The 72089-nt window shown below is 31.5% G+C and overlaps 7 protein-coding genes across 13 annotated transcripts in view; 5 read left to right on the top strand and 2 right to left on the bottom strand.

Annotated features, from left to right (window-relative positions):
• The window catches only part of LOC100527687 (vesicle-associated protein), a 4530-nt gene extending 3910 nt beyond the window's left edge, over positions 1–620 (top strand). The window contains exon 8 of one of the 2 annotated variants that reach the window (NM_001249058.2): positions 61–620. In NM_001249058.2, coding sequence (NP_001235987.2) covers positions 61–171 — 111 coding nt within the window. In that variant the 3' untranslated portion in view covers positions 172–620. The remainder of the gene's footprint in view (positions 1–60) is intronic. The other variant, XM_041015186.1, reaches the window with a different exon arrangement.
• A 12160-nt stretch (positions 621–12780) lies between these two features.
• On the bottom strand, positions 12781–19019 carry LOC100814892 (uncharacterized). Of its 5 annotated transcripts, none has more exons than XM_003525518.4 (15): positions 18885–19019; positions 18603–18810; positions 18446–18503; positions 18304–18346; positions 17170–17223; positions 16935–17050; positions 16778–16843; positions 16549–16691; positions 16175–16217; positions 16010–16071; positions 15448–15552; positions 14772–14847; positions 14148–14260; positions 13726–13785; positions 12781–13021 (listed from the first exon to the last, which is right to left on the bottom strand). In XM_003525518.4, the coding sequence occupies exons 1-15, from the start codon at positions 18970–18972 to the stop codon at positions 12916–12918; spliced, it is 1341 nt and encodes a 446-aa protein (XP_003525566.1). In that variant the 5' UTR covers positions 18973–19019; the 3' UTR covers positions 12781–12915. The 5 variants fall into 5 exon arrangements, with proteins under 5 accessions (XP_003525566.1, XP_006579628.1, XP_006579629.1 ...); XM_006579565.3 differs by having other exon boundaries at positions 18446–18527; positions 18885–19015; XM_006579566.3 differs by having other exon boundaries at positions 18446–18498; positions 18885–19015.
• Positions 19020–25630: 6611 nt separating this feature from the next.
• LOC100814359 (uncharacterized) lies at positions 25631–28437 on the top strand. Its single transcript, XM_003525517.5, has one exon. The coding sequence runs from the start codon at positions 25921–25923 to the stop codon at positions 28198–28200; it is 2280 nt and encodes a 759-aa protein (XP_003525565.2). The 5' UTR covers positions 25631–25920; the 3' UTR covers positions 28201–28437.
• A 3776-nt stretch (positions 28438–32213) lies between these two features.
• On the top strand, positions 32214–35537 carry LOC100818620 (autophagy-related protein 8f-like). Of its 2 annotated transcripts, none has more exons than NM_001367273.1 (6): positions 32214–32297; positions 32851–32892; positions 32988–33043; positions 33918–33970; positions 35003–35121; positions 35257–35537. In NM_001367273.1, exons 2-6 carry the CDS (start codon positions 32856–32858, stop codon positions 35358–35360), a joined length of 369 nt encoding a protein of 122 aa, NP_001354202.1. In that variant the 5' UTR covers positions 32214–32297; positions 32851–32855; the 3' UTR covers positions 35361–35537. The 2 variants fall into 2 exon arrangements, with proteins under 2 accessions (NP_001354202.1, NP_001241265.1); NM_001254336.2 differs by having other exon boundaries at positions 32214–32464.
• Positions 35538–45126: 9589 nt separating this feature from the next.
• LOC100815424 (uncharacterized) lies at positions 45127–49363 on the bottom strand. Its single transcript, XM_003525774.5, has 4 exons — positions 48891–49363; positions 48716–48800; positions 46816–46904; positions 45127–45517 (listed from the first exon to the last, which is right to left on the bottom strand). Exons 1-4 carry the CDS (start codon positions 49257–49259, stop codon positions 45374–45376), a joined length of 687 nt encoding a protein of 228 aa, XP_003525822.1. The 5' UTR covers positions 49260–49363; the 3' UTR covers positions 45127–45373.
• Positions 49364–58068: 8705 nt separating this feature from the next.
• Positions 58069–60488, top strand: LOC100814897 (L-lactate dehydrogenase B). Its single transcript, XM_003525773.5, has 2 exons — positions 58069–58889; positions 59700–60488. Exons 1-2 carry the CDS (start codon positions 58089–58091, stop codon positions 60138–60140), a joined length of 1242 nt encoding a protein of 413 aa, XP_003525821.2. The 5' UTR covers positions 58069–58088; the 3' UTR covers positions 60141–60488.
• A 1645-nt stretch (positions 60489–62133) lies between these two features.
• LOC100499749 (uncharacterized) lies at positions 62134–64692 on the top strand. The gene is made up of 4 exons (NM_001248564.2): positions 62134–62295; positions 62376–62462; positions 62548–62643; positions 64477–64692. The coding sequence occupies exons 1-4, from the start codon at positions 62158–62160 to the stop codon at positions 64531–64533; spliced, it is 378 nt and encodes a 125-aa protein (NP_001235493.1). The 5' UTR covers positions 62134–62157; the 3' UTR covers positions 64534–64692.
• The last annotated feature ends 7397 nt before the right edge of the window (positions 64693–72089 follow it).

The raw sequence follows: 72089 nt of genomic DNA, 5'->3' as shown, positions 1-72089 counted from the left end.
TATACTATTGTCAGCTTTGGACTTAAGGAAACACTTAATTAATAATTTTACTACTTGTAGGAGCTACTGAAGAGGGAAGGCAACAAAAGTCGTGGTGGAGTCTCATTTGTCATTGTCGTATTAATTGGCTTGCTTGGCATAATTATGGGGTATCTCATGAAGAAGACCTAAGCATTTCTGCGATTCAATCTTTCACCATAGTTTTCGATCTTAGTTTCTTTGTTCCTACCATTCAAGCAATCATGAGGAAAGTTAAAATAGATCAATTCAGCAGATGTTGGTTTTTCTTTTTTATTTTTGCCGTTTCTTTTCTTTTCTTTGGGTGGATAACATTTTGGAGGTAGAAAACATTAGGGGAAGTTGTGGGTCTGTGGTTAAGCATATTGTGAACTGACTCATGCTTTCGTTAACTGCATTCTTTTTGTAACTTAAAGAGGGGAAGCTTCTTGTTTTCTTCTTTTTGTGGTTCGTCTAGTGACTACATGGTAATGTCAAGTTGTCAAGGACGACCACGAATAACATCATTCTTCATGGACTCTCTCTCTATCGTCTTTTCATGTCAAGAATGACCTTTAGATGACAGAATATAACTCTGTTAATTTTTTGGTCTTTTTTCGCTAGGGTTTTCTTTCAAGTGTTGGCGTGAAACGTTTCCTTTTATAACTGTTATAACGTAGGTTCTTTCTTTACTGTAGATGACCAGCAAAATTATTATAATGAAATGCTCACACAGCCTTTCATTTGTGTTGTCAGATTTAGATGTATATTATCACTTTTCAGCGATTTAGAATGTCAGTCATTTTATCTACATATTAAACCATATTAATTATCTCAACTAAACACTCTTTGAAAGCTTCTTCATCCTTTAGAGCAGAAAATAAGCAGTGCCAACATGTAACTTGGTTTGTTAACAGCAGAATGAGCAGAAAAATTTAATTCAATTTTACGTAACGGGCTTGAAGTCACCATAATATTTGATTGTATCAAATTTTAGTTATATATGCAATAAATTTTTTTTAGTAAATTTGAATCTGTTTTACCGAGTCTAATTTGACATTGATTTCTTTGAATTTGAACAACTCCTTGAAGCTTGAGAAACAAAAAAAAGTTCACGTATGATTATGATCTCAATTAGTCAATTTTATCATGGTTACTATCGGTTCTCTATGGTAGTCTATACCGTGAGCAGTTCTTATTTTTCTACTTTCTAATATGTAATAACTAAGATAAGAATATATTGCCTTAAGTCTAATTAACTAGTTTCAATCTCCGAACAAAGCAAATCTACAATTTGATTGCCTGCATTCTCTCTAATTCCCCTCTTATCTATTTGTTATCACTTCTAAGAAACCTATAGGAAAAGAGAGCAATTTTAGTGCCTATTAGACACAACCAATTAAAAATTCAAGATACATAAAATAAATTGCCAAAGCCTACAAAATCCTTGTAGAAGTTGTTTTAATGTTATTTTAAGTTTCTAATTGGTTGTGTTTAGGAGCATGTGATGATATAAGGGAAAATAAGTTAAGGCATTTTGTTTCCCTACACAAAAAATGGCTAAACTGGTCTATAAAACAAATGAATTAATCTCGTATCAAGTAGCATAAATTTGAGTGCTTAGGCTGCCTCTTGTGTTTCTTTGCGGCACGAGTGAGCTTTATAATTTAAACTTCGTAACTAGGATATACCTTTTGTTTGATTAATGTTGGTCAGAGTGAGTTAAAAATGTAGACAGGGACTTGGGTGGATCGTTCGCACTCTGCAGGGTGTTGCTGCTAATGGTTTCATTCTGGAAATTGCAATTTGCTATGAAATCTCCCTTAATAGTTACTTCTTTCTTGCGCACATCCACTGTGTACTCTGTCAACCTGCATGTAAGAGTTTTGCAACACAATGACAATTCAATTACTAAAATTAAATGAGCTTCAGCAAGAAATGCTTGAATACTCGAGTTTTTATTACACCAGATATAGAGCATGTCTGATAAATCATTCTATTAGCTTATAAATTAGTTTAACTACCTTATAAACTCACCCATAGTAGATAATGAAATAAATATTATTTAGGTTTTTGTGCTAATTTTTATACAACAAACATTATGTCTTCGAAGAAAATGAGTGATAACATAATTAATTAATTATCATAACTAACTTTTTACGGCCAAAATAATGCATTTTTTTCCCGCAATTTTCTAACAGTGTCTCATTTTTGTTCCCAGACTTTTAGTTAATATATCTATTTTTATTTTCTAACAGTGACAATTTATTAGTTAGAGAAAAAGTAAAGTCCCGATTTTTATTTTTTTTTAATGGAAAAAGAATTATTATTAAACCAATCTATCACAAAAGCACAAGTTGTGCCATGTAATAGGAGAGTGAAGTCCCGAATTAATATATGAATTTTTCTATTGGCTAATTTTTCCTTTAAGGGGCAATTGTTATTAACAAAACATCAAATACATGAAATAAATATTTAAAAACTTGTTCATAATATTAAATTTCATCACAAATCACAACTTTATTTAAATTACAGATCATAATTAAAAATATTCTCAAATATTCTAAAATTACAAATGCATATTCAATAAAAACTGAACAATATAACAACTTTTAGGGTAGAATTTATTTGATGATAGAATAAGAAACTAATATAAGTTAGTATTTACGCGAGCTCAGTTTAGTTTAATTTTGAATATAAACAAAAATTGAACCAGAATAGAAAAATATAATTGTTTAGGTTAATAGTTTGTTTAGGGTTTTTTTTTATCAGTATAATGGTTTGAAACAATTTGAATGGATTCTTGAACATTCCTTCTTACACTTTAAGTTTAACATAGAGTTTCTTTATGTAGAATTTCTTTTTGTGTAATTAAGGCAAAAAAAAAAAATGCATGAAGGATAACTAAATCGAAGTGAGAAAAATAAATTAAATGCACGTGTAGGTACTTTACATCACTTGCTTAACTCCGATCAATAATCAATGTTGCTTAACTTTTTTTTTCTTTCCATTTGGAGCAAATTATGTGTAGAGTTGTTTATACAAACATAATTGTTTAATTAAATTTATACTATAAATAATATATTTTTAAATATTATAGAACTCAAAATTAAGTTAAACACACACTTTAATAATTTTAGTATTTGAATAAATTTTTGTATAAAATATTTAAATTTATGTGAAATCATAAAACCGGAAAATTAAGATAAATTGATAATTTAAACAACTATAAATGCTCTAAGAAAATAAAAAAAAAATAAAATAAATCAAGAGTAGAAAAATGTTATAAATAATGTGACTATTCGTAAGAGGTATTTGTTTAATGTACAACATAAAGAATTAAAATTTGGGGGTTGAGAAGATGATTACAAAGTTAAGATGACACAAGCAAGTTAGTCGACGTGGCATACATATGTTAATAAAATAACAAACTTTTTTTTTGGTATATTAATAAAATAACACTCTAAATTCAATATATAAATAGATATAAGTTATCCTAATCATTTGGTTTTTGACTTTTGAGATTCATTTAGGAATTATTTCTTATGTGAAGTTTTTTAAAAAATAATTCTAAATCTTATAATTTTTAACTAATGCTCTTATTAGATATAAAGATATTGAATATTTTTTTTTAAAAAAAATTTCATGACATTAAATATATTGACTTTTTTATTTGATATAAGAATGAAAAATATGTATAGTTAAATTTATAAAGACTTTTTAATATACAGACTGATTCCTAAGTACAGTAACCCCTAATCAAATGATTGGTCTAACCCCACACACACACATAAAACCATTAAAAATATGGTTTGACTTCCCTTGAGCTGTTTAGGTTGAAGATAGCTTTGAAGCCGATTGGGATGACAATTTTACATTTCTCCACAAAAGGTAAAGCAGAGTTCAAAACCTACCAGTCATTTTAGATACAACTCTGGAAACTCTCCCTCTGCACCCATTGCACCCCATATTTGCCGCTATCACTACAACCTGAAACTGTTCATCAACCATTACAAAACAAAGCAGTGAACTTGGCATGTCTACAATCATCTAATTTTTGATTTGTGATATTACAATATAATATCTTTTTTCTTTTGATTAGTAAGAATTGAACTCCGGTACTAGAGAGTTTATTACAACAACTCGTACATACCGTTCAATTGCGTTAAACCCTTGATTATGACAATAATAACTTATTCTGAAGAATTGAAACAATTGTTTGGAATGGACTTGGATTAACAAACATTTAAGGAATAGGAATGAACAATCTAATGAAAGGAGACAGATTTTAAGATTTAGACTGAAACTATGATGAGTGAATTGCATAGAATAACCTACCGAAGGGAGCGTCAAGTTCTCCAAGTGTAAAAGGGAATTGTTATCATTTGTGGTAGCCTTGGCCATATAATTATTATGTGCTTCTCTTCTTCTTATGGAAGCAACATTTTTCAATGCACTTACCGACTCATAACCGTTTTCTTCATAAGCTTCTCGCTATTTAAACTTGCCGTACTAGGATTTGGAAACTAAAAACATCACATTCAATTATGTCACGTTTGGATATAAACAATTATACGCAAACCCTTTACCAAGCATTTGATTTGACATAAGAGATTGGTTGGCACGTTCCAACAACCAAACTTAACTAGCAGACTTTTCGGCTTGATGCCACTCAGTCTATATTAACAGATAAACGTGTTTTATGATTTTATGTGCAGATAGATACCAAAGGGTTGATACATTGGTCTGCATTTACATGTGCAGAATCGATTTATTTAATCCGAGAATTCATATTTGATTCTTATCATGTGTAAAATTTCTTTGAATCAAGAACATCCACATATTACAAGTGGGATTAATATGTGACCTAGTGAGTTGGAAACACCCATGTGGTGTCTTGCGTAAAGTATAGATTACTAATGAAAACTGATTACCTGAGAGCAACCAATGAAGACTAGCATGCATAAAGTTATATTTTATTTACCAATGGGATTCGAAGTCAATTATAGAAACGTTTATCCTTAGATGTCAAATACAACGGGAAAGGACGGTTTAACAGCTTGCCAACGATATATATGTTCCATTTTTATTATGAAGGTGACCATCAAAGGCGAATCTAGTTACTCAAGTAATCTACTGAACAAATCAATGTTTAAGCATGTAGGTTAGACGTTCATGAAATGTTTAACTTGTAAAGGGGAGGTAAAAAAAGTAAAATATTTATGTTAGCAATTTAAAAAATATTGTTTCAACGGCGAGTGCGGAAATTAATTGATACGACTTCATATTATTATTTTCTTTTAATTAAAAATCTCAAGTTGGAACCTTAAATAATTGTATTTAACATTCGAAAAGAAAACTTAGTTATTTATAGCCGTCCTTGCTAAAATGGGATTAAGGCCAATTACAAGAAAATTACACAAGTTTTGTCTTAAAAGGATAAAAAAAAAACTTGATCGATAGTTTATGGAGCAGCTTGCTCACCGGATATCCCTGAGTCCTTAAATCTGTACCGTGGGAAATTTATTTTATTCATTCTTAATATTAATTTCTCTTCATTAGAGTAATGAGAAGATTCTACGATTGTTAACCACAAAATGAATGCAGAGTATACATAAAAGGCATCTGAACATTGACCACTAGCATTAACGTCACGGTTGCTGACAATCACAGGTTTGGAGATTCCTCTCAAACGCAACAATTGCATTATTCTAATAAGGATAATTTCTTCATACGCAAGACAAAGATCAAAACTTGGCTAAGCATTTGATTCAGCTGATACATGCTTAAAAACCTCCAAATAAAAAACAAACAAATAAATAATTTTCCTTTTATTTTTCATAATTCGTTAAACCGTTAGGACTTTAAACTATTAGAGATACAAGCTAGAGCAGATTTGTCCAGCACTCAAACTCCAAATTTCACAAGATCATGGTATTCTTGAAAAGGGGAGTGAAATAATATATGGAGAGGTTGTTAAATAAATCCATTACACTTATCTCCATCATTGCCTGCACAACAATACAATATGCCATTTCATTGAACAAAGTAATGAAAACTATTAATCCAAAAAATTAGCTACAGCACACGCTTTTTAAGTATCATCAATCATTCAATCTGGTGCAGCATCTCACACTTCCATCAACTTTCATAATTCTTATATGTGCAAGTGGGAAATCAGCTTTGCGTTGATCCAAATCAGTGTACGCATAATTCAGGGTAGGAGGTCTTACATTGTTCTACATTGTCACTATGCCAGTAAAACTAGAATATCGCAGCTGAGAACTTTTTTAACATGTAAAAACTACAGGCAATAATTAAAAACAAGAATCCCATTTCTGCACTATGATACTGCGACACTCACCAGAATGTTCCTTTCTACAACATTCCACTAGCTGGCAATATCTGATTATACACTTCAGCAAGGAAGACTACAAAATATCAAGTTCAAAATGTATTACATATGAATATGAATTTTAAAGCTCATGTTTCAAATTCAGCTACGGAGCTGTGCCAATAAATCAATTTTAGAAAATGACAGCGTTGAAATAGTGACCAGTATTGCAGGATGTCACCAAAACAAAGTCCATAGCAGCTATTTATGGAGGCATATCAGGCATATTCTGAATTATTATCCGAAAGAAGAAAATCAATTATACGAGATGAGGCAAACAAATTTTTTGAAACCTTCTATACATTGATAATCCACAAAAATCCTTTGGAATGGAACTAGATGATCTATTCAATGTGATTAGATGATTTAAAAAAATGAATGAGTAAATAAATAAATCATTATAAAAAAGAACAAGGCAAACTTTTTATGCATGAAGAGTGTTGAATGTAGAGGGGGAGATTTAGAGGAAGATAGAACAGAAAATTTTAGAGAATGAAAATGCCTTATTATTTAAGAGAATGTAGTACATAGGTTCTGCATATCATCCATATTTATAGATTCTTAAGGGTGTGTTTGGTTTGCATTTTCGTTTCCTGTTTTCATTTTCTGAAAACTGTTTTCATTTTCAAAAAATTAAAATTCTGAAAACATGTTTGGTTTGACTTTTTATTTTCTATTTTTAAAAAATAAAAACACTGAAAATGCATTTTCAAAAGGAAATGTATTTTTAGATTTGTTTAAAATTATATTTCTTGTCACCGCGTTTTCATTTTACCCAAAATGAGATTTCTGATTTCAACTGAAAATGAGATTTTATTATATCTAATTTTTTGTTCGTTTTGAGAAAATATTTTCTCTAAAAATGTTTTTAAAAATCCAACCAAACGCATTTTCATCATCATTTTTTATTTTCAGTGAAAATGAAAACAAAGAACAGTCAAATCAAACACTCCTAATAGATTTAGTAGACTATTTCCTAGGCTAATATTAATTGTGTGCAACATACTAGACACTAATACCCATGAGTACTAAATGCGCGCATTTTATCATGTGGAACATGAACATACTATTTCCCAAGTTCATTAACTAAGACAATCTTCAGCTAGGTGGCCAGGTGTGTGTGTGCACGTATGCGTGCAAGTGTATGACTATTGAATGATCATGCATTTTCCATCATTAGGGAAAATGATATTTGCGTTTGATGTTCTTCAAATCAAGCATATAACAATTGTTTGTATCTGATTATATGCATCCAGTGTTTTAATTTTAAATCTTGGATAGCAGTGCATTGCAGACACCCCAAAAACACTATAGAGAGAGATAATACTTTTTTAAGGATGTGGATTTAGGTCTAACTCAAATCTTAAAAGTTAGCTTGTGGGTGAGAGTTATCCCTCTCACTTATATATTTTATCTTTATCTTATCTTTAACTAATGTGAGATTTGAGTTTTTTTCAATACACTCCCTCACATCCAACACTTTTGGACTTAATGCATGGATAATATGATGGGTGACCCACTTTATCACATTATCTTTTTTGTATCTATAAATATGCATAGCCTTTGAGTCTATGAAGAAGAAGAGAAATACAAAGATTTTCCGTTATATCCTTTAATCTCAAGAGTGCTATTCTATTTTTTATTTATAGTTTATAATTTATACAATATGCATATATAAATTCTCAAGAATATTAAAAAATACTCAAAATTCATTAAATTCATAATTAACAATAAAAAGTCACATGTGTCATAAACAAAACATACAAGTTAATACAAACACGAATTCTCAGAATTTTGATCAATAAGATAAATACTAATTATTGTCACTAAAGGATTGATTTAAGGAATTAAAAGACAATATTTTTATTAGGATGCATAAAATCATTTTATCCCAAAACTTTTTTTTCGCTCTCCTATCTCTCTATAATAAATATTTTTTTTAGTTTCTTAACTAATACTATAAGAATACTAGTTAGCAAAACTCTTATTTTAATATAAAGAAATTTCATCCTCCAGTCTTAGTTCTTTATTTTTAAATAGACATTTATTCTCCAATTTTGTAAAATTCATAATTTTGATCATTCTACCAAATTCAAAAGGCATGGATAAGTAAGAAATTAAGTTGATGTTGCCCAAATTTAGTAATGTGACACAAGATCATAATTTGTTTAATCTACATTGTAATCCATGTTAATATCTTAAGAGTTAACACTTTTAATTTGAGGGAATGATCAAAATTACATGTTTTACAAAAATAACAAAGTAAATGTTTCTATTTTAAAACAAGAGGATCAAAATTCAAATTTTGAAAAGTAGAAAAAGAAAATTTGCATTAAGCCTTTTTCTTTTCAACAATTAACTTAAAATTTATATTTATCACAACAAAATACCCCAAGTCATTACATTGAAAATAGAGGAGTCAGCACATTTTTTTTATATATATAATGATAGAATGAGATGATAATTGTTTAACCTAGGAATGTTCACGGATCAGATCTGATTAAACCTGTTATCCAACCTGGTCAAAATTTTATAGGTTAGGTCGAGTTTGGTTAATTGGGCTGAACGTTTACAAAATATTTTTTTAGAATAATAATTTATTTTTGTCTAAAGTTTTTAAAGTATATAATGACTAAATGCACTCAAAAGAGACTATATTGTAAAAATATTTGACTAATAGAATTAATGATTTTAATGCTAATACGATATTTTTATTTTAATTACAAATAAAATATGATATTAGCATGTGAAAATATAAACAAAATTAAGATTGAGAAAAAAAATAACTTAAAAAAGAAAAAAATCATGGGTGATTTCATTTAATAATTTAATAAGTTATGTGAATTAAAAATTATTAATGTGTTTTTTATTTAATAATTAATTTATATATATAATAAGTTAAATTATATGATATGAGTTGGGTCAGATTAAAAAAAAAAAAGAACCGATTATCCAACCCGTTCATGATTTGGTTAGATTGGGTTAAACCCAAATATTTTTTAGAAAGCAACCCAATATAATTGGATTGGGTTGCGTCACCGGTCGACCTGAACCTGTGTACATCCCTAGTTTAGTCTATGTAATAGTCAATATTAATCTCTTCACAATTAACATTTTCAGATTGAAGAAAGGATCAAAATTATTGATTTTACAAAAGTAAGAAACTAAATGTCTCTATTTTGAAACATGGGACTAAAATTGTGAATTTTAAAAAATAAGGAAACTAAATATTCATATTTTAAAATAGGAGGATCAAAATTGTGGATTTTGAAAAATAGAATGACCAAAAATGTATTAAGCCTTTTTCTTTTCAATAATTATCTTAAAAATTATATTTATAAAAAATCGTAAAATATGTTTTGAGTCTCTGTAAGATTTGAAAGGTATTATTTTGGTCATCATAAAACTTTTTGTATTAATTTGATCCTTGTAAAAACAAAAAAAAAAAAATTATGGTCCCAATGGTAACTTCGTTATAAGGTTATCTGATGTAAATAATAGAATTACACGTGTAATTTAATTACAAATAAATAAAATAATTTGTGGTGATTAAAATTCTCTAAAATGAATTAAACAATTTTTTGCGGTTAAAACTCCAAAAATTCTAATTTTTTGTCATTGTTTTGATTATTTTCTTGTATTTTCTAATAATATTAGAGGGAAAGATAATAATTCAGGAGGTTTTGGTGTCTTTTAATTGTGATTGGGAAGATAAAGAGAGAAAAATAATTAAGTCTATCAACCATGTAAAAGAAATCGTCTAACAAAGTTACCATTGAGGATCATAAAAAATATGTTTTATTTTTATAGGGACCAATTAATAAAAAAAATTTATGAAAACAAAGTTAATACTATTTGAAAGGACTCCAAACATATTTTATCCAAAAAAAACCCGATCATTACATTGGAAATAAAGAAGTTTACACATTTTTTAGATAAATAATAGAGCGGAAAGGCACTCCTAATACTACTTCAAGGGGATTCAAACCCACAATCGTGAGAAAAGTGAAAGTTTATTCAGAATGCTTAATGGCTTGTGTCCACTTATGTCTACCTCGCATGGAGTTAATAGTATGTCATGCTCTTTTTAACGTATTTTTAGCTAAATATTCATTAAATAAGAAGTTATTTTGAAATATTTATAATTTTCAACAAAATTTAGTCGATAATAAAAATGTATCTAAAAATTATTTAGTTATTATACATTACAAACTTTTTTTTGAAAGAAAATGTTATTAGAGATTAAATTATTTAGTTATTATATAATTAATCACACACACACATAATTAGCTAATATATACCCACATTTTTTTAAAGACATATTTAAGAAGTTATAACTTAGATTATCTTAAAATACATTTAAGTATAATCTATTGATGTATTTCTTCAAAAAAAGAAAGAGTTGGTATATGTTAGGAAATATTTGTTTGTTAACATATACCTACTTGTATTTTAAAAAAAAAAATTGTTAACAAGTTATAAACTACAATTTTCTTAAAATACACTAAAATGTAACTTATAAACCTACTCTTTCTAAAGAAATCAAATAGATATACATTAGCAAATTTTCATGTGTGCGATGCAAAGCGAGTTTTGGGATAAAGTTCACATCTCTAACTCACTTTGCTTTTACAAAGTGGGGAAAACTTGAATATGAACACAACTTGGTCAAAATAAATATTTTTATTAAAGTTAGGTTGAGATCAAAAGAATACCCATGAGTTTAAATTTATTTTTCAAACCTTATTGGCAATGCATGGATACTAAAATCATCTTTAACGAGTAAATATTATATTTACTAACAATGTAATTTTTTTTTACAATGTCATTTAAAAATAAATTATTATATATAATTTATTAATTTTTATAATAATTACCTTTAAAATTATACTTATCATAATTTCTAATTAATTGATTATTATTGGTTGACCTAAAAGAAGAATGAAGAATTGAGTAAGATATTCATCCCATTATCCATTGATAACATATAAAGTGCAATTTCAAAATTTTAATTCAAAACTCCGAGTTGAAGTTGCCAACTTTGATGAATTTGAAACTGGTTAAATTGTATAAATATTGAATTGCAATCTAGTAGTAATGTGACCAATGGAATATATATATATATATATATATATATATATATATATATATATATATATATATATATATATATATATATTAGAGAGAGAACATATTATATATTGAGAATGATTAATCTCAGCTGTTAAATTAAAATCACATTTAATTATAAAATTTTTATAAGATTTATTAAACAAAAAATCAAATATCTTAAAAATTTAATCTATGATGTCTTAAAATATTTTAAATCTATGATCTCCATGATCACCACCACTTTGATGACCGTTTTCACCATAACTGTCACAACTACCATTGTTATCACCGCGATTGTCAATTGCCGCCAACACCACCAACATGATTGTTCTCATCGTCATTATCGCTGCCACCATTACCACTGTGCCGCCGCCGACAGTTATGTTGATGACAACGATGGTAGTCATGATGGCGATGATGGTGGTTGCGATGATCTTAATATAAATTAAATCTTTATGATATTTAATTTTCTGTTTGGTAAATTTTATAAAATTTATGATTAAATGTGATTTTAATTTGAATTCAAAATACTTTAATCTTGATCTTTCGTCTTAATTTTACCCGTCAGACCGGGACTAGATGTCTTGGACGATTCGATTAAGGTAAAAGATCGAAAATGCATTCAATCCTGTTTGGCCTGAATTCACCCGATCAAGTTTGGTCAAACTCATTAACTAGAATCGAGTTGGTCCGATTTGACTCGATTGAAATTATTTATTTATTTTCTTTTTTCAGTTCCTATACTATATCAAATTATTAATAACTAATTATTAAATTATATATAATATGCTCCCATAATTTTTTTTATCTTGATAACAATATATAATAACTAATTATCATTGTATTAATCATGATATGATTCACTATTTATTGTTTTTTACATCTTCAACATAATTGCTTATGATCATTCAATAATTTTTATATTTAATCCTAACAAATAAAAGTCCTTAATTTAATGATAATACCCAACAAAATAATAATAATTTATAATAATAAACAATTATATAATATTTTAATTTGATCATTACAATAAATTTAATTTTAAAATATAAAAATATGAGTTGACTATTGTTAGGTATATTATATATATTTTAATTTTTTTTAATATAAAGTGACCCATCGGTTGGACCTCTGATCCATTGACTCAATGTCTTGTTGGGTTAATGACCAGACCAGTTTTCACAAGACTGGATCATTCTCATATGATACCATATATATATATAATTGGATGTGATTTTTCACATCTTGACCGAAGCAAATAATTCTTTTCTTGCACATTTTTGGGCTGTTGGACGGGATAAATCACGTTACCAGATCATTTCCAAACACACAAACTAACTGATTAATAAACTTCTAAGCAGTTACTAGCTACAAATATAATTGTTAGTTGCAATGCGAAGTGTTGTCAACCGTCAAAAAATGAAGTCACTAAGTTGCGTACGCTTGCCTTTATGGCCATCGGGTTTTAAAATGTATGCACTTTCTTCCACATTCGCATTCAAACAATTCATTCTGTGCCTGATGAAGGGCACAAAAGAAGTTAGTGAGGGGAACAACATAGAAAAATCAAACTGTGACACATATACCTTCACCTAGGCATCGGGTATGTGCAGGATATGTATATTGGATGTCTGACAAAGATGCTCGTGCTTAGTAAATGGGCATGAAATAATAGTATGCAAGTCAGATGCCCATGTTATGATTGTCTTTTTCAAAAATATGGTGCAAGGGCACGACATTTGACCATTTTTTTTTCATGAATTTTACTATGTTGTTAACTTTATATTACAAAAAAATTAAGTGACAAACTTTTATCAATGTTTTCCAAAATTTATGAATTTTAAATAAAATTAAAGCAAGAAATGTTCTTACAATTTTTAAATGATACATTAATAAATTAAAGATGCAATGATTATTCTAGGGGGGGGGGGGGATCTCTAAAATTGTATAACATAAAAGTTTAAAGTATAAAAGGCAAGCTTAATTTCATAAAGAAATTTCAAATTAAAAGTTTTATAAGAAATTTATTGTTATTAAAACTCTCATATTTCAAGTGTAACAAATTTTGATACTATTTATTTATTATATACAAAATTAAGAAACAGTACAATAAGGGTAACCAAATACTAATATCTAAGCATCTTGTGCCCAGACATCCAAAATTCCAAGACATATCTAATGAACCAAACACCTCCTATTTAGGAGTAGTGACAGATACTTACCAGGTGAAATGGTCTTCACAGCATATAGAACCCCACATAATTGCAAGCCCGGCTCCTTTCCTTCACATGACAAGCAATAAAAAAATTTGTATTAAGCTAAAGAAAGGCAGATAAAAGTTGATAATACATAAAGGATGAACACAGTCATTATACAACATAGTTCAAAATATTGAGCAACTGATATTTCGATTCTATGAAACTCAAAGTCAGTCTCAGGAGTTTGTATTTATAGTACAAGTAAATTATTGACCATAAATGCTCTCCACCTCCAAAATTCTTCCAGAAAAAGAAATAAAAAGGGACAAAGAGACTATTCAAAACTTGGATATTACAATCCAATCCAGATATATGTTTATATGATCACATTGTTTGAAAGTAGATTAAGAAACAGGGCAATGATATGACAAATCGAAGATACCTACCATGTTGCAGTATACATATCATAGAACTTTTCAAAGGCTTTATCAAAGCAATAATGACAAACCAAGAGATCCTTGATGTCAGTGACCTTGCATGTTGACTTGCAGCATTTAACCTGTATTAACATAGATTGAAATAAGCTGATAAGCATATAGTACGACACTAAATTGTTATTCAAAAACGTCATATGAAACACGTATATGCACACATGATACATTCTTGATGACATCCTTGGGCCACACAATTCAACTTTGGTCTACTTACTAATCCATCTATCCCCCACTATTTGTTTCTTTTTTTTTTTTGGGCAACGAGTATTGAATATCTTTGGAGCTAAACCTTGTATTAGTCTTGACCATGAAACATTTCATCTACCAATATAACTCCGAAATTTAATGGAAGATATGATAATTTGATTCATACAGTCCTCTGTCACCTTTTTTTTCTCTCCAGTTTCTTGTTTTCTGCATTTTCCATGTGTTTTTTTTGCAAGTCATGTCTTTAGAAGAAAAGGATTAATGAAGTGTTTAAATTGCACAAACTTGTGAAGAACCAAACAAATAGAAAAAGTGAGACTTTAACCTTTATTCATTCAAAGCATGGTAAAGTAAACAAAGAAAACTCACCAGACGTTTAAGCTTGTGTGAATAATATTTTTGATGGGAAGGGTGTGTTCTTATATGCTCAATCAAGTGGCCTGCCCTGCAAAATAGGTATCTTAGAATCAGTCGGAATGCAAGAATACACAGCAGAAAAATCACAGGTGGGGAGGTCAGAAAGATAATGGAGAAAAATGTATAGGAATTACAGTAATGTAATCTCTCTATCTCAATTAAAAGCCATTTTCTCAAGTGTGATTATTTTCCATATTTTATCCCTGCATCCATTCATTTTTTTATTTTTTTTTGCTCTACTATATAAGAGTAGCATCAACTACAAACATTTCAGCACAGGTTTATTTGATTGGAAAAGAGCATGAATCATAGTAAAACTCAACACTAAGACACCAACTTTAAGTGCATAAACCATATGAGCAAAAGCTACTTACTATATCACTCAACTCAACAGAGCAACACTGTTCCAAAATGGTAACATTAAAAACATCTTCCATAATTTGTTGTTGCACAGCATCAATACTGGCATTCTTATGAATATGGTAACATATGCTTCATTATCTTCTTATTTGCAAGTCAATGTACTGGATGGGGGGAGGGAGATACAGAAATTCTTAGAAACTGCTACGTATTGTCATTTGCAATAACTCAACAATATACATAGCCAGAGTAAAATTTTTCAGCTTACCCATCACAAAGGACAATACTACAATCAAGGCATGTTGCCAAATTTGATGATCTGCGACACACGTTACAGTTTGCAGCTAACAAGTCTTTACCAATCTGGTGGCATCTGCAAACAAAAGTCAACTAAAATCCACTGAGTTTGTTTAATTTACAAGGCAATCTCCACAGCAGATAAAACAAATGTACAATCATTCAACACATTCAGCAAACATCTCTCTAGGCCCTTTGCTCAAGGATTGAAGCATTCAGCAAAATTTATTTTCCTTAGGATCATAACACAAATTCAACATTAAACACAAATCATATGGACTTTTTCGAACTTATATTTATCATTCACATTTGCAACAACCCAACAAGACAACATATGCACTTCAGAATATCAACTGAAATTAAAGAAAGACTGGATGAAAAACGAATAGGTAAATCATATTGTAGAAAGAAACTTGATAGTAAACTAAGATTACTTAAGTATTTTTCCTAGTATCACGCTAATCCATTGAATAAAAATATAACAGCAGGAACATATAATTACCAAGACAAGAAGTAAACAGAATTTTCCAAACCTTCTATACAGTTGAAGAAGATCCTTTGGAATGGAACTAGATCTATTACTTCCATCAGTGACCTACATTATAAAAAACAAAGTAAAATAAATATCTATAATAAAGAAAAAGGTGAACTTTTATGCATGAAGAGCATTGATGACAAATCAGACTGCAATTCTTTACCATACAATCTTCAGCTAGGTGGCCAGGTCTTTGACATTTCCAACTACAATAAAAAAAAATCTCATAAACATAAACCAAAGCAGAAAAGGACAAGGTACTATGTATATTCATGCAAGTGAATATCTGTGAAATATGTACATGCATTTGCCATCAATAGGGATGAGGATATATATTCATGTTTGAAGTTGCTCAAGCATGTAGCCACAATTGTCAGTATCAGATTATAGGTATCCATATTGTATTTTATACCCATGTTAGCTTATATGCAAGTAACATATTACACCATTTTCTTTATTTCTCTGCCGTGCCAATAGAAAACCTAGAGAAGCCCATTTAAATTGTAGAAGCATGGGTATTTTGACAAAGAAATTTACCATTCATAAGTAGAAAGACTACATGTCTTTTTGGACCAGTGATGTTGATTATAATCCCAGGTATCATCACCAAAAACTGGAACTGGTACAGCAGCACTAATTCCAGATGAGGAGATATCTCTAACTTGGTTGTGGGAGGATCCCTAAAAATATTATAATGAAGAGAATATTTCGGGGTTAGAAAGGCTAGAACTTTGAAACAAAAAAGATTACAAAAAACATAAATTACCTCATTGAGTTTAAGAATTTCCAGAAGTTCACTTTTGCATTCCATGCTACAGACATCATCATCTGTCTATGAAAGCAAACAAATATTAAAGAGTCATTCCGAAAAGTGAAACTTGAAAAGTAGAAGTTGAAGAGAATACTTATATCACATAACTTACCTCGTTGCATATATATTCGCCATATCTTCCACATATAAGACAAACAGGTTCCCCAGAGACAGGGAATCGCTGCTCATTTCTGCTTTTTTTTACTCCATCAAATTCTTCTTGTTGACCTTAAGCAAGCAGCAAAACTCAATAAGACAAATAAAATTTCGTAATGAATGATTAAATAGAAATGAGAAAAAAAATAATGCAAAAGCAGAAGTTTAAAATTGCAGATTGAGAAACAAACCAGAATTTAGAAGAGTATGTGTTTCTTCACATTCTGAAGGAGTATCTTCATCACCTAAGTGTCCATAAATATAATTGAAATTATTAGAAGAATAGATGGACTGCCTGCTAATAATATTTTCATTAAATTTCCCAGGAAAGGAAACCCTGGTGTGTCAGCTCATGTAAATACTCAATAAACCAAGAAAAAATAAAGGCACATTTATTTTCCATAAACTATAAATAACTGAAAAGTATCAGAGGTGCAAAGAGAAGGTGAAACAAAAATCAGTAGACAACATTTAATTACTAAAAGAATCAAGAATATCAGTTCCAACTTCCAAGCTTCATATACGTATATACATGACATGACACACTTTTCATTTAGTTACTTCTACACATTGATTTTTTTTCAAACAAACAGTTGGATTAAAAGTTCTTATAAGTTAGATCATGCCATCATGCCCATAATTTTTTATAGAATAATGTCAACCATTAGAATATACAGTTATGAATATCATTTTATGAAAGCCTAAATACTAATGTGCATGATCACGACTACAGTATCACAAAACCTATGACTTAACTCTTGGATAGGTGAAATTTGATTCTCAAATTAAAAAATAAAACCACAAAAACTATGAGACCCAGATACTAAAAAAATGGCAAAGTATTCGTAACTTGTACTCATCCAATATTTATATGCATACAATCACCTAAATATAAATCCAACAAGCATCCTCCAATTTCTCTATTTTTTAATTTTACTGACTGATACCCACGGAATACACCTTGATACTTTGAATTGGACTAAAATTACATACAACTTGCACATGGCCCTGTCATATGTATCCCTAATGGCATGCTATAGTAAATATTGCCTATCGTATAGAGCAAGACTTCTTTTGAACAGTACTAATGATGCCTCTAATGACATTCTAACACGGGTTGAGGAAAAATATGTAATTTTTGTAATATTTTCATAAGTGAAAGAATATATTCTGATATGAGTAAGGGTAAGAAATGTAACTGTGATTTTGTGTTATGATTACAACTTACAAAGTTTTTCCTAATTGTAAAAATCATTTATCACCCACTGATATGTATTAAAGATAGTGACAGTAAAGCAATAAAAAAAATGTCTGATAGAACTCACTTGCATCATAATCCACCAAGGGAAGAGTAGAATTAGAGTTTCCCTGCCACAGAGAAAGCAAAATGTGTAGAAGAATGACAAAGGAGCAACCTTCAAAGATTAGCAAACACAAATCCAATTTGCAGTAACCTAAGAAAATTACCAAAACTTCTTCAGTCAATTCAACGCGATCGTGATTCCGAGACGAAACGACTTCTTTCCTTGTGAGGAACAAGATATCACGACTTACGAATTCAGAAAGCAAAGAGAGTAAGAAGCAGAAAATTTATCCATAGAAAAATTAGTAAAAGTGATTGTACCTTCTGTTTTGGATGTAATCGTGGTGTGACATAGAGGAAGGGGCATCGTCACGGTATTCGCGTAGAAATTCCGGTGGCTCGGGATTCCGGCTGCGTTTGAGTCTGGCGGAGGGAGTGAGATGCGGTGGATTGCCGGGAGGAACATTGGCGGTGGAAGTCGCTTGCGGTGGATCGGCGGGAGGAACATTGCCGGCGGCGATGTTGTAAGCTGGAATTTGAAAATTGATTAAGTTAGAGCATCGAATGAGATAGAGAGAGTTTGAAAGAGGAAAGGGAATGGACCATGGAGGTTCTGAAGAACGGAGGAGATGCTTAAACGTTTTTTGTAGGAGATTGATGGGTTCTTGTAGAAATTTGTTCGAGTTCCCATTTTGCAAACCCCACAGACAATTCAGCAACAATTTCCCGGTTTATCTCTAGTTTTCCTATTTATACACTAATATTAGGGTAAAGGCAAATGGAATATTGGTTAAGAAATTTAAAAGTGAAAATATTTTCATTGGAAGATGAAAATTTGAGTTGTTTGTGATTTTTTTTTATGATTTACTCAATAAACATTTTTTTAATTTCTTAATTAATGTCTTAAGGATACTGTTTAGGAAAACCTTCAATGAGGGTTCTTGAGTAGGATCATCGATCTCAAGAAACACTCTTCACCAGATCTACCAATAGGCTACCACCCATGATTTTCAGCGTAGAGGTTGGATTTTAGGAAAAGAACTCTAATGCATAGTTATAAAAATTGGATCGACTCAATGATGACCCGATGTCCTAGGCGGTCTAGTTAAGGTAAAAGATAAAAAATGCATTCAATCACGTTTGACTCAGATTGACCTAGTTCGGTATGATCAAACTTGGTGACCTAGATCGAGTTGACCTGATTGAATTTATGTATTTACTTTTTTGGTTCCTATATTATGTTAAATTGTTAATAGTTAGTTGTTTAATAACATATAATATATTCATATAATATTTTTGTTATCTTGATAACGATATATAATAACTAATTATCATCATATTGATCATGATATGATTCAATATTTGTGTGTTTTATTTTTGTTAACGGTTTGACAAGTGCACCAAATGTCCAAGTAGTAAAAACTCGAAAGTCTGAGTGTCAATTTCAACAGGGACTTTGTTTTATACTTATGTTGGATAATTTTCAATTTATAAGAGAACAGACAAAGAGAGGTAAAGGATAGATAAAGGGATCAGGAATTAACAACAGATAATTATAGAAAATAAAATTAATAGAGAGCAAAGTATTTAATTAGAGATTTTAATAGAATGCAAATGTTAGGACCTAACATGCTTTTTTTGCCTAGGATGTATGATTTGTGGATTTTTCTTTATCAATTAGGTGAATTTATCATACCCACATGTATTCAATTACTTGTCCCTGATACCTCACAATGACAAGCTTATTTTACCTACCTATCTCTCAAATTCCTTTGCAAAGATTCAATAGATAAAATGCGTGAAGCCTTGATTCTAGATGTGTGCTCTAATGCATGGGCATAATGTTATCATCCTATGTCTAGCAATGATTTCATTATGATATCTTTTTCTTTTAGTTCTATTAGAAGTTATCCTCTGTCGAGCGCATATCCCCTAAACTTGATGCATGCATGTCTTCTTTATATTTTTATCAAGAGTTATCCTCAATCGAGCATCTAACCCCTAACATAATGTAAAGACGAATAATGCATGAAATATAAATAAAAAAAAGACAATAGGATAAAAAAACACGTGTTGCATTGATAAATATGGAGTACATCATACATCTCTTTGGCTTTTTAGGCCTGCCAGACTCTAACTAGGGGTTTTAGCCTCTCATAGCCACGAGGACCTTACACTGAAATGGGGGTATAAGAATTGGTGGAGGAGAAAAGATGGAAAAAAGGAATAGAGAAGATGATGAGAGAGAAGAGAAGGTTCTCTAAGGAAGAGTTCCTAGGCTTTGGGTATGTATGAGAGTGCTCTGAGACTCGGTGTGTCCTTTCTCCTTGGCTTGACTGTCTTTTATAGTGGCTGAAGTGGAGTTGGACCTTCGTACTCACGCTTAGCGCGCTCTACTCACTCAGCGCATGACATGTTTTCGCGCTTAGCGCATGTGCTTGCTTTCACGCTTAGCGCAAGTGCTTGCTTGCACGCTTAGCGCTGGCAGCGTGCTGAGTGCGCCTTGGGCTGGGCCTAATGCTAAATCCTCAACTTTTCTTCGTAATTTTTGTAGCTTTTTGCTTTTAATCCCTCCAATTTTTATATATGCAAATCATAATTGGAAAAACATCAATTCCTAACAATTGAGCATGAATAACTACTAAATAATTATTTCTAAAGACATTTTCACTTTATTTTTCATTATCAAAAGCATATTTATTTAGTAGTTATCAATTTTCAACATACTTGCTTATGATCATTTGATAATTTTTGTATTTAGTCCTAAAAAATAAGAGTTTCCTTAATAATTTAATGATATTACCTAAAAAAAAATAATTTATAACAATAAACGACTACATAATATTTTATAGTTTGATCATAATAATAATTTAATTGTGGAGTATAAAAATATGAATTTATTATTATGTTAGATATTATAGAGGAGGGGGAAGGACAATGGCCAAGGAAGGGGAGAGGGAAGGAGGACCGAGAAGGGGACGGGGAAGAGGAAGAGAAAGAAAGAGAAGGAGCATGGGGCTAAGAAGGGGCGTGAGAAAGAGAAGAATGAGTTGGAGTTATCTTATGAACCATTTCCTATCGTAGCACACCAATCATAAGACTTAATTTGAACGTTTGGTACTAAAATTATAACGTTTGCTATTGTAAAATTAGACCAAGTAGTTACATTTTGTTAGTTTAAAATATGTTTGGAATCCCTATAAAATTTGAAAAAGTATTAATTTGGTCCTCATAAAATTTTTCGTATTAGTTTGGTTCCTGTAAAAATAAAACATATTTTTATGGTCTTCGGTGGTAACTTTGTTAGACGATAGCTGATGTGACTAACAAACTTAACGTATAATTTGATTACAAATGAGTTAAACAATTTGTGGTGGTTAAAACCCCCCTAAAATGAATTAAACAATTTTTTTGCAACTAAACCCTCCAAAAAATTGTAAGTTTTGGTCACTTCTTGAGTGATTTTCTTGCACTTTCTGATGAGATTAGGGGGAAATATGAAACAACAATGGGTTCTGATGTCTATTGAGTGTGCTTGGGAAGACAGAGAAAAAAAGTAATTATATTTGTTAGTCATGTAAGAAAATCGTTTAACAAAGTTACTATTGAGAACCATAAAAATATGTTATTTTTATAGGGACCAAATTAATTCAAAAAAAATTATGAAGACCAAATTAATACTTTTCAAATTTTATAGGAACCCCAAACATATTGTATCCATTATAAATTTAGGTATTTGAAATCCTATATATTTAACCTTTGGTGGAGCATATTTCACACCATTTTTTTAGTCTCCTTCTTTTGTAATTGACATTCTCTCATTCTCATTCGCAATAAATAATTTCCAAAACTAGTTTTAGTTTAAGTTTTCTTTTTTCCGTTGTTGCCTAATGGATTTGAATTAGTATTATTGGCAAGCATATTACAATTATTTGCAAAAAATCAAATGCCTCCGTCAACTAAAAATTGTCAAATTCCTCATCCTTTTTTTCCCTTGTTGCCATCACTACCAATGAATTTCATGCAAAATAATCAATCTTCCTCAATCTAAAATTCTCAAAGCTCTCAAACTTTTCCTTCAATTCCACCAAACTCCTCCACCGTGTTTTGCATGCCTCCCAATACTTCTAGTGGTACACAATCTCCTTCCTTTGATGAAGTTGAAACATAATTTTCTACCCAAATTGGGCTAAACAGAGAAACAGAGAATTCAAAAAAGAAGAAAACAGAGATGTACTTTACAAATGATGAGGATACACATCTTTGTGATTCATGGCTCAATGTCTCAACTAATCCAATTATCGGTGATGATCAAGCAAGAGATCGATTTTAGTTGAGAGTCGCAGAAAATTACAACCAATTCCAAGGCAATCTATCAAAAAGGAGCTTGACTCAACTTAAACCTCAATGGCAAAAGATAAATCATGTTGTGCAAAATTTCAAGGGTCATTACAAGCAAGTTGTTGATTTGAAAAAAGTGATTACACAGAGAACAATGTCATGATTCATGTATACGCGACTTGGAAGCAAGACGAACTATGTGATCTTACTTTTGAGCATGCATGGCCAACTGCTGAAAGATCAACCTAAGTGGTTAGATCAACTTAAAGAAAGTAGTTCCAAAAGAGCAAAGAGTTTTGCTAATGGGGATTACTCGTCGTCATCTAATCTAAAGGCATTGATTAAGGTTTTAGAAAGTGACACACTATCACGAATCCCTCGCCCAATGGGACAAAAGGCAACCAAGAGGAAGATCAAGGGGAAATGAGGTGCAACATCTACATCGATTGTGGACTTGTTAGACATGGAAGCTGCAATTAGGGAAAAAACTATTGTCACCCAAAAGTTAGCAGAGGCAAAGGAGATAGAAAATGTAGCAGTGTTGTATGAAATTCTGATGAAGGACACATCTACTCTGTCTGAAAAATAATGCAAGAATCATGGAATCATTTGTAGTTACATTTTGCATAAGTTTAGTAATTAGTTATTACTTGTAAGTTAGTTTTAATTAGTCACTATGTTGTAGGATTATTTGAATTAGTCATTATGATGTGACGGTCTGTTAAGTAGTTGAATGTTGAATTTGATTTTAATTAGTCTTCAAATTGTGACCTTCAAAACAATTATTAATTTTTAATTATGTAAAACTAGTCATTATAAGAGTCACTATTACAAAAGTAGTCGTTACAAAAGTAGTCGTTGTGAAATTGGTTGTTATAAACTAGTCATTGTTAAAGTACCTGTTAAAAACTAGCTAGTACAAAAGTAGCTATTGTGAAACTAGCGGTTAAAAATTAGCCTTTGGAAAGTCATGCTATTTAATTGCTAAATTCCAATCATGCACATTTTCTACAAACTCTGTAGTCTCTTTTTTTTTTGTAGCTACACTCACTCGTAGAATGAATCAAAACTCTGAATTCAATAGACTTTGTAGATAAATTATTGATGAAACACTTAATGACAACTATGAAGAAGAAATCATGAGGTACTTACGTGGGGTGCAACAACAAGCAAAAAATAACAGTTGGCCGAGACAAAGAAAACACCATATAAATCACGATCGTGAAGGTGGACATAGTTGTTTGTTGAATGACTACTTCTCAAAAAAATTTGTATACATAGAGATGCAGTTTCAATGAAGTTTCCGAATGCGTAAGCAATTGTTCCTTCAAATTGTAGACGTTCTCAATAATCATGATCCTTATTTTCGAATGAGATCCAATGTTGTGGTAGACAAAGTCTTTCACCATTGCATAAGTGCACTGCAACAATTTGTATATTAGCATACAAATCACTTGTCGATAGTGTCAATGAGTATGTTAAAATTGTCAAATGCACTGCAATTTAATGCTGAGAAACTTTTGTAAAGGGTGTGAATAAGATATTTGAGGATAAGTACTTGAGAAGGTCAAACAACAATGACATCAATCATTTACTACAAATTGGAGAGACACAAGTGTTTCTAGGTATGTTGGGTTCTATTGATTGCATGCATTGAGAATGAAAAAATTGTTTAGTTGCATGGCAAGACCAATATCGTAGAGGTGATCATCACAAAACCTATAGTAATACTTGAAGTCTTTGCATCACAAGACTTGGATTTAACATGCATATTATAGAGTTGCATGTTCAAACAATGACGTTAATGTGTTAAACCAATCGCTTGTGTTTAATGATGTTTTGCAAGATCAAACTCTTTTAGTGTAATTTATAATTAATGGAATCCCATATAGTATGGCATACTATCTCGCAGATGACATTTATCCTGGTTAGGCCACTTTTGTGAAGACCATCCCTATGCCACAAAAAGAGAAAAAAAAGTTATTTGTAAAATGTCAATAATCGACAAGAAAAGATGTGGAGAGAACATTTAATGTGTTAAAATCTTGATTTGCAATTATAGTTGGTCCACTGTGTAATTGGCACATTGATACGACAGAGAATGTTATATTGGCATACATTATATTGCATAACATGATTGTTGATGAGATACATACAACGATAATGTTAATGTTGATTGTGATCATATAGATAAAGACATTTCAAATGTTGATGTATCTCGTTGTGCTTCTCCCAACTTTGCTACATTCCTATAAACAAGACACTATATGCATATAAGAAAAATTCATCAACAACTTCAAGTAGATTTGGTGGAACATATTTGGACACATTTTGGTCGCAACAGTGATGAAATTTAATTTTTCTCGCTTAAGGCCAATGTTTTGTATTTTGTTGCTTAAAAATGTTTATTTTTTGTCGGTTTAACTTTAAGTCATAAATAAAAAATAATTATTAGTATTTATTCTTTTTTTAATATTATTGTCCATTGTGAGACCCACAAAAATAATTTAAGAACCTAAAGTGAAATCTACCATTAGAGCGAAAAAAAAAAAAAAGAAAAATTCTTGCATCCTACCTGATATCATGATATCTACAAAAAGTAAATCAAGAATTCAAAATTGATTCTATCACTAAAAATATTTGCTTTTGCTTTCATTTTATCTTTATTTGTTGGATCTGTATTGAAACAAACATGTATAACAATAATTTCAACTACAAACCAAATATGCATCATCAATGGAAATATCAATTTGAAACATGGCACAAAAGAAACTTTACCCTTTGTTTATTTTAACAGCAAATGTAAAAGAAAAAAAATAGAAAGCTAAAACATCATCATACACGCAAGATTTATCGTCTAGTGCATTAATTTCCAGCCAACAAGTTGAAAAGGGAACCAAGGTAGATAGCGAATCTCCGTATGATTAGCCGCCATTAATCAACACCCTTAGACTATTTCTCAATTGCCAAAGCATCCGTGTGGCTTTTAGCTACCTAATTTGTTTTCAGTCATTATACCTTTGACTTCTCGGAATCGTGTTTACTACTGTATTTTATATCCACAAATTTTAAACTACTCCCATAAAACGATAGAACACCAACTTACATTAGAATAATTCCCGTAGAATGATAGAATTGTCAAATTTGGACTACTTTGTAATCCATATCATGTGGAGCAAAAGACAGCACTGTTGCAAAAACTAGAAACAACCTTAGATGCTTGTGCTTGATAAATAACATACCTCACCAGTAATATGATCTAACTCACACAACAGAAGGATTATCTGACCCCAAAAAGATGACAATGATCGGTTGCAGCAGTGATGGACAAATGGATGACACCAAGTTCAGCAAACCGATGCCATGGATTGGCATATACATAGCAGCAGCATCTCTTGCCTGTCTCATAACAATGGCAGCAGATCTCATACACGGAATTCGCGGTCGCAAACTTTGGTTCCCTTGCAAATTCTTCTGCTTAAACGCCACTTCCTTGGCCATAATAGCTGTTGCAGTGAAGTTATCAGTGGATCTCAACACCCCCATGCCTCACCGCCGTGATCAGCTATCGAAACTCAGCAGCAGTGCCTTGATCTGTACAATAATGGCCAATTCCATGCCGACTCTTGGGATCACAGAGAACAAGGACACCATGATGAACCTCATGGCCATGGCCATACTTGTGATCACCATGATTGTGAACATCTGCATACAGTTTGTGACTGGTGTTATCTATGTGTTTTGGGTGGAACATGCTGTCATCATGCTCCTCATGCTAATTCTGTTGATGACCATGACCTCCTCAGTCATAAGTCTTCCAAAGATGAAGCACTATTTTGAGCTGAAATATAAGATGAATGAAGAAGCAATTAAAGAGGGTTCAAAACTATTTGGTGAGGAAGGGAATCAAATGGTCAGCATACTCAGAGATCATCTGATGAAAATTTGGATGATGACTCACACAAGCAGCCCTCAATTTGTTCTTGGAAGGTCAGTGACTTGTACTGCTTCTGGTGCCTTTTGTCTTCTAAGTACCTTGACATTAATTGAGGCTATGCTTCGATCTTACTTGATGCCATGGTTGTTTGATTTTTGCACTGGTGACTGTGACTACAAGTGGTCCACAATCTTAATTCTCATAGTTCAGGTGGCTGCAGTGGTGGTGGGTACTATAGCTCCTGCTTTTAGATGGTTCATCGCCATAACTTATAAGTGTCCTCTTGTGAGGAATAAGAGCTGCAAGAGAAGGCTCCATGTAGAAGGGTACTGGACTACCAAGCTATTGTTGATTAAAGAAAGCCCTCTTGGTTTTCGAATTCACAATAGACAGTACAGAAAGCTGGCCCATGATGCAAAACTTGTTCTTATGTGTTTCTGTGTTAAACTGCAGGTGGGGATTGTGCTAATGTGTAAAGCCACCCAATACGTTTCAATATCCCTCATGTGCTTGATCTTGACATGTTGTGATCATTGCAAGAGGGTGAAATCCAAGTTTGTTTCTAGCGTCTCGAGCATTAGCTCGGGAACTGCAGAATCAAGGCCTGGCCCAAAGCTAGACCTGAGATGTTTTGTTTTGCATCTTGAAGGTGAGGAAGAGTTAGTTGAGGTGATGTTGAAACAGAACCGTGATGCCACAATTCACTGGGTTCAAGTAGGAGAAAAGAAGCAGCCAAAACTTCTCATTGAGTTATTGGAGCAGAAATGTTCTTTCTTGCAAGGATTCAAGGGAGTGGAAACATTTGACAGTGACCAAGTTCTTTCTTTACATCGTCTAGAAGCTGCATATAGTTGGTCACTTCCTTTGGTGACACTAGCTAGCATTGTAGTGGCGCTGCCAAACATCAATAGGGATTCAGTGAAAAAATTGATAAGTACTCTAAATGAAGGACTCCACTTTGTGAAGTTCATAGAAAATAACCTGGACAAAAAAGGAGAATTGTTTAAACTCAGGACTGCTGCAGAAATTGTGTGGCTTGGAGTTGATCTTTATGATAAGTGGCTAGATGTGGATCTTCATGAGCTCTCACTTCATGATAAGAGCCCCAAAGAGACACTTGAGAAACTAGCTGATGCTGCAAAAACCAGGTATGAGAAATTTAAAGCCAAATATAACCACATTTGCATAAAGGAAAACCCTTCCTTATGGCCCGTCAAAGTGTCTGCAGCTCACACTATGTACAGAATATGCAAAACTGCCCTCTTAAACCATGAACTACTAAGAGACAATAATAGCGAGAGGTTGTTTGAAGCACTTACAGTGATGATTTCTGATATATTGGGTGCATGTCTCACCAATTTGCCCCTTGTTATATCCACCAAGTGTTTGAATAGCACCATTGAAGAGAGGGAGGATACTGTCAGACATGCAGTTTACATTCTTGGCAAGACCAAGAAGATAATAGAAATGCTAGAAAAGAGAGCATTTCCCCGCGTGAATTTTTGCCGAGGGACCTTCATTGAAGATTGGCGTTTAATGCATAAGGAAAGCAACCTTTTGCACTTTGTTCCATCTTCAATGGAGAATGACACTCATACAGATCCTCCCAAATCAAGTGATCTATACCTAGACGTTGACTAAAAGCTAGAGGTACTGGTCATTTACAATTTTGTACATTAATGCTGAAAAAGCTAGCTTTCAGACTTTGCTTGATGTATAAAGTTTATGCAAGCAAGAAGAACTTAGGTGTGACAGAAATATTAGAAAAATTGCACTGTAAATCACTAGTTTTTGCTTGAGTAACATTTATAAGTGAGCATATCTTCTATCAAGTATGACAAAACCAATACATACCCAGAAACAACTGCATTCCGTGTTTCTTTTATGTTGATTTAGGTAGGAGATATTTGCACAATTCAGATATGCGGTTACGTTTTGCCAAATTTGCACAATTCATGATATGCCCCTCCATTCCAACCCAAGCCACCTTATATATCCTACCTAGGGTATACTTGTGCAAATATAAGAGAGATTTTCAATCAAGTGATAGAAGATTACTACCTGCCACAGTGGTGCTATGCTGCCATTCCTAAGTAGAGGTGGTGCACTGATGCCTCCTCTTGTTTGCTGGTTACTAGATGCATTACTTTCTTCGCTAATCTATGCTCCTTTGAACGGCAACAAATTGTCACTAATTTCTTCCTGCATTGCAACTGCAACTGCAACTGCATTTTACAGTAATGTAGCCAGTCTCAGTGTAGGCTTAATGCATGGTAACTTACTGATTCGGTGAGTGATGCATGGAATTGAAAATGTCACACATGACATGTATGTAATCCCATCCTAAACTGCAGACAATCGGAGACCTAAAAAGAAAACTGCAGACAATTTCAAGTTTTAAAATATTAAAAATATTATTTACAAGTTTTATAATAACACAAATGGTCTCTCTGATTTCCATCTTATATTAGCTAAATGTAGAGAAAACATTTCCATCATTCCAAACCAATCATGTTGCCCACTCTTTAGTTAGGACATCAAGATGTTATGCTTGTAACCATGTTCTTAACATTATTCCTACTTGTATTTGCTCCTTTGATTCGAAATGAAATACCATAACTTTCTTTCCTCTAAAAAAAATGAATTTTGCATCACTTTTTTTATCAGAGCCAATGAACATGTATTAAATATGGATAAGGGATACCCAACTCTTCAAACATAGATCCTGTCAAGTATAGTTTTCCTACTCAAAGAGAACCTTCCAATTTTCCTATAACAGGTGCAAAGATCCTATCAAAATTTGTCAAATCTTTCATCACTTATTATTTTTTAATAACTATAACTGATCTAACTCTCAAGGGTTAACTTGACCCGACTCTAGCTTGTTAAGGTATCAAATTTTATAACAATTCTCACGCAATAATTAGAACGTATGTTTCCATACTTTTAGAACGTTGTTATATTAAAAATTAATAATTAGATTTGATTATTTTAAAAATGAATAAAAATAAAATGAGAGAACGTATGTTTCATGTCATCTTTTTATATTCCTGAAAATATAAAAGTGGTTAAGTGAGGATATTTATTCTTATGATCGTTAAAAAGCTTATGAAAAGAGACACAATATATACACAATATCTCTTTGTATCGACTATTAAGATTGTATAGTAATCCCTTCAAAAAAACAAGATTATATATAATAATAATAATATTATTATTATAGTATTAATATATTATTTTTTATCAATTGTAAAAAAATATTTTTTTATCAACAATTACAATTATTTATTTTAAGTTTAAATATATTTTTAATCCTTTAAATTTGAGTAGTTATTTTTTTAGTCCTTAAAAAAAATGTTTTATTAATTACTTAAATTTTGGAAAAATTATTTTTAGTCCTTTTATTTCATTGCGTTAATGATGTCATAATTTGTAACGATTTTTTATCATCAATTTTTTTAATCTAATTTCTTCAAAAAATATGATTTGTTACATTTTTTCAAAATATGTAAAAAATCATCACTCAACATTGATGTTTTTATTTTTCTTCTTTAAAATCGTTGAAATATATGAAAAAAAGTCACCAATCTATATAAGTAAAATATTTTGACAATTTAAAATCATCAAAAATTAAATTAAAAATATTCATTTTGACGATTAAAAATTATCATAAATTATAAAACCATAAATATAATAAATAAAGAAGACCTGAAAAATAAATTTTCAAAAATTTGAGGAATTAATAAAATAATTTTATTTTTAAAGGATAAAAAATATAATTATCCAAATTTAAATAACTAAAAACATATTTAAACCTTTATTTTACCGACTAAAACAAATTTACTTTAAATGATCTGCTAAATTGCAGATAAATCACAATTCACAGAGCAATAAAAAAAACAAATTTATAACAGAATATACCTATTATTCCAAAACTCATATCCTTCTCCTTCATACTTTCGCTTTTTTATGATAGCTGTGTTAACAATAGCAGATGAGATGAGGTTGCCCGGTGGGGCTAACTAGTAACTACTGACCAATGCAATGAATAACGACAATTAACTTTTTTTTTCTTTTAAAGTGATTATTAGATTTTTAAATTTATGAAAAATGATTTTTTTTTACGCATCAGTTCTTATATTATAAAATAAACTTTTAACTTTTTTCAATTTCTAAATAAATATTATCAACATTGTTTTTTCTTTTTTAGAATTGACTAAAAACATATCTCTCGCAATCATCTCAAATTACAATATATTTAATCATCTTTACCATCTATTTATTTTTATTTATATATTTAAAAATATTTTTTTATTATAAATTTTAATTATATAAATATATATAAGCTAAAATATTTTGTTGAAAAATATAAATTTCATTAATTTAATTCGTTTCAAAGTTTATTGTAAAACAAACAAATACATATCACATAATTTTTTTATAAAAGAATATAGTTATTCATTTATGAAATTAAGGCAAAACAAACTCTAGGGTCTGTAACTCTGTATTATCCAATAAGATATTTTACGGCATTAGTATATAATATTACAATATGAATTAAATTCTTACAAATACAATATGAATTAATATGAAATCTAAAAATATATGACTTTAAAATATTTATTATAAAAATAAAGATATTATCATATTTGATAATTAATAATTAAATACCAGTATAAAATAAATGACCTTTTTGATACGTATACAGATTACAATTTTTATAATATGTATACTTTGAATTAAATTTGATCAAAATATTTTTCCATTTTATGATGTCTGATGTGTGCGATGCACATGCACATAGCTACTGGCTGAATAATGCTAATTAAAATGTTGTATACAATTAATATTTAATGATATCAGATGAGGTGGGTCGGTGACAGTGAGTGCTGCTGAAAATTTAATACTACTTTCATATTTATACTTTTTTTTTCTCTAAACAATAAGGATCCTTTGCTAAGAAAATCTTATTCGAGTAGGAAGTTTTATATTTATATATGCCATTAATTTCTGCGTCAGTTAATTTCTCTTCCCAACAATATTAAAATAAGAAGCATAAAGATAAGATGATTTAATTATTCTTGTAGTTGCTGGTCAAAAACTTCATAGTCATAAAGCACATTTTGTTAAACGTTTACAATAAATAAACTCCTCCATTATTTGAAACCTAAATTGAATGTTAAAATTTAAAAATATATAATATAATGTCTTTTTTTCCCATAATTTATAATAATAATAAAAGATTTCGTTGCATTCACTTAACTACTTGTCATAATTTATATATATATATATATATATATATATATATATATATATATATGTATATATATATATAAATGATAAAATTTAAAGTTTAGACATAAGATTTCGTTACACATTGTTAAATTTCAAATTTAAAAATTAAGTTTAATTTCTATATAATATTAATATAACTTTTACACTATTAATTAATGATATAATCTTTAAATAATTATTATGAAAATTAATAAAGTTATCATATTTCACAATTGTGATTAAATGAAAGTATTAAAATCCAATATTATTTACTGTTATAAAGTATATAAAACCTCGCAAAAAAAATCAAAATTAAATGACGATAAGAATTGTAGTTAGGAAAGAGTATAAAAGCAAGCAGCAATATATTTATTTATTTTGTTGAAGCAAACACGGCCTTGTTGGAGTTGCGAGCAAGAAACCGGAGCGTTGATTTTCTTCTGTTTTTCGATCGTCTTCACGAGGTTTAGTTTTCTGAGCTATATACAATCAAATTCGTAAACCTTGAGGTTTAAGTATCGAAAATTATTAACCGGCCAAACAAATTTCCTTCGCCGATAAGAAGTAAATTGTCGGAACCGCTTTGTGTCTCTTTCCCTGTTTTTTAAGGAGAGATTGTCTGCAATCAGAGGTTTTTATCTTTTCATAAATTCCGTTATTTGGAAGAGTTGATCGGAAATTCCATAATAAAATTGCCTGAAACTTCGGCTCTTTTTAATTTTATATAACGAAGATTAATGTTCTGTTGCATGCTCTTTTTGTTAAATAAGAATTTTAGGTGTAGGCCCATCTTCAATCTTCTTGTTTTTTTATGATTATTGCTGGGTACTTGTTTGTTAATTTTTTTTTCTGTTTCTGAATGATGCTCCTTTTTATTTGTTTATTTCTAAAACTTAGTGTGTATTTTTAATTATTTATTTTATTTCGAGTGATTAACGAATTATTTGTCCTTTGTTGGAAGAATGGACGATGCATCATCTTAGTTTATGATTGACTTTTATTTGATGCTAATTCCAGGAAGAATGACAAAGAGTTACTTCAAACAAGAGCATGATCTTGGTATATGCTGTGTTTTTTGTTTTTTATTGTTGGTGAAAAATAATTGTGTGGAAAGCTGAATAATATACAAAATAAATGGTTGATTTTGTCTGCAGAGAAGAGAAGAGCCGAGGCTGCTAGGATTAGGGAGAAATACCCAGACCGTATCCCGGTGAGAACTAACTCTGATTTTTCCTCTGCAACTATCTGTTACTGATGCTGTCTATGTTGTTCTTTTATCTGTTTTGCCTGTTGAGGATCGACAGCATCAATGCTTTTCAGTATATGCGACTCTTTTTGTTCTGATGATTAAATGTTGTCTTTTATCTGTTGTCTCTTTCATTTCATAATTTGGCAGCATAGATAGCTGACTAGCATGGTAGCACCTGACCTTTGTGTAGGAATATTATTGGATGTGGGATCTAGTGCTTCATTTGCAACCTTCCATGTTAATAGTGATAAATGCATGTCACCGGGTTACATAATTAGTTAATTACAGATTTGATATTCATGATTTAGTGTTGTGTTGTGCTGTTGTTCATTGTGGTGGTGATACTCTTTTGGAAGACTCAAAATGTTGTAAAAAACAACTATTGAGATCCCCCAAGTCATGGTTTGATTGGTTTAGTTAGTTAAATTCATGGTTGAACTGGATAATGTTCTGATAAGAGACATAGTAGGTTCATGGTTTGACTACTTCTACCAGGCTGGCTGGCCTAGTTCGGTTTTTACTGAGTTCACTGAATTATAGAATGAATTCAACTCAAGGAAGAATGTTCAAATGATTTTTACTCATGAAACTGCATTTGTGGCCTAGGCCTTTAACCAAAGATTGAATACAATAATGCAAGTGTGGAGTATCTTATGCCCTCAAGCTATTTTATTTGCAGCTTAGAACTAGTTTCTTCATTCAATATGTCATTTAAGGGCAATTCATGTTCACGTATGCTTCTACTTGCTTCCTACTGTATGTGTGATACTTGAAAATGTACATCGGTGGTATATCTCTAGTTATTGTGCTAAATTGTCTCTCGATGTGCTTGAAGGTGATTGTGGAGAAGGCAGAAAGAAGTGATATCCCAAGTATTGACAAGAAGAAGTAAGATTTTGTCAATACTTTTCATATAATCTGGAAAGATCACATTATTTGTTTCTACTTGTATGTTAAAGGAAAGGAAAATGGAATTTTTGGTATTGTATTTAAACTGTAACATAATCTTCAATAACATATATTTTGAAAACAGAGGTCATTAGGCAAAGTAAGTGGAAGGTGAGAAATCATGGTTCTTTTTTTTCCTAATAGCAAAATTTTCTGGATCTGCAGGAATTTTTCTCTATTTTTCTATAAATGTCTGCAACAATTTCAAGTTTGTAGGTTTAGAAGCTTACTCCAATAAATATGTTCCAAGTAGATGAACTCTTAACAAACATTGGATTGTAAATGTGTATAATGAAAGTCATGCTTACAAAGTTTCGCATAAAATTAGGACTTTTACCCTCCATCCATTGTTTTAAAATTAACATACAATATACTTTTTAAAGAAAAGATAATTCAAGCATTTTATAATATTCCCGTTTTTGTAAATTTTCTAAAATTTGATATGAACTTTTACACGCCAAGTACTTATAATTCAATAGATGGATTGATCAAAATTACTTTTCTGCAAGTACTTATTGATGTACTAAATTGATCAAAACATTGTAGTGACTTTGGCTCAAATTTATTGATATTGGTAAGTGATGAATTGTATGAATAACTATCAATTCATGATAGTGTGGGTAGCTAAAGCCATAATTGCTACTTCTATTGTATATGCATTTCTGATTTTGTGAAAGTACCTTAATTATGAATTAGATAAACAGAATTTGAACCGGTTATCTATTTTTAAAAGAATTTGATGTTATACAAGTGTTGGTTCTCGTATACCTTGGCTCCTGGCCATGATGGATTTGTATTTTCTGCCTGATGATAACAAAGTGATAGAATGGACTTAGATATCATTTGTTGTAATATTTCTATTGTCAACTGACTTTTTGTCATGACATTTAAATTTTCTTAGGTGTATAATTGGCATTGGCAGCCGTATGTCCTTTGTTTTAGTTATCATCAAACTGAATGAATTAATTGTAGGTACCTTGTCCCTGCTGATCTGACAGTTGGACAGTTCGTCTATGTTATCCGCAAAAGGATTAAATTAAGCGCAGAAAAGGCAATCTTTATCTTTGTGGACAACGTCCTTCCACCGACAGGTAAAGCTTCAGAAAATAATATTCTCCTTCAATTTTGTTTGAGTTAATTTTGCAATATGATTCTTTAGCCTTCTAATAGAGAGTAGTAGTAGTAGTAGTAGCCTATAACTTTTCTGTGTTTCTCAATTTTTTCAGGAGCAATTATGTCTGCCATATATGATGAGAAGAAGGATGAGGATGGGTTTCTTTATGTTACTTACAGTGGAGAGAACACCTTTGGGGATCTGACTTCCCACTAGCATTATTTTAAAGATTGGCACTATAATCTGATTGCATTCTCATTGGCTAGTCTCATAAATTTGTATCAATACTCGATATCAAAGTACATTGCTCTCAATATAATGTACAGTTTGTATATAAACTTTAAGAAGAACCTGTTTAATGTTAAAAAAGTTTCTTCCTTTTCTGCCTTGCAACTCTTCTCTCGGTTGTTCATTATGCATATCTGGGATGTTCATGCTAATTTTGAATCGATACTTTCGAGTAGTTTAATGTTTCAATTTTCGTAAGCCACTTTTCCCCTTCATCTGGATATATGGTTATTGGGAAGAGGCAAACTCGCATGGAGTTGAGTCAGTAATCATTATTTGGTGGAATTTGTCACAATTCTCTACTGGATTGTGGAATTTATATTATTTCAGAGAGCAAAGGAGATTGGAAAGGGACTGAGGCAGGAAATAGAGCTTCTAAGAAATCTTAGGGTGTGTTTGGTTTGTATTTTTATTTTCTGTTTTAATTTTTTGTTTTTATTTTTTGAAAATTGTTTTTATTTTCAAAATATTAGAATTCTGGAAACATGTTTGGTTTGGCTTCTTGTTTTCTGCTTTCAAGAAATAAAAACACTGAAAATGTGTTGTCAAAAGAAAATGTATTTTTAGATTTGCTTAAAATTATATTTCTTGCTACTGCGTTTTTATTTTACCTAAAATGAGGTTCCTGGTTTCAACTGAAAGCAAGATTTTATTGTTTCCCGTTTTTGGTTTATTTGAAAAAATATTTTCACTGAAAATGAAAATAGAAATCTAACTAAACACATTTTCATCACCATTTTCTATTTTCAGTGAAAATGAAAACAGAAAACAGCCCAACTAAATACCCCTTAATCTCATTTTGGCTTTTCAAGGAAGTCAGCACACACTGGTTGTCTTCACGGAGAGTATGATCAGTTTTTACTGTCAACAAACGATGTAGGAGCTCTCTAATAGAATTAATTAGCGTATAAAAATAAATTGATTGATAATTTTTATAGTATTAATTATTTTATTTATTAAGATATATATATATATATATATATATATATATATATATATATATTTTTTTTTAATAATATTTATCAAATATTTATATTATTATTGAACTTAATAAAACTTTAATTATTGTGTTGGATGATTCCTTGAGTTACATATCCTCAACCAATTTATGGCTTTTTTACCAATTGGGGGTAAAAAAATTTGCAATTTTTCATTTGGGGGTATATTTCAAAAAATTATCCAAAACGGAGTAAGTCGTAACAATTGTTACGACTTCTAAAGTCAGAAGTCGTAACATTTGTTACGACTTTTTAATTTTTTAGCTGTAGTCGTAAAAATATTTATAACTTCAGTTTAAATATAATTTTTTTTTGACGTACTTTTAGAAAAAAGAAAACGAAAGTCGTATTTTGTTTTACAACTTTAAAGTCGTAAAACTGCATTTTAAAAAAATTTTGAGGTATACGACTTCGTCGTAACCTTCCTTTTTAGAAAAAAACGCTATTTTACTATTTGTAACCTATTTTTACTTTGTTAACCTTCTTTTTTTCATAAATTTGTTTTTTTAATTTAATAATGTTAACAATTTTATTTTTTTAAAATAAAAAAGTTTAAAAAATATATTTATATAACTGAACCGTAAATTAATAATAACTAAACACAAATATTCTAAAAAACAAAATAATAATTTAACAAAATTAGTTTAACATGTATAATAATTTATCTAACTAAACCGTAAATTAATAATAACTAAACATTAATATTCTAAAACATAAAATAATAATTTAACAAAATTAATTGATCATGTATAATAATTTATATAATTAAACCGTAAATTAATAATAACTAAACACTAATATTCTAAAACACAAAATAATAATTTAACAAAATTAGTTTAACATGTATAATAATTTATCTATCTAAACCGTAAATTAATAATAACTAAACACTAATATTGTAAAATACTAAACCATAAATTAATAATAACTAAGTGATATTAAAAATGCAAAACTAATTAATAGTGAAGTCGTGTGGTATTCCACGACTTCAACAATTCAGCAATTGTCTCGTAGATTAATAATGAAGTCGTACTCCAAAGTAAAAAGCAGTTTATAAACAACAACAAAAATCAAATAATTGAAAGGCCATCACTTGTGCAGCACAGAAACCAGCAAAGAAAATCAGAAAATAACATGCGCAGTGGACTGAAATAGCAGAAAATTGCAGCCAAGGGAATAGCTTTAGAACCCGTGAAGGTTGCACATGCAAGGTAGTGTATTGTTAACTCATGTAGTCATGAAGCATGCTTACACTATTTCCAACTTGCAATAATTATTAATAAAACACGTACAACAGAAAACTATAGCCAAGTCATGAAGGTTGCCACGTATAGCTTTTAACACGTATAGCTTTTATTATATAATTTCCAAGGGAATAGCTTTAACACGTATAGCTTTTATTATATGCAACCAACTTCATTGTGTATATTAGACTTCAAAAATTGTTAAGCACGGACCACCCTTCTTTCATACCTCCCCCCTTTCATTTTTCCTCATTCTTATTTTCATCCTTGTATCCATTAACCAATGGCATATGCACAACCCGGACCAGTTGATTGTTCGTTGTTGCACTTACAACACAATCATATTTCAAATCAAGTGTGGGAAGACCAAGAGAGAATCATCTGTCCAAGGTATACTTCTGTTTGGGCTTTTAGCCACTTAGATCAAATAGATAATCGGGTAAAAAATCTAATCAATTTAACTGGTTTCGGACATATTATAAATGTTGGAAAAGTTGATATTAACCAGCATTAGTTTAACAAATATGTAATTTTTATTTAAATATAATCAATTTTTAATTTAAAGTCTTTCAATTTTTTAATGTATTTTTATTGATAAATTATTTAAACTTTAAATAAAAAACATTTAAAGTAAACTATATTAACTTAATATTATCACCAAAAATATACTAATAAAATCAACTTAATATTATTTATTATATATTTAAATATATTTTTTAACTTTTCTATTTTGAAAAAATAAAATCGTAAACATGATTAAATTAAAAAAAACAGCTTTACGAAAAAAAGGTTAACAAATTAAAAAGAGGCTGCAAATAGTAAAACAGCTTTAAAAAAAATAAAGAAGGTTACTTTGAAGTCGTAAACCTCAATTTTTTAAAAAAAAAATACATTTTACAACTTTAAAGTCGTAAAATAAAATACGATTTTCTTCGTTTTTTTTTAAGTACGACTTTAAGGTCATAAAAAAAATTATGTTTACATTGAAGTCATAAATATTATTACGACTTTACTTAAAAAATAAAAAAAATTAAAAAGTTGTAATAGGTGTTATGACTTCTGACTTACAGTTGTTACGACTTCCCTCGAGTAATTTTTTGAAATATGTCTTCAAATGGAAAATTGCGAATTCTTTTACCCCGGATCGGTAAAAAAGCCCCAATTTATCTACAATATCTTTTTGAATGATTGAATACCTGTACAGACGTAGATTGAAAGGGCTGGACCCTTCTTTTAAGGGAATTCTATGATAAAATCCAGGTCTGGAAGGTGGCAACAGTTGAAAAATATCTGAGTATTCAACAACCAGTTCATCAATTTCACCGGGTATAATGTGATGCAGGGCGACTGGCCTACTGCCATTACAAGTAGGAACTTAAAAGTAATTAAATGACTTATCCAAGTGTAAAAAACACATCTGAGCTCCCAGTTGGACAACGTGATTAAAAGTTTTATTGTTGATCAACTTTATGCCGGTAGACTTGGCTCCTCTCAACACAAACCTTTTCCTAGGCCTTGCTTTCTCAATGAAGGCAAAAATACAGATAAAACGTCTAACAAGCTGTTTAATCAAATCTTCTTCCAATCACCTGCGACTGGTATGGGATTCACAAATTCTTCTCTAACTTTCGCACATGGTCTAACTTTCGCACCTGGCCTACCAGAATATCAAAGAGGGTCTGTTAAATTTGATTAATTACTCTAATAAACGACTATGCATGAACCTATTTTGTAATATATATTATGAACTTATTAATTTCTATTTTTGAAACTACAAAGTTAATATGTTAATGTAAACAATTTAATTATTCATTAAATATAATTAGCTTGCTATATTTTATTACATTAATTCAAAACTAATTAGATAATATGTTATTAGATTTGATTAATTAATTCGAAATTGAATACATAGCATCTTACTAAATTTGATTAATTTAAAATTAATTAGATAATATTTGATTAAATTTGAAGTTGATTATCTAACATGGTAAAAATAGAAGTAGTTACATGTCAATAAATAAATGAATAAATTATCAACCTACACCGATGTGGGTCATTTATAACCTACACCAAAGTAATACAAAAAAACCCCTTAAAAGTATTCATAAAAAATAATTGATAGTTGATAATTGATTTAAAAAGAATATAAACGGATAATAAAAAAAGAACATAAAATGATATATTATTTTGATCCTTTATACTTACTCCTTGTTACTACTTCAATAGTTAGGGTCAAGCCCGTATACCAGAAATCTTTTGCAAGTTAAGTGCGTTTGTAAGTTTTGGAATTCTCTCATCTTTGATCCTATTTTTGTGAAACTACACCTTCAAAGATCACGTCAATAAACCTCAATCCCAAGAAGAGAACAATATCCTGATCCTATGTCACATTTACTTGAAGACCCATCATCCACAATTGATGAGGATGGCCTTCCAATGGACTGGTCTGTCTTGCAAGCGATCTAAGATGTGAAGATACCAGGATCAAATTTTGGAACCCTGCTAAGAATTGCCATGCATACAGGCTGACTTTGGTTTTGAGGATGTCGATGTGAAAATGGGCTTTGGCTATTATACCGGATAAACTATTTGGTTAGGACGAAAGAACACCTGAAGCATCCAATCGACTACCCTCTCAGCCGTATACCCAAATATTTCATGCAGCACGTCTCGACTTTCAACATATGCAAATGACGAGTACCATTTGGCCACGATTATCACCAATAAATCTACTTAAGGGTAATTACTAGATTCGAAGTACCTAAGTAGGATTAAGAGGAGTATTACTTAATTGTTAATCAGGACGTGCAGACTCATAAACCCCAAGCCCAATAAGGTCAGTATAAAAAGGGAAGAACCCCTAGGTAAAAGGATTGATTCGTTCTTAAATATTCACTAAATATTATTAAACAACTCTGAATCGAACCCTCACTTGAGCGTTGAAGTTTCTTTTGCAGGTGCCCCCCACGCTCTTTTAGACCTACAAACATCGTAGACTTCGACAAGGAACCATAAAAAAGGACCCTTTGGCATAGGGGTAAGTATCCGGTTCATTTGCAATAGGAACATTTTGACGCCCACCATGTAAGATATATATCTTGACCCCAAGAGATTATGGAAATAACAAGGACTGGAATGAACACAACAACCATGGAGCAACCGGCTAATCACCATAACAAAGACATTCACGTAGAAGATCAGACTGACTTGTCCTTAATAGTTCGGAGACTATAGGCTCAGGTCCCTAAAATGCAAAGGCACTACGCTGAAGAAGTTGTCGCCCTTCAGTGCGAGAAGCCCACAGGTCGTGACAACCTGAGGCTAACCCGCCTGAAGGAGGAGAAGCTGAGTCAACCGCAATCAGCTTACCCAGAGCTACCAATTTGAGCATGCATCCGAACATTATTCCCCTGTCTCTTAACATTTTGGAAAGATAATTGCTGCAATTTAAGAACCCCTTTGTCCCTAGCATCATGGAGGCGACTTTGCCTTTCAACTAGAAGAACTTGACTATTGAGAAGTATGATGGTATCACAGACCTAGACGAACACCTAGATGTATACATCACCCAGGTGAGCATGTACACCATGAATGATGCAATCCTCTGTCGGGTGTTCCTAACATTGCTGAAGGGACAAGCCCTTCATTGGTCACGCGGTTGCCCCTCAACTCTGTGGATTCATTCGACACCCTGGCGACTTGTTTTGGCACACAATTCGCCACTAGTCAGCCTCACCGCCTAACGTCTGTGGCTCTCATCAACATTTAGTAGGAAAAGAGGGAACCATTGTGAACCTTCAAGGAATGTTTTCGAAAAGGTTGTGTTGAATATCTGAAACCTTGACCCAGCAGTGGTTATGCTATTTGATAACAGTGTTACGGGCAGGACCTTTTTTCAATAGCCTATGCAAGAAACCAGCATTTGACCTCGACGAACTACGAACGAGAGCAGCTAAGTATATGCAGATGAAGGAGTTGGTCAAGTACAGGAACCAAGTGCGGGCCGATGTCATCTTAGCCAAAAAAGACAATGACAAGCCCAGCTCTAACAAAGCTCGCGATGACTAGAGGAGGGATCGGTCACCGCAAGAATCGCGTTATGCACACTACACTCCCCTTACTGCCAATAAATCCTATATCATGGATCAGGCCTTAACTGTAAACATTTTAACCATGCTAAAGAGAGCTAATACCCCGCCGAAAGCCAACTACTCAAAATGTTGCCAGTATCACCACAATCATAGTCACTTGATAGAGGAATGCAATGCCTTGAAGGACAAGATAGAATAAATCATCAAGCTTGGCCACCTAAGGGAGTTCGTCCACAAGCCACAGTCACATAGGCCCAAGGGAAGGACCGGGCCAAAGTCTAACCGAGGAAGGGATCGAGAACATGCAAGTCAATCAGAAAGGCAAAGGAGCCAAAGCCGCTCGAGGGAGATAGAGAGGAGGGACTTGTTGACCAACTGAGGTAGGTCATAAACACCATTGCTTGAGGTTTTGCTAGGGGAAGGGCCACTGCCTCTCCGCGAAAAAGACACATTCGACAAGTTCAGTCTGTCAATATGATCTGCTAGCACCAAGTACCCAACATGTCGCCCATAACCTTCACAACAAATGACTTCAAGGAGATCGAGCCAGTACAGGACGACCCCATGGTTATCAGAGTTGAGATAGCCAACTACATAATCAAGAAGACCTTGTAGACCAAGGAAGTTAGACCGACATCTTGTTTTGGAACACCTTCAAGTAGATGGATATACCTAAATCCAAAATCCTCCCACATGATAACCCACTGCTCGATTTTGCTGCGGAACAGGTTGAGACAAAAGGTTGTATTTGGCTTTACACCAAGTTCGGGCATAAAGGGCCATTACAGAAAAGTCTAAAAATATGATACGTGATAGTGCATGCTCACACGTCGTACAATTTACTTGCCATCCCTCACTCAATTCCCTGGGCACAATTGTTTCAACCCCTCACCTCGCGATGAAGTTCCCGTCAGACGTCAGGACCATCATAACTGTGCATGCCAACCAGAGGACAACCAAAGAATGCTACATGGCCAACCTTAGGTTACATCCTCATACAAGGGAGGGAGCCCCAAAAGTCGTTGCGTAAAGGTTAGATCGAAGAGGTGGAAAAACTAGAGCTCGATCCGAGAACTAATGATGATAACTGAGTGAAGCCGGTAGAGGAGACGTCCACTTTCTAGCTCGGATTTAAGAAAGGATAGGTCACTCAATTTGGAAACCAACTGCCCAATAAAGACCGCAGTTAAATACAACAATTTATCTAGGAGCACATTGTCTTATTTGCATGTTTTGCGGCATATATTCCTATTATCTATCTAAGCTTTCACGGTCATAAGTTAGTCATATGTAAAGATGCAAAGCCGGTTGCTCAAAGGAAGAGAAAGATAGGGGAAGAGAGGTGTTGGGCAGTATGGCAAGAAGTAGCCAAGTTAACGGCCGCCCAATTCATAAAGGAAATTGACTACTCCACTTGGCTTTCCAACGTGGTCATGGTCAAGAAACCAAACGAGAAGTAGAGGATGTGTATGGACTACACAGATCTGAATCTTGCATACCTGAAGGATGCATACCCACTCCCTAACATCAATCGCCTGGTCGATTGAGTAGTCGGGCAAATGATGTTGAGTTTTTTGGATGCATCTTTCGGCTACAATCAAATAAGGATGGATCCCAAGGACGAGAAGAAGACGAAATTCATCATCGAATCCACAAACTTTTGTTACAAGGTCATGTCATTCGGATTGAAAAATGTCAGAGCAACATATCAATGTTTGATGGACAAAGTGTTTCAGGTTCAGCTTGGAAGAAACCTACAAGTTTACGTAGATGACATGGTGGTCAAATTTGACAACTTGACAACCCACTTGGCAAATTTAGAAGAAGTTTTCGGTCAACTCAGAAAGTATAACATGAGGTTGAACCCTGAAAAGTGTGTCTTTGGGGTAGAAGGGGGGAACTTTCTAGGTTTCATGCTCACCCACTGGAGAATACATGCTAACCCGGACAAATGCCAAACCACCCTGGGAATGAGGAGTCCCTAGAATCTGAAAGAGACTCAAAGACTAGCCGACAAAATAGCCTCTTTGTCAAGATTTTTTCCAAGAATTGCCGAAAGGGGTCAGACCCATTATGAACCTCCTTAAGAAGATGAAAAACTTTGTCTAGGATGAAGAGTGCGAAGAAGCCTTTCGGAAATTAAAAGTAGCATTGGCGACATCGCCCATCTTGTCGAAATTGTATACTAGCAAAATGCTTATTGTCTATATTTCAGTCTCGATTAAGGCCACAATTGCAATTCTGGTACAGGAAGAGGGGAGTGAGTTGAGACCAATGTATTTTGCAAGTCGAGTACTGCAGGATCTGGAAACGAGATACCAAGTGATGGAAAAGGTAGCCCTCACAATTGTTAATGTTGCTCTTCGTCTCTGCCAATACTTTCAAAGTCATAGGATCACTGTTTGGACTGATTGCCCCATAGCCAAAATATTGCACACGCCTAAGTTGGCAAGACGAATAATGATGTGGTTAATCGAACTTTCAGAATATGAAATTGCCTACGAACCGAGAGGTAATTAAAAAAATGTCTTTTAATTTTGAATTATAGTTAAACATAATCTATCTTTAGCCGATAAAATGAAGTACTTCTCTAACTTATGATTGTTTTGCTCTCAAATGTTTAATTAGATCCACAATGACATCTCTTGTAGTAGTAATTTTATTTTCAATGTCAATGGAATGTATTATGTTATCAAAAGAGACAAAACAAAAAGAGTTAGCAAGAAATATGAGTAGTATCTCATGTAAGAAAACTTCACCTTAATTAATTAAACATGGCCTTCTAAATTGTACCCTTTAAATATGGAAGCTAATTGAATTGTTTTCTTAATCCTATTAGGGTATTTATTTTCAATAAGGAAAATAAACTTTATCTACAATATCACCACAATAGAATATGGTTATATTCAAATTATAAAATAGAATTTCAACCATGCGTTGTTGAAGTTTTGAAAGCTCGTCTTTTCTGATACATTTTTCTTTATCGTTAGGTTTTTTTTTTTTTTTTCTGTTTTGGGTTATAAATCATTTTGATGCAATGCATGTTTAAAAAAAGCAAATCTGTTTAAGAGTTAATTAAAAATCAAAACTGAGACTCGGTTTTAAGAACCAAAGATATATTTGCTTATGGAAGTTTGTTCGACGTCACACACTAATGAAGACATGTTCCTGTGTTTGCTTGGATGATGGTTGATTTTTAGTATTATGCTGATATCATAATTCAAGATTTGCATTAAGTGTTGCTGATTCTATCCAAACTATGGTCTAAACTCAATGGCCACCACCTCGTGTGTTAGGACGTTCATCAATATGGCCTATACCGTCACATTCCTCATGATATGAAATGATTCAATCATAATCATAAAGCCAAACTTATCGTCTATTTCTGATTATGTTATTGACTTTCAACAAACATGACGATGGTTGCCATCAAATTTTGTAAAAGATAATGATAATGGCTCAAGTAAACCGCAAAACTTGGCCATAAAAAACAAATATCTTACTGAAGGGGCAATAATTCAAATAATATAAAAACCAAAAATGGAAAGCTGAAAATGGTAACTCTCCATGAAAACTCAATTATGGTGACCACATGCTGCTCAACAAAATCAATTACTGCTACAGTTGACAATGAATGGGTTGATAAATTTGATTAATTGAGATGTTCGGATCCCTAGCTTCAGATCAACTTCACCACCACCCAACCAAAAGAAATCTGGAGTTAGTTTTACAATTGCTTCATCCAAAATCACCTGAAATGGACCCACAATATCTAATCAACAAAGGAAGTTGAAGGCTAATCTTCTATACCCAAGCTATCATGCTATTTAGCTGGAAAAAGAGAATGCAATGGGATTTGACTATAATGTAATAACAGAAGAAATGTTGTAATTAATTAGTGGACATTGAGCCCTTGAACATTGATGGGATAAAAGATGTAGTGAGGTATGCCTCAATCCTTGCTCTAGGAGGAAAAGTACAGTTTTATTCATCAATATAGTTAATGTTCGCATATACCCCTGAAGCCAAGTTTATGACCATACTAGCTTATTTTATATCATGTTATTTACTAATGTATGAGGCATTCATTTATTGCATTATCTTTTATTAAATGAACGTAATAAGGTCTTTAGAATAACAAGTTCAATGACAAGATATCAAGTGTATGGCTATTGGATAAAATCATAATAGTATTTTTAAACGCCCTTAGTCAAGTACAATTGTGAATTGGGACAATAATCATATAGACTAATATGTTGATAGACAAAGGATCATATCATATGTCATGGATATAAAATATCAAGTTATATGTTTATGAGTGTACGTGCACGCGCGTGTGTGGATTGAGAACACTACATGGATTATTATACAAGAGTCGTGAGCAATTCTCATAGTAATGATGGTTTATTTAGTTCATTAACTTGAAGTCACTACAGTTTTCAAGACGAGATGTGTATTTTAATTCCACCAAATGTTGCACGTAACAAGGTTGATTATAAAGTTGATAATTAGATATGATCTAAATAAAATCCTCCAATATTGGGGGGGAGTGAATTTTTACCTTTTAATTTCCCCTCTCCCCTCCAAACTCTGAACCATACAAGAAATTTTAATTGAAATTTCTACCCTTCTTTCCATTCCCGTCCAACCAAATAGTATGCAGGTGTCTAGTTGTACAAGGAAGAGACTAACAGAAAATCATTCATAAAGACAGTCAAAACTAAGGGTCAACTATTACCACAACACAAGGATCAGGAATAATCTATGTTAACAGCACATGTAATAAGCTAGATCAAATCAATACCATGAGTATGAGAAGGAGCTCATAAGTCGTAATTGGGCAAACCAAGAAAAAAATTTCCATTTCAGCTTTTATGCTATTTTAGCAACTGATCCTTGTTTGTATCAATGATATGCATGACAAAAAAAATGGGCAATACTAGCCTTAACAGCGTGAATAGGGACTTGTTTTGGGTTTGTTACTAAGATGCAACATTTCGTTGACTATATATCATAAGAATCTGATACCGATCAACATGTCCATTCTTACCGGGATGTCTGTTTTCATGCCAATACAAGTCACTGCATTGTGCCCATATCCAGTCAACTCCATTGATGTCTCCTCAGGAGCTAGCCTCACTGCATAATTAATAACAAATTAACCACCATTATTATCTGGTAAGCAATAGCAAGTTACAGATATAATAAACAGAAATTTTAAATAAAGGGAAAATAAATAACAGGAGTTGTCCATGAATATATAATGAAAGGAATAAAAGAGAAAGAATTAACCAAGAGAGCTAGCATGGCCACATGATACAATTATTACATAATAATGATAATATAAAAGATTTTTTCAAGTGCAGAATATATTTTTCAGAACAGTGGTTCTACAAAGTGATGGCTGTCAATAAGTGTGGACTGCCGATTCTTTCTCTTCGTCTAAAAGTTTTCTTCATATATCTACCAAGGATTTTCATGTAACAAAAACAATTAAATGGTCAAGTGTTTCAACTCCAGCTCCCATGCAGTCTCATCTGCTATGGTTTGCAGAAGTTCAATGTAGAAAATTGAGACGATGCAGTACATTAAAAACTAGTTCAATCAAATGCGAATATTTACTTCATCTCTTGACTCTTGCTAGTGAGTATTTACAATTGACTGGCTGCCCAAAATTGAAACTTTCAGTTTCATGCATTGAACTTGATAACTATCATGCACCATCAAAGACTCATGGATGACTTGATAAAGCCAATCGAATATTCTCAACCAAAAGACAGAGGAATTTTAACCTTAGCTGTCTTCTAATCATGCCAACAACCCATCACACATCTCGGAATTGCCGCAACACAGTCCTTACAACTCATTGAGACCATCCAATTCTCAAACACTATTTCAATCACATTTACCATTTTACAATACTCAGCTTTGGTCGATGACACGTCCTCTCTCACATCACATCCAAGTTTTTTCAAGGTTTTCCTTGATTCTGAGTACTTGACCCAGTTTCAATATACTAATTTATTTTAATAACTGAATTAAGAATTGGGTTGCAGCACCAGGGGAGAGTAAATCTGAGATAGCATGAGAAGGAGAAGCCAGTTGCCTTGAGGAGTGTTAGTAGGAATTAGGAAACAAGGATAGCAGTTAGGTTTTATTTTAAACTTTTAATAAGTTGACAAAATCTACACAATAAACTGTTGCAAACACATACTAGCCTATCCCACCCAACTCATGTAAAACATTTCTCCTTCATGGCTTCACAGAATCATACTCTTATTTAGCAGGGAAGCCTCCTTAACCAACTACCTGAAAATCCCTTCAATAAAATTGTCAATTACAACAAGTGTTTGATATGGAAAACAGGATAGTGTTTGCTATGGAAAACAGGTGCCCAGACATAGGTCAATTTCTCAAATACACCAACCAATTGGATAGTGTTTGGTATGGAAAACAGGAGCCGAGAGCGTCTCACACTTATACTTCCACTACATTCAGTTTAGTCGCCACTCGACCATTCGTCCAAAAACAAACATAATTCTCAATGCTCAACGGGAAATTCATTCAACGCAGTTACCCCTATCCTCAAAAAACAAAAACTCAATACACATGAATGAAAGACAATCACACCGAAGCTGCGCAAAAAAAAGAAAGAAAGAAAGAGTGCAAAACAAAATAGCTTAGGATGCGTTTGGTTTCTATTCTTAAAAACTGTTTTTAGTTTTCAAAATGCAACTAAACAAGGTTGCTAGCTGGTGGAGAGTGGTATAAGGCACAAAACAAAATGTGCAATTGAACAAGATGAAAACAGAAGAAGACATGAGAAAACATCTCCTAGTTATCTTTTTTTTTTTTTTAACATTTGCTTTGGAAGCAATTTTCAAAAATTTTAATAGACTCTGGACAATGAAATTGATTGTTCATTGTTGAATAGTATGGAAGACCCTTACTGTTGAATTTCTTCTTCGCGATACTTCCATTGTTGAGCGAATACAGAAAATTCTTGACAGCCTCAGCGTTGAAGCGAGCGGTGTACTACAAAAAAAAAAAAAAAAAAACGAATCCATAAGAGCAATCCGCGAAGGAGTTAAGTTAAATAGCGAGAGAAAGAAAGAGAATGCGAACCTGAACGACAACGACATAGTATTTGGAATTCTTGCGGTCGCTGCAATCGACGACGTTGGCGGGGGCTTGCGTGTTAACGAGAACGATGCTTTTGCAGAGATGGTGGATTGAGGCGGCGGAGAGGGCGTCGCGACGGGCTTCGAGGGGCCAGTCGTAGTAATCGGAAGGGACTCTCTTGAAGGAGAAATCGGGAACGCCGTTGCTGCGCAGAATGGAGGAGAGGCGAGCCACGGTGTCCGTGGCAGTGTCTTCGACGGTGTCGTTTTGGGAAGAGGGTGATGGAAGATGCGAACGCTCCAGTTTCGATATGCGTTGCAGGAGCTGGGTTTGGACTCGCTCCAGTTCCGCAAGGGCTTCCTCCATTCTCATTCGCGCTGGGTGTTCTGCAATCACTCGCTCCTGCTTCAACAATGGTCAGTTTTGCCATTTCCCTCACTCATCCGTCGGGAATTAATATTAGGTGATTATGCAGCAGCATTTTCTTTCTTCTTTTTCGAATAAATAGTCATTTTCATCCAAAAAAATAAAATGTTAATAAATTTATCTTTGAAAAATAAAAATTCAAATTTTAGTCCCTAAAATATGATAAATTTATTCATCTGTTAACTTTTATGTTACTGCTAATCAAAGAATCTACATAACACAAAGAGAAGAGACAGAAATGTAACATGACTGTTGAATAGATTTGATCAAAATGTCATTAAGTTTTCATTGAACCAAAATGTCAATCAGTTTTCATTGGACCAATTTGTTAGATTACAAATTTCATTTTATTTAAGAGTAAAATATAACTTAACTTTCATCTTCCCCTTTTGTGATTGAAAAATTTCCAATAGCAGATACATTGTTATAATGTTTATTTTGATACACTAGTAGAATGTTTATTTTGGAAAATTTTTATTGTGACAACGGTTGGTAGTGACAAAATCAAGTTGAGTCTCATTTTTTAAAAAAATAAACTTAACATTTTTGTTTAAGTCTCATATTTTGAATAAGATACTGTCACATTAGAAATTTTAAAGAGCAACAGATGCTTATTAACCAATATTATGTTTATTATTATATTTGTTCTAACTTATACTTGCTACTTTTTTTAAGTGTTTATTATAATGTTATACTTGCAACGATAAAAATAAAAGAAAGAAAAGATTAAGATTAAATTATATTTTACCCTTAAATGAAACAAAAGTTGGAATCAAACAAATTAGTCAAGTGAAAACTTATTGACATTTTGGTTTAATGAAAACTTATTTTTTTGTGACATTTTCGTCCATTTGTATCACATAGGCTTTGTCATTAATAGTAATGAACAGAAATTACAAATAGATAGATTTGTTGCACTTTTTTCATTTTCGAGAATTAAAATTTGAATTTTCATCTTTTGATAACGAATTTGTTAACACTTTACACATCCAAGAATAAAAATAACTATTTTTTTATATTTTTTTACTAGGGTAGTGTTACGAAGTCATGACAAATTTCTGTTATGAAATACAAACACATAACAAGTAAATATTTACTTTCCAACATGATTAAATAATTAAGAGACACCATGGTTATATTTTTTGGTGACCAACGTGTGAAAGACCCCCAAAAAGCTAATCAATTAAAACCACGTGGGAAAGTTACAACGGCAACATCGGCCAAAAGAGGCCAAGTAATGAAACTAGGAACAATGTAATAAATTCTATCTAAAGAATATAAAGAAACAACATTTTTAGACAAGACATCCTACCACCTGATTAGCTCCCCTAAAAATATATTTCCAGGAGAATCTATCACCATTAGCTTCAAAAGCCTTAATTCTATTAACCAAAGAGAAGCAATCATGCTGATTGTTGTAATCATTGATCAACAAAGAAACAACTATTTGAGAATCTAACTCAATGAATAAGATTTTAAAGTCTCTTCCCCGTGACATATGCACGCTAATAAAGATGGCCCAAAGTTCAGCCTTGAGAATCAAACATCTGCCTATGTTTTGACTGAAAGCAGAAATCATAACCCCATGATGATTATGTAAAATTCCCCCACAACCTGCTCTGCTAGCAGGATCCACAATAGCATCACAATTAAGTTTAAACATACTCATTGGAAGACAAACCTAGCATATAGGATTCGAAGAAGTTCAAGAAACCACCCAACTTTAAACCACAAGTTGAAGATAAACATAGTGTATAATTAAATGTTATTAACTTTTTTATAAATTAATATATATATATTTATATATATGATATGTACAAAATATTTGAGATCATGAATAAAAAAATGTTAGCATTACTCTAGCTGATATATTTTTTCAAACACATCCTATCTTATTAGATGAATTTTTTTGAAAATTACAAAAATTGTGGGCCCCAGATTTTAATGACTCTCTTTTGTAATTTTATAATTTTTAATAAATTTTAACCAATCATAAAATTTGTGTTAAGAACTTAAAAAGTGTGTTGCTAACACTTATCTTATGAATATTTGGTAGTTCTAGACTACTTAATAAACTTATAGATTTAGTACTCATAATATACTTGGGTTTCTTCAAAAAACAATGGGTTGGATCAACTATTCAATCAAATGATAGTGAGCATGTTTCTCATCCCTCAAGAAACAAGTGGACCATTTTATTTTCAAAATTGTGTTCATTTATATGTGGCAATTTTTCCAACATTTCTTCGTTAGTTAGGGGAAGAATATGCACATATTGGATTTTTGAAGGTACACATCAAGAAATAATAGAAGTTATAAAGAGAAAGTATGAGTTATAAGATTAACTTGGGAGAAGTGGAAAGTGAGATGGTGAGTTTGAATTTCTCTCACTAATAAATTAAAAACTAACATTTGTCAATAAAAAAAAAGTCAAGATGGATTTGGTTTGACAATGTGTGGTTAGTAAACAAGGGTCAATTTTTTAGCTAGGTACATAATGTATCATCAAATATTCAATGACTTCGCGAGATCTAGTTTTATTGAAGTAACAAATTCTAGCCAACATAAAGGATTTTATGATAAATGGACAAGTATTGTTCACGACAATTTAATATGATGATATACTAGGCGAGGCAAAGCCCACAACTATGACATGCATGATACATGATGAATTTAGATTACTTCCCATTTTGCATTGATATAGTTCTTTTTATGTAATCCATACCACTACAAGAATTTGGTCAATGTGTGTTTAAAAGGAATGAACCATTCCCTTACATGATTTGCAAACCCTAGATCCCAAATAGAACCCTGATCAATTATGTTGACCTTCATCTTCATTTTGAACACCTATAGTGTGTTCGGATGGAGCAATTCAGCAAGAAAATTTATTTTTTCAAAGAATTTAAAAGGATTCATGATAAGGTTGTGTCATCATTACCAAAGCTTAATAAATATGTATATAATCAAGAAAACAACTCAAACATGGATGACACAATTCAAACCCAAATTGACAACTAATCCCATATGAATCGACAAAACGCATGTCATGCATGTAACACCATTTAAGTTGAGGCTTGAAAAAATGGAACTTGACTTCATTAGTTGGGGAAAACATGACCCTAACCCCGATTAAAGTAAGTTTTCCCTATCAAAGTCAATTTCCACGACAATGTCATTCACTTACTCTCGTTTGTTGATGGCATCATGGATATACCTCTGCCCATAATCTAGAAGTCATTGAATATTGAAAGATATGACGGTAAATCAGATCTGGACAAACATTTGGACGCATTTACCACTCAGGTAAACTTATATTCAAACAACAACGTCGTGTTGTGCAAGGTCTTCCCCACCTCCCTCAAGGGACCAACTCTAATGTGGTACAAATTCTTACCCCCACGATCTATCGATTCATTCACAACCTTAGCCCAACAATGCAACCAGTCATCCTCATCACACAACATCTGTAGCTTTGGTCAATCTACGCCAAGCTAATGATGAATCTTTGTGGTCATTCATGGAGAGATACAAGACCATCTCCGTCAAAATTAGAGATCTTAACCTTGGTGTCACGTTGTATTCCATGATCACAACACTAAAACCTGGGTTGTTTGTTGGCAACCTCTGTTGGAAGCAACCCAAAGATTTGGACAAACTTAGAGCGAGAGCGGCAGGATATATCCAAATGGAGGACTTGTTTGTTTTCCGCAACCAAATATGTTCTAAAGGGTCATCTCTAGGACTTGGAATGCAACTCACTTAAGGCCTTACTACAGTTAAAATGGGTAGTGTACTCTTTTTCCTACTTCAGTATTTTTCCCACTTGTAAAAAAAAGGGTTTTGTTTAAGAGGTTTTAACGAGGCACACCTAAGTATCCATGTAAAAGGATGACCCCTTATGAACTAAATCATCAATGAAATCCTTTTACACTATACATTGCCCAAATTATATGTTTGTTCATCTATTTTGTTATCCGCTAGCCTATTTAATAGTATGTGTCGAGATTAGTTAATAATGACCAAAGGTCGAATCCGAACCTCAATTTTTTCAAGCACTTCTCAAGAGCTCAGATCCAAACCTCAGCTTTTTCAACCACTTCTCAAGAGGTCAAATCCGAACCTCAATTTTTCAAAGAAAACATTCACTAAGTATAAAACAATGATATATAAGGAAAATTAAAATTCATCTTAAACTCACGTAACATATCTACCCGATTTATTCAACTCAACAATAACCATCATGCGAGTCTGGTGGGCTTATGTATCGTATAACCCATGAACTCGACACATGATAAAAAGACTAGGGTCTCCATCATGGTCAGACGACACATGAAACTCTATCATTCATAATGAACACAAAGCTTGGGAAGCTTATGTATCGTACAACCCATGAACTCGGTAGTTACTCGACTAGTGGTGACCACTAGCTCCTCACAATCACACATGACGCTTTGAGGATCAGTTAGCCAGTGTAACCTTCTCAAGGTCAAACGTGTATATATAGACCAAAAAAAACACAACAAGGTACGTTTTAATCATATCATACACAGATACATAAACACCTCGGACCCAACTGACTTGATCGTCAGAGTCCTTTTTGCGGATACTTCCCCCAACACCGGGTTAAGAGATCAGAGATTTTGCTGAGACAAGGAACAAAAGGAGAATGGTAGACAACTCATCGAAACTCGGCCACAGCTCACCAAAACTTAGTTGAAACAATACTTAATAATCAAATCTATAATTAGATAAGGCATTATTCTACTAGCCACCCCTATAATATTCTACACTAGAATGTTTATCACAAAAATATCTAATAATAAAAATAGGAACACCCTAAACCCCTAATTCAAGATCCTAAAGTTTCATATCAATGTTGTCTTAAGGCCTAGGAACCTGAACACAAGCATAGTCACCCCTTAATTTATGCATATTTTCCATCATAATCAGATCTTCTGAGGTAGGGCCACTACTACCATCATTGTAACATCCCGAACGAATCACACCAGAATGAAAAGGATCCAAGACTGTGTAGGTATATGATTGTACAATTAAGGATGATTTAAAAGAATTAATTAATTTTACCTATGCCAGTAAGATGCATCTACTTTTCTGTAAACTATCACTTAAGAACTTCACAATTAAGGATGCTTGACTTAGAGTTGTTATGAGATAAGTGACCTTCTAGGAAATTTCCCAAAAAGCTTATGAGTTCTGACTAACAAGGATGTTGAGTAAAATGTCACTAAGTGAAGTGTCACAGAGTATGTATAATGTATTATATACATTTATTTTGAATTATCTCTAATAGATTATCAGACTCATCTCTATACAAATAAAACAACATATCAAGTACATTAAAAACGTGGATATAATCGGATGGCCAAAATTTTCTATGCAAAGGAGAAGACGCGAGTTCAAATCTTGTTATTCGTCCCTACTTAGTTATTTAGTTATGTATTTAATAGTCATACTAAGAAAAATGCTATAGAATTGATTGTGTATAATGCCCATTTTTATTTATTTAGTGAACTCAAATGCTATAGAATTGATTGTGTATAATGCCCATTTTTATTTATTTAGTGAACTCTTATTTTTATCAAATTCAAATTGTTGTAGAGACAGGATTTGAACCTCCAACCTCAAGGTTATGAGCCTTGCAAGCTACCAAGTTGCTCTACTTTGTGATAAATAAAAGAATTGATAACTAAAGAACAAAAATAAAGATGAAATGTGTCCCTTTACCATATCAGCACAAATAGAATAAACCATTTATACATAATGGTAAAGGAACCCTCCTATGATTGCTAATAATAAGAATAATTAATAAAAATGATTAAAAAAATGAAGAGAATTTGGAATCATTATCTTTTCAACACTTGAGACCATTGCCCTTAAGAGGGTCACCATGCACACTAGGATAAGACATTTTCAAATAAAAAATCAACTATGAATACTAATAAGTGGTTGGTCCCAAGAATAATGAGACCAATTTCCTTAAACATATGGTTAAAAGGTTGAATCCTGTCTAATGTATATGGAGAAAATCTTATTGGGAGGAAATAATCCACTTATAAGTATAACATATCTTCCAAAAGAAATTAACACTGATCAATAGAGATACTCTTTTACAACTTATTTGATAGAAAGAAAGATGAAAATGATGTTTGAAAGATGAAAAATAAGGTTAAAATAATTTTAATTTTTATATAATATTTATTCATCTTTCTATACTCTCAACATCTCAAATAAGGTGAAAGAACGACTTAAATCACCTATTAAATTGTTTAATTTAATTTAATGAATTTCTATGGAATTGAATTATGTGCTGGCATTTTTGTTCTAGTAAAGATTTCCATTATTGGCTTTTTTCTTCTCTAATGGGGAGTTGAATATCGATATCAATATGGGCTGTTAATGCTTTAGACATCTCTTTTGTTAGACTTAAGTTTCTTTAGGCATTTTTGTTCTAGTAAAGATTTCCATTAGCAGCTTGATTGAGTATTTTTTATTAACCGACAAATATATTCACCAATAAGTCTTGAATTGAACGCGTGAATGTTTCAAACTTCAAATATCAACACGAAGTACCAACCTTAGAAGTCAGAACACGGATTTCTAGTCTCAAAAGGAGTAAAGAATCAATTCAAATAACGTATTTTAGTTTTTGTAATTACTGAAAAAGACATTTTTGTTTATAAGAATCAATTTTGGCGTATATCGGTTAATTTGATTAGTAACGTTAAAAACTAAATTAAATGATAATTGCCAACTTTAAGAATCTAATTAATAATGATTGAAAAAATTAAGAATTATATTAAATAATTTGATATAATAATATAGTATCAAGGGAAAATTCATTGATAATGTTAATTTTTTTCACTAATTAAATTTTATTTTTTAATATTGAGAACCAAATTAATTGATAGTATTAATTCTAAAAAAAACAAAATCCTATGCATCAATTATAGAAACCGATTTGGTGTTTTATTCATATAAATGCAAATACTTTTTTTTAGAGATATAAACACAAATACTAGTATTTCTTAAAGAAACTACTAGCATATTATACTCTCTATTTGAATATTTTAATTGAAACAAGAAAAATAAAATTAAAGAGCCACAAATCATCCCAACAAATTCGTCTAATTGGTAAGCACTCTTACCATACATTTGATACTTGACAAATTTTTAGTTTCTCAGGAATCTTAAGTTAGAAATGTTAGTTTTTCTTATTTGATTTAATTTTTTTAAAAATAACATATCAAGAAACAATGTTTTTTAGGAATTTTTTTACCAAAATTTCTGAGTTAAAAAATAAGTTTAATTAGGTAAAATATTACATTATTTTTTATTAAATCATTTCATGAGATAATTAATTAAAAGTTGTGGTAAATATACAATTTTACTTTTACATTCTTAAAAAATTTATATGGTAATATTTATGATGAACCAAATAAATTTAAATCTTACCTGGAATCATAATTTTAGGAATAGTGATTTTCAAGCGTAAAAAAATTCCAATGATACCAAACATTCTCGAAGGTGGGTGTTTGGATTAACATGATCTAAGTTTGACCAAGTTTTCTAATCAAGATGCACCAATAGTAACTAAAATTTGGCTATGTGATTCACGTTTGAATTAGGTGAATGTGAATATTATAATATGTGAACGTGAATCCAAAAACATTATTACTTGTTAGTATATATGGGTTAAAGAACTCAAAATAGTTTTTTTTAATATTAAAAATCACATTAAAAATGCATTGAACATTATAATAGATATGCATTAATGATAATTTTTAATATTTCTTTTCACTTTTACTTTTTAATGCTATTAGGTTATATTAACATTTCTCTTTTTTTTTTAAGAGAAGCATTTAATGGAATTTAATCCTGATTATTAGCATTAACTGTTAAATTTTTTTATTCTAATCGTGATTTTGTTCGTCTAAAAACGTGTGAATTCAGTTTCAACTTACATTTGTACATACAGGGATACAAGGTTAACTAGGTTTTTAATCTTTAATTTTCTTCATATTATAATTTCTGTCCCTTAAAATATTTTTATCAATTTTTAATCCTTCATTAATTTTTCCTTATTATTTTTAGTTCTTCTAACATTTTTTTGTCCATTTCTAATTTTTAATTTATATTTATTATTCAAAAATAGTCTCAAATATAAAATAAATAGTGAACTAAAAATTAACAAAAAGACTAATTTTGAACAGTAAAATTAAATAAGAAACTAAAAATAAATAACTTTTTAGAAGGATTAAAATTACTAAAAAAAAAAATTAACAAAAGACTAAAAGTTACATAAATTTTTTTAAGGAAGTAAAAATTAAAATCTAAAAAAATTGAGAGGCTAAAAGTTAATTGATATGTATATAATTATTTTTTTACTCAATTATATACAATTACTAAATAACTAAATACTGGCATACCGTCGTTAAGAAAATACTACCTACCCAGCCAACCCTTTGTTTGTATTTTAGTAATATTGATTTTCGTAAAATAAATTAGGATAAAACATATTTAAAAATTCCCACAAAACATCAATTTACTATCATGGAATTATCACTAAAGATTAGAAAAAAAATATATTTTATTTTTACAGAGATTAAATTAATATATTTTTTTATAAAAATAAAATTAATACTTTTTAAATCTTGTGGGAAGCAAAACATATTTTTTAAAAAAAAACTATTATTCCATTTGTTTATTTAAAATTAAAAAAATAGGAACTATTGGGTTTAGTACTAGCAGCAAATGGCATGGGTACTTTCCTCTTTGAAGTTTGAAGTGGTTTGGTGCAATTCTTCCTTCAGCTCTTGTTTAGTCCAAAACCGCTCTTCTTCCCTTCCTTCCACAGACCACAGTATTAGCCTCAACACACGCTCTATCTATTATAAAATCCACCCTCTTCTTCCCTTGTCTGCAACAACAATAACAATCTTCATCATGCACAAGAGCTCTTCAGATTCCACGTTGGGCCCGGGTGGCCTGGACCTCTCCCAGGCCTTCTTCAGGCCCATAAACAACGCCGCCCCTCCCTCCCCGACCAAGCGCCACAACAAGATCTCCGTCATCGGCGCCGGCAACGTGGGAATGGCCATCGCGCAGACCATCCTCACTCAGGACCTCACCGACGAGCTCGTCCTCGTCGACACCAACTCCGACAAGCTCCGCGGCGAGATGCTCGACCTCCAGCACGCCGCCGCCTTCCTCCCCCGCACCAAGATCCACGCCTCCGCCGACTCCTCCGTCACCGCCGGCTCCGACCTCTGCATCGTCACCGCCGGCGCCCGCCAGATCTCCGGCGAGTCACGCCTCAACCTCCTCCAGAGGAACCTCTCCCTCTTCCGCGCCATTATTCCCCCTCTCGTCCGTTACTCCCCCGACACAACTCTCCTCATCGTTTCCAACCCCGTCGACGTCCTCACCTACGTCGCGTGGAAGCTCTCCGGCTTCCCCTCCAACCGCGTCATCGGCTCCGGCACCAACTTGGACTCTTCCCGCTTCCGTTTCCTCATCGCCGATCACCTTGACGTCAACGCCCAGGACGTACAGGTCAATCAATGTCACTTCCCCTTTTTCCTTTTCTTTAAATTATAAAATGTGGACTAATATATTAAATTAGTATTTTAGTATTAAAATTAAAAATTCTATGGGATTGATACAAATTGTTTAGTGCATGTTTGCTTATTATGTTTGAGGCAAAAAAAAAAATTCTTCCAACTATCAAAATCTTGATTTTGCATTCATTTTGTTTTTATATTGGAATGCGTATTGTAGTATTTTCAACTTCAATCTAAACATGCAATTAAGCTTAAGAGTGCTATATTTTTAGCATTATTGTCTCACTTGTTAATTATGAAATTCTTAATTCAAATCATGAACCAGGAATTCTAGCCTAATTAGTTCAAAAATGTGAGTGAATTATTATAAAATTTTGTATCTTCAAATTAGGGATTAATATTAGTATTGGTATTCAAATTATGAAATTACGATAGACAAGTAGGATCTGAATTAATTAATTGGTACGTGGGTATGGGTTCTTCTTACTTAATCAGTCTTAATTTCATTGTTGGTCCAACATTATGGTTTGAACAGAATTTTCTCCTGTCAAATATGTATATGTTTGAGAAACCGTTAGGGGTGGTCGAAACGGCGTTTCCCAATGGATCAAGAACCTATCTTATGTGTTCGTCCGTTTGATTGGCATGGAGACGTGTGTCACCGCGCAATGGACGTGAACTCAAACATACTCTATAAAATTCAAATCATGAAATTACCATTTGAAATTATGAATGTAGGATATGGTTTAATTTTGTGTATACTATGGAAATACTATAGAATGATAGAAAGTTATGAATGCAGGCATATATAGTAGGGGAGCATGGGGATAGTTCGGTGGCGTTATGGTCTAGCATTAGCATTGGGGGTGTTCCGGTTCTGAGCTTTTTGGAGAATCAACAGATTGTGTATGAGAAAGAGACGTTGGAGAACATACACAAGTCAGTGATAGACAGTGCGTATGAAGTGATCAAGCTGAAAGGGTACACTTCATGGGCCATTGGGTACTCTGTGGCTAACCTGGCCCGGTCCTTTATCAGGAACCAGAGGAAGATTCACCCTGTGTCTGTTCTGGCTAAAGGCTTTTATGGGATCGATGGAGAAGTGTTCCTGAGTTTGCCTGCAATGATTGGTAGAGGAGGGATACTGGGTGTGACCAATGTGCACTTGAATGAAGAGGAGACACAGAGGCTTAGAGATTCGGCCAAGACCATTCTCGAAGTACAGACTCAGTTGGGTATTTGAATTTTCTGTGATGGGTACTGCTTTTTTTTTTCCTTTAATTTTCTTTTGTTCTTCCCACCAGCATGATGTGGTTTGGCCTAAATTATTAGTAGTACTTGCTACTGTTAGTGTTAGTTCCTGCCCTCTTCTTGCAGTGCAAGTGTTTTTGTTGCGTCAAGTGCTGGCTGGATCTCGTGAGATGTGTTTTGTTTCCTGTATGGTTTTAATTAGCCAAGTAAAATTTCATATTTCTGTAGTTGCCGTGTTTTGTGCCTCTATTCAGTCAATTACGGAAAAAGATCTTCATTTCTTTTTCTTTCCATTTCTATGATTTTAGAAAAAATAATGATACTCTCCTATTAATGTGTATCATGCCAGTTTCATTTATTTGTCCAAAATTTGAGTAATGGAAGAAACAGAGAGGATCTTAACCCGTGAATGACTCAATGGTAATGCGGCACATCGAATAGGTGCACAAGCATGCAATTTAGCTCCCCTCTTTCTCTCTTTTACATAGAAGTATTAGTTATTTCCTCTATGTCTTTATCTGTCCATTTAATACATAAATTAAGAAATGTAATTAATGTTTTTATTTATATTAAATTTATTTTCAACTTTTTATATTATTTTTATAATAATTTCTTTATTTATGATAAGCATATTACGTTTGTAAAATTGAGATAAAGATATAATTGAAAAATAATAATTAATCTTATCTTGGACATTTAAGTAAATAAATATATAAATATGAAATATTCTTTCATTGTTTTATTTTTTACATTTTAATTAAGTAAATTATTTTTTGATAGTAAATAAAATAAATATGTTAGATTTAAGGTTTAATTGAATCAAAATAAAAGAAATTAAATGTATGCAAAATTAAAAATTAGCCAAATTATTTTATGTGACCTTTGCTAAATACTTAGCGCAAATAAAATTAGAATCATAAAGTTAAGTTATTACAATGCAAGATACACAAAATGCTATTATGTGTGAATAATCATATCTCTATATTTTTGGATAATGATTTTGTAAGAAAAAAAAATCATTTCCATTGATCTTCCTTTTCAATTTATACAGTTTTAATCAATTTCATCAGTCCACAATACCTAAATTTAATTTGGATTCTTTTTAATGATTTGGAGAATTATTATGCATGTGCATAAGACACTATAAATCAATTAAAATAGAGAATAGGTCGACATATATTGTACAATAACAAAATATAAAAATTTCCTACACAAGCGTTCACTTTTTTTTTTTTGTGTAAAATTGAATTGATTATTTTTTTCCTCCTTGGAAATATTTGTTTTTTAAAAATGATTTTTTGTGGAGATAAACTATGCATATTTTATTTAGTATTTTGAGTATGTTTGCATAGGAGTTAGATTCAACACAACTGGTGCTTAAGGAAAAGCTTTCCTCACGTTACTTTGGCGTATTTTCCTCGAAAAATTAAATTTTTCCGTTGAACAGTAGTGGTTTGAGTGTGTTTTCAAACACACCTTTCATGGTTGAATATGTGACTGTGGATATAGGCCTGAGATAAAGTATGAGCCGCATTTTAAGAGCAAAACTTTCTGTACCTCCATATTTTGCTTCCTGCATTCTATTGAATTGCAGAAAGTCCTATCCATAATGTAATTATATGTAATTGTAGTGGTGTACAAGAAGTAAATTATGGAGACTCGGAAAGCAACAGTGGGAGGAAAGCCCACTATTGAATCTACCACTTTCTGAAAAAGTCCATTCTGAAATGAAAATTTATATTTTGGAAGGGATATTTTAGAATATAACGGGAGGTGCAGGATAAAAAAGGAGAGGTGCAAGAAATAAAATAAAACAAAGATCCAGTCCAGTTGACAATTGATTCACTAACAATACAAAGCCCAATTAATAAAAAACTGAAGGAGAAAACAATAAAAAAAAAAACTAAAACGAAGTCGTGTCATCAGTGAGTGACAGTAACATCAGGTTGTGATTTGTGAAGGAAGAAAGGGAAGAAAGAAGAATCAGGAGAAGGAAATAATAGTCAACCATGGCAGGGAGATTGACTAACGCAGCATCGAGGATCTTGGGCGGAAACGGCGTCGTTTATCGATCCGTAGCTTCCTCTCTTCGGCTCCGCTCCGGCATGGGCCTCCCCGTCGGCAAACACTACGTTCCCGACAAACCCGTATGTTTCTCTTAACTTATCACATTCGATTTTTTTTTTTTAATTTTTTTTATAAAACCCTAAAAATCAACGTCTCTTAGCTTCCCATGAATGAAGAACTCTTGTGGGACAATGGCACTGCATTTCCAGAACCGTGCATAGATCGTATTGCTGACACTGTCGGAAAGGTAACTTTTTTTTTTCGAATGTAAAATTTAGGATAATATTAATGCGTGAAATGAATTATTCTTACTTTTTTTATTTTGAAACCAGTATGAAGCATTGGCCTGGCTATGTGGGGGATTGAGTTTTTTCGCGTCTCTGGGATTGTTGGCTGTGTGGAATGACAAAGCCTCCAAGATACCATTTGTGAGTCTTCTACTTTAACAAATTTCTCCTGCATAGTTCCTGTGAATTTATGCTTGTTGTAGACTTTGATTTGGTTCTATTTAGCTATTTATAGTGCCTTTAGGATGTTTGCTGATTCCAATTCTATGATAATTTTTGTTCATCATATGTTTTATGGAAAATTGAGCGTTGTCAACATTGATGAGTATTAATGTTGGAAGTGTATTAAGTTTGATTGGATTTGGATGCCATCGTTCTCATTCCCTGCTTAGGTGATTTGAGCTGTTGTGTACTTTTTACTTTAGATTCTTTTGAGCCTACTGCTAATACTTATAAATCTCAGACAACTGTGCATGCTATAGTGGCATGCTTGCTGTGTTGAATGTTTTAGACACAAAACAAATAATTTATACTATACATATCCCAATGCTAAAAAAATAAAGAATTATGACATTATCTAACGTTAAAGACATTCAAAATAATAAAAAGTCATATCCTAAATGGACTGTCACCATAAAAATGGAAGATGATGGAATTAATTGAAATAAAAAACAGAACTAGAGAAGGAACCAAAGTCTAGTCTCTAGATAAGGGTCAGATTCATTATGGGTCTATCATAGGCAGCCTTACCTTGATGTCATAATGAGCCAAAATTATTTTGTCACTTCTACTTCCAAATAACAATGCAATCACCAAGGTACCTTACAAACATGGGAGAAATGCGGTAGTTAGAAGCAGAGGGAACCCGGAAGTTGGGGGAATCACCGCACCCAGTCCTCCCAGCACTTGAGTTGCAGCTTTAAAGTACTGAGATTCATTTGGCAGTTATAAATCTAAAGTCCAGACTTCCAGTTGAGCTCATTGCAATTTGTATCAGCCAATGGCTTAGATTTTTCTTTTTCTTTTTTTCTGTGTTTAATTTCCGTTGCTCTCTGGTATAGATGGAGGATTGATTTTTGTGGGTTATCATTGGATTTGGGCTGGGTTATTGCCAGATTTGGTGCATCGGATCTCATGATTGCACTGAGTTTGAGCATGCAAACCATCCATGTTTGCAGATCGAATTTTGAGATTCAAGCTTGCAGAACAATGAGAACATGCAGAATCACATGTTTGTATTTTGATAATCATGATGACATCGTATATCATAATTTGAACCTAGCATCAGACTGAAGATATTATTGGATGTTTAAAATTAAAGAAAGCCTTTATTAACCTGTGTGCTTTCAGATAACAGGATATGATTTTGTTGGATGTTTTAAAATTGAAGAAAGCCTTTATTGTTACTTGTGTGCTTTCAGATGATGGGATAATGTTTCCCATTATTCATTCTCACTTTTAAATAGTATAGCGGCAACTATTTCCAGAACCATATATTAGGAGTACAACTTTCATAATTCATATAGCTGAGTTCAAAAAACTTGCAATCTAGCTGCTAATGGAAATCAAATTCCCTCTGTAGATTTACAACTAATCTATGTTCTCATTATATCCAATATTCTTGTCATGTATGATTCTATAGAAATAGTCTGGCTTCTCACCTAGTTCGTCACGGCTATTCTTAATTTTGCCTGAAGCTAAATGTGAACATAATTTCTTGTTTGGTTGAAAGAAAAATACAGTTTGTTTGCTAGAGTTGGGTATGGTCATGGTCTATGGACTAATGGAGGTTTCTGTTGTCCTGCATGTGTCCTTGTTATAGTCCATGTATCCTGATTGCACTCTTGCTTGTAATAGTAGCAACCTTTTCTTTGATATTTTCCTCTTTTGAAGCTTCATATATAATGCTATTTTCCAGCTCAGCTGTTTAGTACTTCGTATGTTGATTGATTTCTGTTATTTTCTTTGTATCAGACACCCAAAGTATATCCATATGACAATCTGCGAGTGGAGCTTGGTGGTGAACCATAGGTAGATCCAAGGCAATGATAGGATGGGAAGTTCTTATTTGATGTATTTTTCTTTTTACGTTTATTTGTACTTTTGTGTAGTTCAAAATAAGGGATCGTGGAGGACTTGCTGAAACCATCTAAAGGAATGGAAGAGCCGTATCTGGTTGTTCTTTTGACCATTCTCATGCTTATGGTGACTATTGTGAGGAGTGAGCCAGTATTATGCTCATCATGTGTTTGGATATGCATTATGAAATTGATTTTGAATCAAATATGATTTTATAAAATTGATGTTAATATACTCAATCACTGATTTGGCAGTGACAGTTAAAAATACACAATTGTCATTCAGGTCTCACCTGACGAAACACAAATTGAAGTAACAAATAAACTTAATTTATGACTTTCAACTTCCTCTACCAGTCACTCCAACGAACCCTAAAAGGTTTTAAAAGTAACCATTACAATTCACAAGTAATAATCACAAGTCCTGTTTTAAAGATAAACCGAGTTGTTAAAAGTGGTTTATCAGAATACAGTGAGAGCTTTAGCTTAATTAGCGATTTGCAAGGGGAAAGGAAATCACTATCTCAAACTATAAACCATCCGGTGACAATTTCTTCCTAAATCACTTGAAGGGCATAAGATAAGGATACTGCCATCTTCACTTTCAGCAACATTTACCTTCGGAAAATCCATTCTTGAGAATGCCAGTGAGGAGGGGAGTAGGGCAGCTATCAGTAAAATAGAACTCCGCCTTCATCCAACTATGGCTTCACCATTTATCAAATGGGAATCAAAAGAATACCAGTGAGGGTTCTTGAGATGGTTGGGCTGGGTTTTGAAAGGAAAGAGCAAAGATGAGAAAAAAAAAACATTTGCACAAGAAAAAATTGATTTTAGATTGATGCAAAAGCTACTCCAATTAGCTTCAGATTGAACTTGCATTTCCCTTTTTTGACTCACATGAAATCTGCCTCCAGACATCTCTAGAATGCTGAAATTGCATTTGTGATGTTTAAGACTCAAGTTTGAGTTTTGACAGTTCTAAACGTGGAGAGAAACACACTTTTCTGTATTCTGTATGGAGTTAAGAGTAAAACATCTCCCTCCCCTGGAACAACTATTTTTGGGTTGTTGCTTCCTGCACCTCAAACATTTATTCTTGTACCTTTTTGGAATGTTTGCTTTTTTACCGGCCATTCTGGAAGCCAAGAGGTGTAACCAATCCAGAATGTAATTTTACATTTTGGATTGTCCAATCTAGAAGCCAAAAAAGGGTGAAGGAAGTAATTTTTTTGAAGCAGGAAGCAACAACCCTATTTTTGTCGTGATGATTTTTAAAACCCAAACCATCTTTGATGGAACCTAGCTGTAGCACAAGTCAAACATGCCGGGACGGTTGGGTTTTTCATTTCGGCATTCTCTGTTGGGCTAGCTTGATTGGGCTTTTCTTCTTATAACATCGGGCTCAACTGAGGTTATTGGGGATTAGATTATAGAACTTTAAAGAAGTGGTGGTAATCTTGCATAATCATTTTTTCATACCTTACACATACATTTTAACCTAAAACGAATACGCACTTCAATAACTTTTAATAATTTAAAATTAATTTTATCAAAATTTAAAACAAATAAACCCAAATAATTTATCCTCCGACAATCTGGTAAATGAAGAGATGGAGAAGATCAGGACAAGTTTGAAAAGAATTTTAGAAGGTCACATAATGCTGCTAACATTGTTTATGATCAAACAAGATGGATTAAAGTGTGATAGATACCTTGTGCGTATGGTTGAGTTGAAAATAAAACTAAGTGAACCTTTTAACACGGATATACTGGTATGGGTTTGGTTATAATGAGACATAATGGGCAAGGGTTTGCTGGTTCCATCAATAAATTACGCTACATGCATATTATTGTTTATAGATAATATCACTATAAATTATATGATTAATTGAGTCTATTTGAGTACAATCAAACAACTGGCAAAACATTAATAATGATACACCTAAGATTTTTTCCCCCACTGAATCAATACTATTAAACAAATTAATATTCCCGACAACACATGCAAATTTTACTTTTGAGAGATTTTTCAAAAATTGTCGTATACGCTTGTCATACAGTTTCTTGTCTGTTGTCTAAATAGAATTCCACAATTGAGTTTGAAAGTGTCTTCTTCTTACAAATGCTTAAATGAAATGCAATATCCCCGGATCGGAGCACCAACCCATATGCTGAGACTGATATTGTTATAAGAACCTTTAGGTTTTTTTGGGTGAAAGGGCATAAGAGCTTATCTATTGGGTGAAGTGAACTAATCTTTTATCAAAAGTAAAAAAACTAATATCTCAAGTACCGAGATATATTTAAAAAATTAACCTCTTTTAATGAATATTTTTAAAAAAATATGAACTTAAAGATCAAATTCTGGTTCATATGTTTAAGTTTCTTTTAGAAAAACTCATTGAAAGAAACTAAAATCATGGCCATAATTAGAAAATTTAAAGCCTCGGGTGAAATTTATATTTAATCTTTCATTTAATATAACTTGTTAATTTTTTATTCCTTTTATCGAATAGAAAATTATTGGTCCAAGATTTATAATGAAGTATTCATAATTTTACTAAAATTGTATTAAAAGGAAAATTCATTCAATTTACTATTTAACATAATTAATATAAAATAAGATTTGAGACGTAATTTAATTTTAAAAAAACTACTTTCAATAATAATAATAATAATAATAATAATAATAATAATAATAATTACAAGTTTTATTAATAATAATTTAGAAGCAATACATTATTTGAAAAAGAATATAACATTTTGATATAATTTAATTAATATAATATGAATTTCTTTTATTCCTACTTCTTGTAATATCTTTGATTCTTAAAAATAATACATTTTTTTTCTTTTCTATTCATCCTCGTTCAAATTTTTTTAATTATTCAATTAAGACAATCTTAAAGATTGTGTAGTCTTACTAATTTAAATATTACAAAAATAATATATCATATTATAATAAAATTTATCACCTAATAATTTAATTAATAATATTGTAATTTTTTAATATATATATATATATATATATATATATATATATATATATATATATATATATCAAAATTTTAATATAATTCGAGGCTTAAGACAACTGCCTCATTGATCTTGTAGTTGTCATGACCCTGTCTAAATATAATATTTTTTTAATAATTTTTATAAAAAAAACTTTAATTTTTATTTTGTCAAGAGATAAAAACCACTGCCAAATTAATGAGCAAATTCTATATTTTCTTTTATGGTTCTTGATCAACCACTTGCGCTTAATTCAGATTAGCTCCTACTTGTTGAGACGAGACAGGTCATATTCATGTCTTATATGCTAATGAGGCTAATGCTATTGCTTGCCCTACTTGTTGAGACGAGATCTGATTTTATCAAGAAGTTCGGAGGAACTAGAAAGGGACTAGAAGAGTTGAATGTAATCTTATTTATTCAAATCTTTTGAAAATTGTGGCCAAGTCTGAGGTTTAAAATCAGAAGTGATCCTTATTAATTTGACAGAATGTTTGTTGGAGTAGTATTGAAATTTTCAGTTAGAGACATTTTTGAAAAGCAGAAAATACATTTACTTTTCTATAAATTAAAGGTTTTCAACGGCTAGCTGCTTTGCCCTTTCTGCCCTAGATAGATATTATTGATTGAGATCTTACTAATTAGTGAGTACTCTTACAATATTGGTTAAGAAATTAAAAAAAATATTTATAGTAGAAATAATAGGAAAACTTAAAAAAGGTTCTGGTAACATAATTTTATGCATCTCAATAATTTTTTTTTCTTTTATTTTCTTAACTAATGTCCGAAATTAAAGACACTAGTTAACATTTATCTATTGATTAACACTAGAGTTTCATCATAGTTGCATAGCTTGGAATGCTTATAATGGAAGAGAATGAATATATCACAATCATAATCAGCCCCAAAAAGTCAATATTATGATCTAATATTCAATATTTACGACCATAATATATACTTATTAAATTTAATATATCTGTGTCACAGCTTCTGCTATTTTCTATGACATTGGTCTCTTGGATCCACATTTTCAGCAGGAAGCAATTTGTCAAATATGATCACGGCTCATAACTTGATAATTGTGATTTTATTTGTTTTGATTCATCGCGGCCCCTCCTTCGTTCTGGATGATGCTGGAACTGGAACCATTCTAAAACTTGTCCACGACAATGAAAAAAAAACAGAGAATAACGTGTACTAATAATATTTTCTGACTTTTACCTTATCAAAATTTTGTTATTAAATTATTTTTTTTCAAAAATATGCAATCTTTAGTTTTTGCTCACTCTTTATAATAAACACACTAAATACTTAATAACAATGATATTCAGTATAAAAGTTTAAAAAGAAAATACATGATAAAATGTAACAAAGTTTACTTTTCTCTTTTCATAAATGATTACATGGAAATTGCATTCATACGTAACCCTAACATTTAGCAATTTTCAATACTTAATTAGCCATATTTGAGGTTAACATTACTACTGAATTTTGTACACGTCTTTCTTTATTTTTGTTAAGAACATAGTGGGGTGACTTTTTCGAATTTACGTGTCTGTGCTAGGCCATCTATTGTCGTATACAATATTCTTCTGTAGAGTTTGGATGAAAATGATGGTTCCTCTTTTAGTTAGATAAACATAGCTATAGGATATCTAAACTTGTGGTGTTAATAACGAGATCATCCAAATGGCACATTGGAGAGACATGGATGAACGCAAATGTTGGAAAAAAGCTGGTCCTCCAATGGCCTACTAGCCTAATAATGGTTTTACTTTACTCCATATTTAATGGTTTTCTTGGAGATACGCTGATCTAGCCCACAGGTTTCATGCTAATTGACGATAATAAGCCAAGAGTGCAGCTTTGCCAATTGCATTTTGTTTGTTTTGTCCGCAGCCTTAATAGAAATTACGAGTCAACCATCTATTGAAATTTGAAGTTGCGCGTTTAAATTATTGGAAAAGGACTTCTATATACATACACACCCAATTTTGGGTGGTGCCGACTCGTGAGCCAATCAATCTAGAAAATCACTCTATCCTTATTGTCACTGCTATATACCCAAAAAACATTGAAAAATAAAATAAAATAATAAATCTCAATCTCTAATTAAAAAATCATTAATCAGTCAAGAGCTCTAATTTAATTGATTACACATATGAGAGTTTCCATTTCTCACGAATAAAAAAAAAACATTGATCAATATATATAAATTATAAAATAATATGTCAAAATAAAAACCGTTTATTTTTAATGTGACAATAATTATATTTTCAGTTTACGTAAACTATTTAATAATATGTCACATTAAGATTCATCGACTCCATGATCCTGAACATGTAATAATTTCTCCACAAGCATTGTTTTTTAACAAAAAAAAAAATCAGCTGATAATTAATTAATAATTAATCGACAAAAAAAATTCACAATATAATTTTTAAAAATTTAATTTTTATCTGTAAAAAAAGAGTTTAATTTTTATATATAGTTAGTGTAAAAAAATTTATACCATCAAATAATCATAAATCATGTTTAAAGTTATTATTATTATAATATTTAATAAATTTACTATACATGAGATTTTGTTACTGCATTAAATCTTTTTTAACATGTTTATTTTATTATTGAGCGTATTTTATGTATGACTTAATATAGAGAGTTGGTCTAAATTGTTTATTGATACTTACATAAAATTTACCAAATAATTAATGGTGTACTGAAAAATTTTGCTAAGATTTTTAAAAAAATATTAAATCAGCAGTTTGAATAATTTTTTAATAAGACAAAAAAGAAAATAACATCGATCAAAGAAGTAAAATAAATATATTAAATAGTTCTTGTTAGTTGTTATCAAACTCATCAGGTTGAACATGATCTAAATAATCAGTTCATTTTTAAATTTTAATGACATAATTATGAGTCCTAGGTTTGAGAATCTTCAAACAATCAAACATGGAGTACAACCTTATACACAGGTATCTGTTTTTCTGTATGGAGATTGAAAAGCTGAAAAATATTCATGTCTGGTGAGTTTCAAATGTTGCCTTATTTTCTGTAATAATAATAATAATAATAATAATAATAATAATAATAATAATAATAATAATAATAATAATAATAATAATAATAATAATAATAATAATTATATTTATTGATTTCTACGATAATTACTTTAAAACTCATACCTATAGAATGATTTGTGATTAATAAAAAATTTATTTTTTTAAACTGAAAATGTATAAAATTAAATTAAACTGAGTCAGTAATTAGAGACTAATTTAGAGGGAAAAAAATAATCACTAGAGACTAATAATTTTGGGTCTGAAGTAAATTAGTTATATTAATTATGATAGGATATACTGCCTTTGTCTCATAATAAGTATCAAATAAAAAGGAAAATATAAGTTATAAAATAACTGTTATTTTAATGTAATATTAATTATTTTCTTTTACTTAATTTTTTAATGTAATATTATAAATAAGATTAGTTATGTAAAATTATTATTCTTTTTCATCTTTTTATTAATTTTTCCTAGTTTGTATAAAAATAATTTAAGATAACATTTATTATACGACAAATGGAGTATAAAGATTAAAAGAAACAAATAGAGGTGTGAAATGAGTAAAAAAACAATCGAGACTCGTTCTAGTATTACATAATTAATGCATGCATGAAGCTCATGTTATGATTTTAATTAATGGTCTTTGTAATTTTGTTATTGATAGGAAGTATTCATTAATCTTGTCGATAATTAATCTCCTTTAAAAAACATAATTGATCATCTTAATTGTATTTTTCTCCTTCTAATCATATTTTGTTTATATATAAGATTTAAACATAAAACCTTACTTAATTGATCTTACTATCCTAAGAATATTGATTAATGAATCAATAACAAAAAGTTTTTTTTTTTTAAAAAAAATTATATGTCAACAACTTGTTCGTTTCTTTTTAAGTGTCATATTTTTTTTTAAAAAAATTGTTTTTATTTATATGTCCTTTATAAAGTTCAAGAACACATTAATTATTATTTTATCTATTATATCTTTACTTATTTTTTAATCTTTAATTATTTTACATATATATTTACTTTGGAATGAAAAAAAGAAGGAAAAAAAAGGAAATTTTATGACTATTTTATTAGAATATTTTATTGTCTTTTTTAGTTTTTACATGATAACCTTAAAAGATAGTTAACATGTAATTAATTAAGTATAAAAAATTATGTCATTAATAAAAAAATGTTAATTAGTATTCATAAGACATAAATTTAAAATTAAAAGTAAATTATTTTTATTAAAAATATTGACAGTTTTCAATTTTTACTCTTATAAATAATTAAAAATATTTAATAAAAATTATGGACAGGTTACTCCATTAATTATGTATAAGTATATGTACTAATATGGGACGAATGTAAACTTATGTTTATAAAGTGAATGAGACAATACAAGTAAGAGCATTCATCCATTAATTATGTACTAAAA

Source organism: Glycine max, chromosome 5 (genome assembly GCF_000004515.6).
Source record: "Glycine max cultivar Williams 82 chromosome 5, Glycine_max_v4.0, whole genome shotgun sequence".
Classification (NCBI taxonomy): Eukaryota; Viridiplantae; Streptophyta; class Magnoliopsida; order Fabales; family Fabaceae; genus Glycine; species Glycine max.
Note: the sequence above shows the minus strand (reverse complement) of the source record. Positions and strands in the feature narration are given on the sequence as shown.

Bases quoted from the DNA above. Each gene is read 5' to 3' on its own strand.
- LOC100815424 (XM_003525774.5), bottom strand. From the start codon at position 49,259: ATGAGAATGGAGGAAGCCCTTGCGGAACTGGAGCGAGTCCAAACCCAG. The intron at 48,801-48,890 runs GTTCGCATTCTC...TTTTTTTTGTAG, and splicing joins ACTATGTCGTTGTCGTTCAG to TACACCGCTCGCTTCAACGC. The intron at 46,905-48,715 runs GTAAGGGTCTTC...TTAATTATGCAG, and splicing joins CGCGAAGAAGAAATTCAACA to TGAGGCTAGCTCCTGAGGAG.
- LOC100814359 (XM_003525517.5), top strand. From the start codon at position 25,921: ATGACAATGATCGGTTGCAGCAGTGATGGACAAATGGATGACACCAAG.
- LOC100818620 (NM_001367273.1), top strand. From the start codon at position 32,856: ATGACAAAGAGTTACTTCAAACAAGAGCATGATCTTG. The intron at 32,893-32,987 runs GTATATGCTGTG...TTTTGTCTGCAG, and splicing joins CAAACAAGAGCATGATCTTG to AGAAGAGAAGAGCCGAGGCT. The intron at 35,122-35,256 runs GTAAAGCTTCAG...CAATTTTTTCAG, and splicing joins CAACGTCCTTCCACCGACAG to GAGCAATTATGTCTGCCATA.
- LOC100499749 (NM_001248564.2), top strand. From the start codon at position 62,158: ATGGCAGGGAGATTGACTAACGCAGCATCGAGGATCTTGGGCGGAAAC. The intron at 62,463-62,547 runs GTAACTTTTTTT...TTTTGAAACCAG, and splicing joins TTGCTGACACTGTCGGAAAG to TATGAAGCATTGGCCTGGCT. The intron at 62,644-64,476 runs GTGAGTCTTCTA...TCTTTGTATCAG, and splicing joins AAGCCTCCAAGATACCATTT to ACACCCAAAGTATATCCATA.
- LOC100814897 (XM_003525773.5), top strand. From the start codon at position 58,089: ATGGCATGGGTACTTTCCTCTTTGAAGTTTGAAGTGGTTTGGTGCAAT. The intron at 58,890-59,699 runs GTCAATCAATGT...TTATGAATGCAG, and splicing joins TCAACGCCCAGGACGTACAG to GCATATATAGTAGGGGAGCA.
- LOC100814892 (XM_041015921.1), bottom strand. From the start codon at position 18,972: ATGGGAACTCGAACAAATTTCTACAAGAACCCATCAATCTCCTACAAA. The intron at 14,848-15,447 runs GTAAGCTGAAAA...CCTATTTTGCAG, and splicing joins AGTATTGTCCTTTGTGATGG to GGCAGGCCACTTGATTGAGC. The intron at 13,786-14,147 runs GTAGGTATCTTC...TGTCATGTGAAG, and splicing joins GATATGTATACTGCAACATG to GAAAGGAGCCGGGCTTGCAA.